Below are 72,089 nucleotides of genomic sequence, written 5' to 3'. Positions count from 1 at the left end.
CACCACTTCATGGGAAATGGATGGGGAAACAGTGGAAACAGTGTCAGACTTTCTTTTTCTGGGCTCCCAAATCACTGCAGATGGTGACTGCAGCCATGAAATTAAAAGACGCTTACTCCTAGGAAGGAAAATTATGACCAACCTAGATAGCATATTCAAAAGCAGAGACATTACTTTGCCAACAAAGGTCCGTCTAGTCAAGGCTATGGTTTTTCTAGTGGTCATGTATGGATGTGAGAGTTGGACTGTGAGGAAGGCTGAGTGCTGAAGAATTGATGCTTTTGAACTGTGGTGTTGGAGAAGACTCTTGAGAGTCCCTTGGACTGCAAGGAGATCCAACCAGTCCATTCTGAAGGAGATCAGCCCTGGGATTTCTTTGGAAGGAATGATGCTAAAGCTGAAACTCCAGTCCTTTGGCCACCTCATGCGAAGAGTTGACTCATTGGAAAAGACTCTGATGCTGGGAGGGATTGGGAGCAGGAGGAGAAGGGGATGACAGAGGATGAGATGGCTGGATGGCATCACTGACTCGATGGACGTGAGTCTGAGTGAACTTCGGGTGTTGGTGATGGACAGGGAGGCCTGGCGTGCTGCAATTCATGGGGTCGCAAAGAGTCGGACACGACTGAGCGACTGATCTGATCTGATGAAATTTATAAAGATGGTAATGATGACCCTATATGCAAGACAGCAAAAGGGACATAGATATAAAGAATAGACTTTTGGACTCTGGGAAAAGGTGAGGGTGGGATGATTTGAGAGAAAAGGAATTGTGAAATATGTGAAATAGATGACCAGTCCAAGTTTGATGCATGAAACAGGGAACTCAAAGCTGCTGCACTGGGAAAACCCAGAGAGATGGATGGGGAGGGAGGTGATAGGGGAATTTGGGATGGGGGACACATGTACACCCATGGCCGATTCATGTTAATGTATGGCAAAAACCACTATAGTACTGTAAAGTAATTAGCATCCAATTAAAATAAATAAATTAAAAAAAATAAAGAATAGATACATGTACAGAAAAAAAAATTGTCCCTGATTTTCCTTCTGGACAATGTTACTCAGGAAACAAGAAACACATAGACATATTCACCCACACGTATACCTTTCTCAGAACTGGGACAGACACTTTCTCATTCTAGATTTCTAAACAAAGCCCTGGAGGGAAAATTTCTACCCAAACTTAAAGGATTAAAGAAAGTAATGACACATATCATTCTAAGGAAATTCATGCCATTTTTTCTCACATATATCCAGACTTATGAGCATTCCACCCAGAGAAGGAAAAAATGTCAGCATTAGTTAGAACAAGTTACCACTGTACCTGATTTATTTCTCATTCCAGGGTAACCGCAAACAGATGCCATAATAATTTCACTTTAATCAACCATTGTGTGACTAATCAAAATACCAAAACACTACCATTTTTAACAGGACTGTCTGAATTTCCTAAAGTTGTCCCCTGCAAAGGCTGCTTGCCAGAACACTGGAATACTGCTGACGTACTCCCAAGGAAAGCATCATGCACAGAATGACGTTATATCATTTCAGAACTCTGAGGTTTTTAGAAAATTTCAAGTACTCTTGGTTTGAGTGACATTGAGTCAGAACCTAATGGGTTTTGGTACACAGTCATAAGAATTCACAAATTGAACACCAGATATGTCATTTTTATTATTAATTTTTTCCTGATTATTAAAAACAGTGCATGTCATTACAGAAAATTTAGGAATGCAGAAAAGTGCATAATAGGAAAATATAAATGAAGTTGCTCAGTCATGTCCGACTCTTTGCGACCCCATAGACTGTAGACCACCAGGCTCCTCCATCCATGGAATTTTCTAGGCAAGAGTACTGGAGTGGGTTACCATCACCCATAAAGAATCACCTGGACATAGAACTATTAGTATCTTGTATTTTTTAGTTGAAGTAGAGCTGATAACATCTTACTGTATTTTTTAATGTATTTTATTTCCAGACAATTTTTAAATGTTTATAAATTGATGCGTGTGTGTTTTCTTTTTAAAACATTCAGAACATACTGAAAAGCTATAACCTGAGATTTTATTGTACCATAAACATTCTCCCAAGTCAATCAACATTCATGAAAAATCTGAGTTTACTGGTTGTGTCATATGGATTTACCATACTTATTAAGGATTTCACATTATTGGGCTTTATTTTTCTGAGATTAAAAAAAAGAAACCCTTGTATTTAAATGCTTATGAAAACTTGTAAAATTATTGTACTAGTAAATTCTTAGAATTAATGCGACAGAGGATAGTAATTTTTTTAACTTGTTATTTTATATTGGAGTATAGCCAATCAGCAATGTTGTGATAGCTTTAGATGGCAACAAAAGGACTCAGCCATACACATGCATGTATCCATTCTCCCCCAAACTCCCCTCCATTGAGGCTCCCGCATAACCATGAGTAGAGTTCCCTGTGCTGTACAGTAGGTCCATCTAGAGAGAGGATAGTAATTTTAAAGGTCCTGATAGAGAAAGGTAGTAACAGTCTACATTTCCACCAAACTTATACCTATTCTGAGTATTGTCTTGTTTATATTAAAGACTAAGACTCAGGAACAAACAGAAAGCCTCCAACAGTCATAATCAAGCACATGTCAGATTGTAGGTAAACCCACCTTTCCTGAATAGACAACTGAAATTTCTGCCATGGAATTTCTAGTTGAGTTTCACATTTACAGGCATATTTTAAAAAGCAATGCTTTCCTTCTTCCTTTCTGGTGTGTGTGTGTTTCCAGTGAACATCTATAAGTTTTATGATTAGGAAAACAAGACCTAAGTTAAAAACACAAGGATATGCCTTGAACTCAATAGTTCTACAGATAAAATCTTGCTGAATTAGTACACCTATTATACACATCATTCAGAATAAAACATAATAGAACACAACCAGAATACTTACTTTTCTTACATGTCAAATGGGATCCAAGGAAAGAAAGATTATTTGTTATTTTTGTTTGTTTAGTTTACAAAAAAAAATGTAGAAAACAACACAACCAGCATATTTAAAAGAAGCACTGCTTCAGTTTTTTGCTCAAAATGGAAATGATCCTTTTCTTCTAAAAATGTGTTAGAAATCCCAAAACCTTCCTTTGACCCTCCACCCACACCTATCTCTTCCACCATCTCTCTCCTCTACCCATAAGACTTTTTTTTAATTAATTTATTTTAATTGGAGGCTAATTACTTTACAATATTGTCCCATAAGACTTTTGAAAGTCATCTACACTTGCTTGAAGCTGTCACTTCTTCAGTCTCCTTTCAGTTCATAGTTGCATCATATCTCTGTTCCAACTATTCCCCTAAAACATGGTGTGTAAATGCAATCAGTGACCTTCCGCTGAGAAATCCATTGATTACATGTTGTCCTTATTTTAGTGGATCTTTCTGCTGAATGTAGTGCTGGAGACTACTTCTTCCTTCTTGAAAATCTCAACCCTTGGCTTTATTGACTCTGTATACTCTTGAGGATCCTTAAGGCCTTCCAACCCTGTCTTCTTGCACTTTCCTAAGCTCCTCTTCCACCACTCACTCCACAGGTCTTGATATTCTCCCAGTTTCTCGCTGGCTCTTTTCTTTTTGCTCTGTGTGTCCTTCCTGGCAGACCTCACACACTCTCATAGTTGTAACAGTTCCCTGAATGCCAAGTCTCCCAAACCCATTCTCTGTCTAAGGTCTCAGACACACAAATCTGTCTGTTCAATATATGCTTTGAAATTTACCACCACAGACAACGCGAGTGAATGTGTCCCAAATTCTCCTCCTCTTTACAGGTTTCCCCACCATTCTTTGTTGGTGACACTACTTAAGGAGTAATGTCCAACTCTTTTTGACTCCATGGACTGCAGCACTCCAGGCTCCCCCGTCTCTTCCCCCGTCTTTCACTGTCTCTCGGAATTTGCTGATTCGTGTCCACTGAGTCAGTGATGCTGTCTAACCATCTCATCCTCTGCTGTCCCCTTCTCCTCTTACCCTCAGTCTTTCCCAGCATCAGGGTCTTTTCCAGTAAGTCTTCTCTTTGCATAAGGTAGTCAAAGTATTGGAGCTTAAGCTTTACCATCAGTCCTTCCAATGAATATTCAGGGTTGATTTCCTTTAAGATTGACTGGTTTGAATTCCTTGCAGTCCAAGGGACTCTCAAGAGTCTTCTCCAGCACTACAATTCAAAAGCATCAATTCTTCAGTGCTCAGCCTTCTTTATGGTCCAACTCTCACAATTTCATGTCTTAAATATCTCTTAAATCAGTCCTTTTCTCTTCAAACAGTGTCCCTTAATCTAGATTCAGTTCTTTATCATCTCTCATATGAACCATTCCACCAGCCACAAAATTTGCCCTCTCCTTCCAGAATGGCTCTCTTCAAATTCATTCTCCAATAGCTTACCAGGGCTCTAATAGCAAAATCTAACTCTGTGACCCTCCACATAAACCTCGATGGTTTCTACAGCTGTTATAGCAAAGAATCCTCCCACCCCACAGACCAACTCCAATCATTCAATGGTAATTTCTAGACTTTTGTGTTGAGAAGGACTATGAAGCCATGTCAGAGGTTCATAATGAACAGTGGCTGTCATTGGTAAGGGAAGAAAGAGTAGTGGCCCTTATTCTGTGTATTTGCTTTTTTCTGATGAACAGAACTAGAGTTGGTTCTGATGAACCCAACTCTTCCATCTTTACCATTTGGTACTTTCTCCTCTCTCTTTACACTGTACAGCTTCAAGTCCCATCCCTTATCACTCTGTTTCTGGAATCTGTGCGTTTGTGAAAGAGCTATCCCTACGTGGAACACCTCTCTCTACCTCCCATACTCCCCGCTCCTGACTAACTTTATCCCGTTGTTTGAGACTCAGGCCCGAATGCATATATCTAGTATACTTTGGAGCATTCCATATGGCTCAGTGGTAAAGAATCTGCCTGCCAAGGCAGGAGATGCAGGAGACGTGGGTTCAATCCCTGGGTCAAGAAGATCCCCTAGAAGAGGAAATGGCAACCTACTCCAGTATTTTGCTTGGAAGAACCCCATGGGCAGAGGAGCCCAATGGGCTACACTCCATAGGGTCACAAAGAGTCAGACATGACTGAGTGACTGAGCATGAGCACAAGTATATCTTCACTGACTCCCCATGTTTCCAGCCAAGTTTGGGTGAAGTGTTCTTTCTCTATGTTTCCTCCAAATTCCAAGTTTCCCTCTAGCACTACATATTGTCTAGTTATGCATCTATCCCCATCCCCAATATGCTGTCAACTACTTGAAATGTATGCAAATTCTTTGCAAATCAATGCAAAGTCTTTGTCATGTTCCATCCCCCAAAGGTGACATCTATTTCTTCACCTCCTTGAAGCTGGACAGGCCTGGGCCTAATCTTTAAGAAGACTGGCAACTTCTAATTTTTCCCTCTGTGACTCAGCTTCCAAACTGTGAGGAAGCCCAAGCAGCCATAGAAGGACAAAATGTGGAAGATAACCATCACCCTTGGCTGGCAGCCTTAGCTAGTAGCTTTATTCAGCACCAACTTGCCTGTCACATGAACAAACTGTCTTGAAAGTGGTCCTCCATCCTTCCGGAGCAGTTGAGCAACCCAGGTCACTCTGGTCAAAAGAAACAGAGATGACTTGTTCTTACAAGTCCTGACGAAATTACAAAATCATAGACAAAGGGATGAATGCTATTGCTTTAAACCACAAGATTTAGGGGTGGTCTATTTTACTGTATTAGATAAAACAAATGATGTGGTTCTATTGACTGAAATTGGTCTTTGATTGTGACTTTTCCTCCCTTGATAATCATATTGCTTTCTTTCACTTAACTTCATACTTTGATTTTCCCTTGTTTAATTCTGGATAATATTCTCAGGTAATTAGTTAGGATTATTTCTCAACATTATAAAATGCTATGGAAAAATGCACATATTTGATGTATGTCGTTTCCCAGTTTTCAGCAGTATGATAATAATTTTTCATTAGGAAGATATACTTTTTCAAAGACTTGTCCAAAAACATATCAGGTTGCCTTTTGGTAAAATAACCAAAATTTATTAAACAGAAATATAAAGGCATGTAGTACTCCTGTGCCTCTGACCAATACATCTTACTCAGGTTGGGTAGAGTTCAGCTGTGTTGTCTAACTCAATGAATGGACTTCTTTGTGAAAGGTCATCTGCCTAATGCATGCAGCCACATTAACTAAAAGCACTAACCATCTTACTTCTGTCCATTTGAAGCACTCTAGTATACATAGCTCTAAGAGTAGATAAGATATTCCATGCTGTAAGACTCTAATAGGATAAAAACTTCCTTCTATTCCTAACTGCTTTAAAAATTCTGACTTTCAAAAAAAAAATTCTGACCTTCAAAAAAAGAAGAAATCCTGGACAAAAGTAAATTCAACATCACATCAGGCTTGAATGTTAATTCAGTTCAGTTCAGTTCAGTCGCTCAGTCGTGTCCGACTCTTTGCGACCCCATGAATCACAGCACGCCACGCCTCCCTGTCCAACACCAACTCCCAGAGTTCACTGAGACTCACGTCCATCGAGTCAGTGATGCCATCCAGCCATCTCATCCTCTGTTGTCCCCTTCTCCTCCTGCCCCCAATCCCTCCCAGCATCAGAGTCTTTTCCAATGAGTCAGCTCTTCGCATGAGGTGGCCAAAGTACTGGAGTTTCAGCTTTAGCATCATTCCCTCCAAAGAACACCCAGGACTGATCTTTAGAATGGACTGGTTGGATCTCCTTGCAGTCCAAGGGACTCTCAAGAGTCTTCTCCAACACCACAGTTCAAAAGCATCAATTCTTCAGTGTTCAGCCTTCTTCACAGTCCAACTCTCACATCCATATATGACTACTGGAAAAACCATAGCCTTGACTAGACGGACCCTTGTTGACAAAGTAATGTCTCTGCTTTTGAATATGCTATCTAGGTTGGTCTCAACTTTCTTTCCAAGGAATAAATGTCTTTTAATTTCATGGCTGCAGTCACCATCTGTAGTGATTTTGGAGCCCAAAAAAATAAAGTCTGACACTGTTTCCACTGTTTCCCCATCTATTGGCCATGAAGTGATGGGACCAGATGCCATGATCTTTGTTTTCTGAATGTTGAGCTTTAAGTCAACTTTTTCACCCTCCTCTTTCACTTTCATCAAGAGGCTTTTTAGTTCCTCTTCACTTTCTGCCATAAGAGTTCACTTTAATTATCTGCATATATTTAACACATCGTTTGACAACTTTCATGTGACAGCTACAAAACTCAGCATCCTTTTGCCTTAAAGCCAAGATATGTTTGGATGTTTATAGGTCTACTTTTCACTTTTAGGAGGAAGGAGATCTGTTTTGTTCATGTGTTTGTAGTAAACCATCTCTCCTAGTCTTCCCTATATAGCCTATTAGCATAAGTGAACCCTACCCCTTAATATTGTCTTCCTTCTAGGGACAATGTAGACATTTCTCTCTTAAGTGACCATCCCCACTCTCAGTTGGGAATTGACATTACTATACATTTGGCAATGTTAGTCATTCATTCAATCAATAAAATTTTTTGCTGTTTCAGGCATTGTTCTGAGAACTTTATATTTGGCCATGAAACAGAGACAAGGTCTAGTCTCATGAACCTTAAATTTCAGGGGTAGGGTGTGATTTTAGTCAATTAAAAAAATTGAACAACTTCCCTGGTGGCCCAGTGGTTAAGACTCCATGCTTCTAATGCAGGGGGTTCCGGTTCCATGCCTGGTCAGGGAACTGAGATCCCACAGTGCTGTGCAATGTGGCCAAAAATGTTTTTAAATAACTTTTTTAGGAACTTTGGTTTTAAAAATAAATAAAAAATTAAGTGAACAAGATAATTTCAGGTAGTGTTATGAAGAATATATAGTTCTGTAATGTGGTAGAAGGGCTTCCCTGGTGGCTCAGCAGTAAAAGAATTCACCTGCAATGCAGGAGACACAGATTTGATCCCTGGGAGAGGAAGATCCCCTGGAGGAGGGCATGGCAACCCACTCCAACATTTTTGCCTTGGAGAATCCCATAGACAGAGGCACCTGGTGGGCTACAGTCCATGCAGTCACAATGACTTGGATATGACTGAAGCAACTTAGCACACATGCAGTGTGCTAGAGAGTGTCGGGGTGGGGAGCTACTTCAAATTTGATGTCAAGAGAAATCTCTCTAAGCAGGGGACCTACAAACGTAAGCCACCCTTCCTATTCCCAGCCTGGTCTGACAATGAGGGATTGAGACAAGGAGAAAAGCTAGCTGAACTTCATTATGAAATACCTAAAAGCCTTCTTCAGAGGTAGTGGGGAATGGAAATAATCTTCAGGAGATACTTTTGATGTGAGCTGATTTTCTTTTCTTCTCCTCCCACTTCTTCTGGTTGGAGCTAAGAGAGATGACGTCGAAGTCCCAGATTTCAGGAAGCAGGCACAGTCTGTTTGTTTCCTAAGGCAGCCATCATAAACTACCACAAACTTAAACAACTGGAAATTTATTCTCTCGTGGTTCTGGAGGCTAGACATACAAGTTCAACTTGTGAGCAGGGCCCTCCAAAAGACTCTAGGGAAGGATTCTTCTTTGTTTATTCATAGCTTCTGGTGGTTGCCAGCAATCCTTGGTGTTCCTTGGTTTGTGGCATCATAACTTTAATCTCTGCCTCAGTTTTCACACACTGCCTGACTCCCTGTATCTCCTCTGTGTCTCTTTTTATTAAAAAAATCAGTATTTTTAATTAAAAAATTTCCCTCTTTTTATAGACACGTGTCATTGGATTTAGGAGGGCTTCCTTAGTGGCTCAGCTGGTAAAGAATCAGCCTGCAATGTGGGAGACATGGGTTCGATCCCTGAGTTGGGAAGATCCCCTGGAGAACAGAAAGGCTATCCATTCCAGTATTCTGGCCTGGAGAAATCCATGAACTGTATAGTCTATGAGGTCACATAAAGTCAGACACAACTGAGTGACTTTCACACACCCTAACCCAATATGACCTCATTTTAGCTTGATTGTATCTGCAAAACCCTATTTCAAATAATACCATACTCATAGGTTCTGGGTAGACATGAACTGGGAGGAATTATTCAACCAATAACAGAAAGTCAGCTGGAACTCTCATCAGTGGGAGGAAATAGACTGCAACAACTTGATGTCATCCAGAGACTAAAGAGGAAGGAAAAGTGTGAAGACCTACTGAGAGGCATGGTCTGTGGAGTCTTGCTGTCTAATTTTAACTTTGCTTCTAATGTCATCAATCTCATCTGTTATTCTCAAGAATTGAGTTGTTTGTCAAACTGCTAAAGCCTCTTAGGAAGTGCTTCAGGAGAAGGCCCAGAGTAGTTGAGTCCATGATTAAGCAAAGTGGGTGAGGAGATCACAGCAACCCAGAGAGGCAACTGCCACACAGCCAGGTGGATCAGCAGTCTTGTTCTGAGAAGACAACAAAAATCAGGACTACTTGGGTGTCCTCAGAACTGCTTGGTGACAAAATCTTTAATGTTACAGGATTCATTCACAAACAGCATTCCTCAAATACCTGCTATCTGCCAAGTACCTTGTTGATGCTGGGGAAAAAATGCTGAAGTAACAGAAGCTGGTCCCTGCTCTGGAGAATTTTATTGCCATCAAGGATGGTGAGAATTTGAAGGGTGATGTTCTTCAGATGTAAAGGAAAATGTGACTGCAGGAGCTGAGTTGAGGACATGACTTACACTGATTATAAAGTGATAGGACTTCCTTCATGGAGTGGTAGATTAGAATCTGCCTTGCAATGCAGAGAACACCATAGGTTTGATCCCTGGGCTGGGATGACTCCACATGCTGCAGAGCGACTAAGCCCATGTGCCACAACTACTGAGCCCATGTGCCGCAACTACTGAAGCCCACATGCCTAGAGCCTGTGCTCCATGGCAAGAGAAACCATCACAATGAGAATCCTGTGCACTGCAACAAAGATTAGCCCCTGCTCACTGCAACTAGGGAAAATCCATGCAAAGCAACGAAGACTCAGAACAGCCAAAAATAAATAAAATTATTTTAAAAAACTAAAGTGATGGCCAGCAAACCAATGTTTGTTGATTGCCTCTCACATGCCAGGCACTACGTTGGATACCAGCATTCAAAAGCAGCATCCACCCTATTCCCCGTCCTTTAGCTTCTCCTTCACTGTTTCATGGAATCTTTAGACAGAACAAATTCTAAGACATTGATGTCCCTACAACCTCCCTCAAAATAATCACTTTAAATGGTGTGCTTTGTTTAGAAATAGCCCCATAATAGTATCAAATATCAAACATTTGATCACTCAGCATTCCAGCCTGAAAAACACAAATCAATGCCTCAGTGTCCCTCTTCTTAACTTCTATTTAAATCCCTTAGTACTGGCACAGAGACACACAGCACAGTTTCTGGGACAAGGCAGACATTCATTCACATTCAAAATCACTCTGCACTGGGTACTAACCAAATGTTAGTTTCTGTTTCCTTCCTAAATAAATATCACAGGTCTGCTTGCTGGTCCTAGCAACGAGTACAGAATAAAAGAAATAAAATTCTGATGAGTGATCTCACTAAGATTTAGCCAAAGAAAGAATCACTGTAGTTCAAAATTTCAGAAAAGTTATGCCTTCTCAAGATCTTACAAGAACTCACCTCCAGGTTTTCTTTAATGTTGTATTTCCCTCTGGATCATAGTTTCTGTTGTGTAATCCTCTGGTCCTCTCTTCTTTCTTGGCTTCTCCTTGGATCCCCCATCCAAGATAGAGAGTCCTCACTATTAAGTTGGTTAACTACATTCAACTTGTATTACTTCTGTCTAAATAAAATTTAGATGGGCAACTTACATCTATTGTATAAGAGCTTGTAGAAATCAATGTCTAAGCTGTCACTTGTGAACATACCTCATCTGATGTGACTCACTTTTCTTTCACAATAATGCACACCATGATATTAGGGAGAAATATCAACAACCTCAGATATGCAGATAATACCACTTTAATGCCAGGAAGTGAAGAGGAACTAAAGAGCCTCTTGATGAAGGTGAAAGAGGAGAGTGAAAAAGCTGACTTAAAACTCAACATTCAAAAACCTAAGATCATGGCATCTGGTCCTATCACTTTAAGGCAAATAGATGGGAAAACGTGGAAACAGTGTCAGATTTCATTTCCTTGGCCTCCAAAATCAATGCGAACAGTGACTGCAGCCATGAAATCATGACATTTACTCCTTCAAAGAACAGCTATGTCAAACCTAGACAGTGTTTTAAAAAGCAGAGACATCACTTTGCCAACAAAGGTCTGTATAGTCAAAGTTATGGTTTTTCCAGTAGTCATGTATGGATGTGAGAGTTGGACCATAAAGAAAGCTGAGCACAAGACAATTGACACTTTCTAACTGCGGTGCTGAAAAAGACTCTTGAGAGTCCCTTGGACAGCAAGGATATCAAACCAGTCAATCCTAAAGGAAATCAACTCTGAATATTCATTGGAAGGTCTGACGCTGAAGCTGAAGCTCCAGTACTCTGGCCATCTGATGTGAAGAACTGACACATTGGAAAAGACCCTGATGCTGGGAAAGATTGAGGGCAGGAGGAGAAGCAGGCAGCAGAGGGTGAGACGGTTGGATGGCATCACTGACTCAATGGACATGGGTTTGAGAAAACTCAAGGAGATAGTGATGGACAAAGAAGCCTGGCATGCTGTAGTTCATGGGCTCGCAAAGAGTCAGACACAACTTAGCAACTGAACAACAGCAACAACAATGACATCAGAAGAGAAGGCAGTGTAATGAAAGACCAGGGCTTTGGGATCAGGTCTAGTTTTGAGTCCCTGTTCTTCCATCTGCGGCCTGAGTGGACATAGACAAGTTCCTTAATTTTTTTCAGCTGGAAATCATAGTATATTTTTGAGCTATAGTGAGAACTGGAAACAAACTATGAAAACTGTCTGGCAAGTGATAGGCAGTTAATTCCTGGAAGTTATTCCTATTATTCTAGTCATGCCCAGTAATCTACATAATCTCTTGGATCTATTTATGGTTGCTTCTGACATTTCTACTTTTGCCTTTTTTATATCGGTTATGAATGTACTTGTAAAAATAAACCTGGTGTATTCCAAATGCAAGGGGGGAAAAACCCAATTAAGATTACATTACATAAAATTGAGTACTGGAATTCAAGCTGTGAGATAAAGTTTAAACAGATTAACTACCACGAGCTGGTGGTGAGGTCATAGCTTAAAATAATTTGGCAGAGTTAAACCAGACTAGCACAAACAGACTTCTGAATTGGCACATATCACAAAAGGTGGTTCTCTTATGCCCAAATATAGAGGTTGACTCATGCAGTCTGGGTGAAACATCTGAGGAACCAAGTGATATCATTCAAGGAGGCAGGATGACATCATTCTGCAAATGTTTCTTGTCTGTCTGGTTTTGGCCTTGAGACTTCTGGGACTTTTGTGTCTCATGATTTCCAGCAGTTGCTCTTAAACTCTCCCCTCCTCGAGGGAGGCAACATTAGTCCTCGCCTATCTTTATATTTCCTGCATGTTATAAATATTTTTCCACGTCTGGCACAGTATCTGGTTTCTACTCTTCTCGTTCTAATCAAACTGGTCTCAAAATGGTTGCTAAAAATAGTCTAGTTGCCCAATCCAGTGGATCCTTTTTAGTTTCCTTCCCTCTGGAACTGTGGGCTGTGGTTGACATGTGGATCAACTCTTCTTCCTCACCCCTGTCTTTGCTTCCTTATTCCTGTCTCATGATTCTCTGGATTCTGAAGATAACTTCTTACGAGCCTTCTTCACTTGTTTCTCTTCTGTAACTCGCCCTTAGACGTTCTCCAGGGCTATCATTCCAGCTTCTTCTCTGGCCCCTGGGCCCCTTGGCAAGCTTATCTCCTGGCTCCCCTAGTCTCAATCACTGCTTCTGCAATGACCTTCTCCAAACCAAACCCGGACAGCTCACTGTCCCAGCTAAGAACCTTCCATTTTCACCGTTGCTTTCAAGTTGGATCCACACTCTAGGAAGAGTGTTGACTCCTTCATAACCTGGTCTCAGCAAATCCTCTGACCTTCCTCTCCCACCATGGAGCTTCTCTGCCTATGGTCATGCTACTTCTCTGTTTCTCCACCCTCTGCATCCAAAAATCTCACAGATCCTCTAAGATCCCATTCAAAGTCCATCTGTACAAAGTCTTCCTTAGGAGCTTCCTCCCTCCACCCTGGTGGAATTAGTGGCTGCCTCACCATATACCATGTTTGCCTACTTCTAGCAGAGCTCTTATCGTATTTTGTTACTGTCTGTCCTTCTCTTTTTTGTCTGTACCTGTAGACGATGATTTCTTGAAAGCAGAGATTTTACCTTCTTTGTCTTATTATTATTCGTACCCCCCCCAGCACAGGCCTTGCAGATAATTACATTCAAGAAATACTTCTCCATTTGAACTGAATCTATTTTTTCAAAATCAGTCTTCTAATCAGATTCAGTTGCTTTGCTACCTGCAACAGAGGAAAGAGAGAAACGCAAAGTATCTGCACTCAATGTATGTTAGGCCATTGGACTTTCTTGGCAAAACTCTTTTCCACACTCTCTATATAATTAAACTGTGGGCAAAGAAAGGCTTGTGTTACATGCTTTTTTATGCACAACCAGCTCCAAGGTCAGCTAAATTCCAGTGCAGAATCATCAGACAGATCCAGCATATCTAATCAACTCTATGTGAATCAAGGGCCTCTTCCACGAAGTTGAATAAGCCCTTCTAGGACATCAGGGTATCATTTAGTAAATTTCTTCTCCTAGCAGATTTAAATAGGGCTTGGATATATGTTATAATAGATGCACATAAGCTCTAATTTTGTTCAGCAAAATTAATGGTTACTTAAAATTAAGTCTGGATCAACTAAATTGTATCATGTATCACTCAGACAGAAATAAAGCTCATGATAATGGTTGTGGAGAGCACTGTTTTTCTACTTGCACCTGCTCCATTCAGTCAAGATCTGCTTCACCACCTATCTCTGTATAGGAATATCTAATGGAGTTCTTTAGCTCCGGATTTCATAAAGGCATCAGAAAAAGCCCACTGTGAATGACTGAATTTCTACTGCTTAATAAGGGTGCACACAACGTATAATATATGTTTCTATAAAACAATGGATAACATATATTAAGCAATACCATACATATGTCAAGCCCTGGCTGTATTTCTTACAAGGATTATATCATTTCCTCACAATAACCATATGGGGGAAATTGGTATTATCTCCATTTTATAAATGAGGAAACTGAAGGTCAGAAGGTCAGTAACTTCCAAATGTTACAAAACCACAGTGAAGTGAACTAGGAGTCAAAGACTGCCTCTTGCTCCAGTGAATTTAGAAGATAGAGAGATGTCAGTAACAAGCACCTGTTTATGAAGGGAAGGATGATGACTCATAGCCATGTTAATATGGAAACGTGGTCGGTCAGGTCTCAATCTTTATGCACTTTCTTCTGGCCCAATATTTTTCAATTACAGGTACAGAAGACTTTATTTCTTTTGGAGTGGGAAAGAGAGAGATGTCGAGGAAGTTCAAGTATATGGATGCACGTTTTCTTGCTCAAACCTCAGCTTATGACTATGTTTGGATAAATGGAGGCTCTGCTCAGTATCCCTTAGGATCTTGATGGTGGGTCTGAGTGCACCTTAGCAGAAGCCACTCTGCCTTTGCGTGGATTTCTCTTCCCCGCTCTAGGGGAGCTCTGTAGCATGGGCCCAGTGGGCTCTAGTACAAGATATCAAGCACTGTCATTCAATCGCTTCATTAAAGTGGACATTTCTTTTGTAAACTGACATTTGTCTTTCATATTTCTAGTGTCAACTGGAAAAATACTCCCATATCATTTTTGAAGTGTAAGAGCTATAATATTGAACTGTATCTCTAAGAATAATTGTTACTATCTCTCAAATAAATCACTTCAAGTCTATCATTTAAAATAGAATTGAAATTATTATGAAATGCAATGATTAATGCATTGCATTAGCTAAAATTGCATTTTAAAAAATCTTAAGTGGATTACCAACAATCATTAATAATAAAACCACAGAAAAATACAAAGCATTTGACAGCACACTGTATTACTGAGGGTGTGAGAAAACAGACATTCTTGTATATTGCCAGTAGGCGTAGCAATTGAATTTTTTCATAGACAGCAATTTGGAAATAACTATTGAAGTTAAAAATGCATTTACAGATGATTCACAGGTAATTCACTGTAGCTTTGTTTGTTTGTAGCAGCAAGAGACTACAGCCTAACTATCCATCAATAAGGTATATACAATGCAAACCTAAAAAGACTGAGGCAGCTCTGTTGGTGATAAGGAATGAGAGCTAAATTACACACGTGTGTGTTTGTACCATTGGTGTGCTGGCTAATGTTCAATCACCCACCTCCCCAAGTGTAGTTCCACGAATGCTGGTTGACAAGTAAGATGAAAGTGAACCACTGAAGATGTATGGAGCTTCATTGGTTCCTCAGTGATGCAAGTGACTTCTTTGTTGGAATGGACAATAATTTCAAATAACAGAAGAGCATTCCCTCAATTTTTTGTTATATTCACAATGACAAACACTTCGGTTTAATTTGTATTCTTAACATATTTACCATCTCCAGACAATCAATCAAACAAAAAATTAAGCCCTGATTTTTATGATTTGCTGATTTCTGGTGGAAATACTCCCACAATGGCCAATTTCAAGTCGCCAATGTGACATCACTGAATACAGAGTTGGGAAAAAATACACATGCCTACACGGAGGTCATTATATAGCATTTACCCCTTTCAAATACAGTAGATGCAAATAATCTCACAACAAACATATAATAGTAAAATATAGTAGATTAATTAGGATGTGATGAGTTTTTAGTATTTCTTATCTGTTATAACTCAATTGTAAGTTTATTTTGAAATAGTGGCTGTGTTCAATAACCAACACACAAAATTCCTGAAAGTTTAACAATCAGCTCTCATGAGTTGATATGAGCTGGCACCAACATACCACCACATATACAATGAGATAGTGTCCCACCAGGAAACAGAAAGCACACTTAGAGGAAAATCTGAAGAGAATCTGTTGAAGGGTATGATCGAGGTTGAGGAAACACAGAGAGAGGCTGACAGATGTGTGAATACACACAAAAAAATAATTGTACACTTAAAGTGAGTGATGTGTATGGTATGTGCATTATACTTCAACAAAGCTGTTTTGAAAACATGAGAGAGCTGCTGGGGCCCCCGGGGACTAACATTGACACCAAGTCGTTACCATCCCTAAATGTTATGGGGCAAGAGGAGGGAACAGTGTTAACAGAGCCTGTGTGAGATAAAGACCATGAGGAGGGGCTCCCCGCAAGAGCTGCAGTTGTGGGTGGATTGATCCACTGCCCCAACAGCAGCTCTGAAGCAAACAATGTTGTGGAGGAGGATAGTGCAGACTTTCTCCTCTCCTGCCCTTCAACCCACCATGCCTCACGTTGGCCAAACTCAGCTCCAAGTCAGAGGGCAAGGCAACCTCAGTGATGTTTGCATACAAGTCAACACCTTAGACTCCTTGGAAGGAAAGCTATGACAAACCTAGATAGTGTATTAAAAAGCAGAGATATCACTTTGCTGACAAGGGTTTGTACGGTCAAAGCTATGGTTTTTCCAGTAGTCATGTATGGATGTGAGAGTTGGACCAAAAAGAAGGCTGAGCGCTGAAGAACTGATGCTTTGGAACTGTGGTGCTGGAAAAGACTCTTGAGAGTCCCTTGGACAGCAAGGAGATCAAACCAATCAACCCTGATTATTCATTAGAAGGACTGATACTGAGGCTGAAGCTCCAATACTTTGGCCACCTGATGCAAAGAGCCAACTCATGGGAAAGACCCTGATCCTGGGAAAGATTGAAGGCAAAAGGAGAAGGGAGCGGCAGAGGATGAGATGGTTAGATAGTCTCATGGACTCAATGGACATGAATCTGAGCAAACTCCAGGAGATAGTGAAGGACAGGGAAGCCTAGCATGTTGCCGTCCATGGGGTTGCAAAGAGTCAGACATGACTTAACTGCTGAACAACAATAACCCCTTAGAGCACAGAGCAGATCCATAAAAGGTAGATAAGGAATCTGAGGACCAACAGAAAATGATCACACACACGCGTGTGCACACACACACAAGTATTTGCTAATAAAGTATATGTATAGAATATTTCTGGAAGAAACACAAGAAAATTGTTAGTACTGCTTGGCTCCAGGGAAGGAGACAGATGAAAGACATAGGCTTTTTCAGTCTATAATATTTTGTAGCTTTTGCATTTTGAACCTTGTGAATATACTACCTATTTCAAAAAATTAGTAACATTAACATTTAAAAAATAAATACAGAAACAATGAAATTTGTGGTAGTCGTTAAGGCTGGTCACGAATAGCCTGCTACTTTTCCCCCAAGTGCAGAGTAGGACTGTAATTCCCAGTGTCTGTTGAAGTTAGGTGTCACTACATGTCTTATTTGAAGGATAAAATATGAGAACTAATGTGCATCACGTCAGGCAGAAGCTTTAAGAGCCAGTGCATGTATTGCCATTTCCTCTTTTTGCCACCTCATGAGTCGTGGACGCATCGCGGAACCTTTGTCAGCCGGAGTCCAAGATATACAAGGAACAGACACCCTCCCTCCTACCCCACCACGCTAACACTGGACTTTTAGTACGACTGAGGAATAACCTGTGTTGTTTGAAATTATTGAAATTATAAGGTTGTTCGCTACTAGAGCATAAAATGGCCATAAATGTACATTTATTTTTGGCTGTGCTAGGTCTTCGTTGCTGCACATGGGCTTTCTCTAGTTGTGGTGAGTGGGGACTATTCACTACGGTGCTCGGGTTTCTCATTGCAGTGGCTTCTCTCGTTGCAGAACTCAGGCTCTAGGTACACGGGCTTCAGTAGTTGCAGCACGTGGGCTCAGTAGGTATGGCACATTGGCTTAGTTGCTCTGCAGCATGCAGTATCTTCCCAGACCAGGGATCGAACCCATGTCCCCTACATTGGCAGGCGGACTCTTATCCACTGCACCACCAGGCAAGTGCTAAACTGGTCTACTTTTGCTGATAAAAAATGGAGCCAGATGACTCCTGGCATTATTTTCAAAAAAAAAATATTTTATTTAAATGTACATAAAATAAAGAATATGTACATTTAGCCTCTTGTCTTAAAAACAATACATATATTTGGACCCATGGAAATACCATGGATTTTGACAATATGAATTTTATGAATGTCAATTCTAACTTTACATTCAGCAATTTATATCAATTGCCTCAAACAAAAATGCATTTTGACCAAATAATTCTGCGCTAAGTCAATTCAGTCATGTGTGACTCTGAGTGGCCCAATGGACTGTAGCCCACCAGGCTCCTCTGTCCGTGGGATTCTCCAGGCAAGGATGCTGAAGTGGGTTGCATTTCCTCCTCCAGGGAATCTTTCCAACCCAGGGATCGAACCAGCATCTCTCACGTCTCCTGCATTGGCAGGAAGGTTCTTTACCACTAGCACCACCTGGGAAGCCCTGAACAATTCTACTCCTAGGAATTAATCCTAATGAAATAACCAATAATAAGAGCTAAATTTTATTGAACAATTATTATGCAACAGACACTCTTCTAAGAGGTTCACACAAATTAATTTAGTATGCTTATAACAATCATATGATGCATGACATTATTACCTAACACTGTTACAGTTTTATACAAAGAGACTGAAGCTTAGAAAAGTTGAGCAACTTGTCAAAAATTATACAACTAATAGGCAGAGTAGCCAGGATTTAAATCAATCAACTCGATTCCCAAGCTTATGTAAAATTTCAGCCACTATGATATATTGCTACTTTTTTTCCTATTTCTTCTTTAACCTACAGACTTCTTAATTTTCAAAGGTATGGTCTTTTCCTAGTGATCTTGTTCTTCTCAAGTTTACTGAGGAATATCTGATAGATATAGTCATATATATTTAAAGTACATGACATGATGATTGTATATATTATTATTATTTCATTATATATATATTGAAATGAAATAATTGCCAAGATCAAGATAATTAATACATCCATCACTTAGTGGTGAGGATGCTTAAGATCTATTCTCAGCAGCTTTCAAGTGTACAGTACCTTATTATCAGCTGTAGTCACCATGCTGTACAGTAGACACTCAGAACTTGTTCTTCTGTAATCGAAAGTTTGTGCCCTTTGACCTACATCTCTCCATTTCCCGCTCCCATCCACCCCTGGTAACCATCATTCTATTTTCTGTTTCTATTAAATTGGCTTTTTTTTTTCTTTTTGGTTTAAGATTCCACATGTAAATGGTACCATAACTACTGCTACTTCTTAAATAGCTTTAAGGATATAAATCATAGGACTGCTTTAGAACCTTGAAGCTGGGAAGCAAATCAAGTGTCCAAATGTGAGACAATGTTGAATCAATTGCAGTCACACTGAGTGCTGGAATCCATACCACGGAGAGGCAGTTGCTTCCTACAGATCACAGAGAGGCACAGGGAAGATGATTGCAATATACAGAACAAGAATAAGTTTTAAAATTCTTGTCCTAATTTTCAAAAAGTATAAACATATACTTTGTTGGTTTCGAGCTTTGGAGTGGAGCCCAGAGCAAGACAAGGATCTGAGCAAGTCCAGTTTTCAGTCTGGAAAGCTTATTCTTGGATAGTGGATCTTGCATGAGTTTTTCTTCTAAGTATCTCCATGCATTTTTTGATTTTCTGTAATACCACATGTAAATCCTATATTTAATAGTGCTATGTGAGCTCAGTGTGGCACTGTTAAATATAGGATTTACATGTGGTATTACAGAAAATCAAAAAATGCATGGAGATACTTAGAAGAAAAACTCATGCAAGATCCACTATCCAAGAATAAGCTTTCCAGACTGAAAACTGGACTTGCTCAGATCCTTGTCTTGCTCTGGGCTCCACTCCAAGGCTCGAAACCAACAAAGTATATGTTTATACTTTTTGAAAATTAGGACAAGAATTTTAAAATTTATTCTTATACTATATATTGCAATCATCTTCCCTGTGCCTCTTTGTGATCTGTAGGAAGCAACTGCCTCTCAATAGGCTGCAGTCCGTGAGGTCACTAAGACTGAGCGACTTCACTTTCACTTTTCACTTTCATGCATTGGAGAAGAAAATGGCAGCCCACTCCAGTGTTCTTGCCTGGAGAATCCCAGGGACAGGGGTGCGGGGTGGGCTGCCGTCTGTGGGCTCGCACAGAGTCGGACACTACTGAAGTGACTTAGCAGCAGCAGAGCTCACATAGAAGATCCTGAAACAAGAGCTTGCCCACAATGACTGGTTTGGTCAACGATACCAGGGAACAGGAGTAAGAATGTGAAAGTGAAACTATTTCTGGTAAATTTAAGGTTCTTTCTTCATTGTGAAAGAACACAGAGATGAAATAACAGGTAACAAGTGGATTTATTTAGAGAGAAGCACATTCCACAGACAGAGTGTGGGCCATTACAGAAGGTGAGAGAGCTTTGAAATATGACATAGTTAGCTTTTATGGGCTGGGTAATTTCATAGGTTAATTAGTGGCAGGATTATTCCAAATATTGGGGGAAGGGGTGGTGATTTCCAGGGACTGGGTTGCCGCCCACTTTTTAGCCTTTTATGGTCAGCCTCAGAACTGTCATGGCACTGGTGGGTGCGTCATTTAGCATATATTGATGGTGTGATCACTCACCTAGAGTCAGACATCCTGGAATGTGAAGTCAAGTGGGCCTTAGGAAGCATCACTACGAACAAAGCTAGTGGAGGTGATGGAATTCCAACTGAGCTATTTCAAATCCTGAAAGATGATGCTGTAAAAGTGCTGCACTCAATATGCCAGCAAATTTGGAAAACTCAGCAGTGGCCACAAGACTGGAAAAGGTCAGTTTTCATTCCAATCCCAAAGAAAGGCAATGCCAAAGAATGCTCAAACTACCACACAATTGCACTCATCTCACACGCTAGTAAAGTCATGCTCAAAATTCTCCAAGCCAGGCTTCAGCAATATGTGAACCATGAACTTCCAGATGTTCAAGTTGGTTTTAGAAAAGGCAGAGGAACCAAAGATCAAATTGCCAACATCTGCTGGATCATGGAAAAAGCAAGAGAGTTCCAGAAAAACATCTATTTCTGCTTTATTGGCTATGCCAAAGCCTTTGACTGGGTGGATCACAATAAACTGTGGAAAATTCTGAAAGAGATGGGAATACCAGACCACCTGACCTGCCTCTTGAGAAACCTATATGCAAGTCAGGAATCAACAGTTGGAACTGGACATGGAACAACAGACTGGTTCCAAATAGGAAAAGGAGTACGTTAGGGCTGTATATTGTCACCCTGTTTATTTAACTTATATGCAGAGTACATCATGAGAAACGCTGGGCTGGAAGAAGCACAAGCTGGAATTATGATTGCCGGGAGAAATATCAATAACCTCAGATATGCAGATGACACCTCCCTTATGGCAGAAAGTGAAGAGGAACTAAAAAGCCTCTTGATGAAAGTGAAAGAGAAGAGTGAAAAAGTTGGCTTAAAGCTCAACATTCAGAAAATGAAGATCATGGCATCTGGTCCCATCACTTCATGGCAAATAGATGGGGAAACAGTGTCAAACTTTAAATTTGGGGGCTCCAAAATCACTACAGATGGTGACTGCCATGAAATTAAAAGACGCTTACTCCTGGAAAAGAAAGTTATGACCAACCTAGATAGCATATTAAAAAGCAGAGACATTACTTTTCCAACAAAGGTCCATCTAGTCAAGGCTATGGTTTTTCTAGTGGTCATGTATGGATGTGAGAGTTGGACTGTGAAGAAGGCTGAGTGCAGAATTGATGCTTTTGAACTGTGGTGTTGGAGAAGACTCTTGAGAGTCCGTTGGACTGCAAGGAAATCCAACCAGTCCCTTCTAAAGGAGATCGGTCCTAGGTGTTCTTTGGAAAGACTGATGCTGAAGCTGAAACTCCAACACTTTGGCCACCTCATGTGAAGAGTTGACTTATTGGAAAAGACTCTGATGCTGGGAGGGATTGGGGGCAGGAGGAGAAGGGGATGACAGAGGATGAGATGGCTGGATGGCATCACTGACTCAATGGACATGAGTTTGAGTGAACTCCAGGAGTTGGTGATCGACGGGGAGGCCTGGTATGCTGCGATTCATGGGGTCGCAGAGTCGGACACGACTGAGTGACTGAACTGAACTGAACTGAATGTATTACAATGAGCATACAGTGAGGCTCAAGGTTTACTGGAAGATGAATCTTCTCCATCTAGGTTCAAGTTATTTCTAACTAGTTTTTGTCATGGCCTATAAGCCATGTTTTTCTTTTAAAGGTTGTGCCCTGCCCCCTTCCCTCTTGTTTCAAAATCAAGGGTGTGACGTGTTACAAAACTGCTCACCACTATGGGAAATTGAGGTGTTCTTTCTAGAACCCTCTCTAAAGAGCCAAGTAGAATGGACCTCCCCACCATCTGTCTGAGGCACATAAGACAGGTCCTCAGCTCCTTCTCCATAGGTCAAGGGTTTTAAGTCCTTCCTATTTCCAAGTTTGCACGTTTGTCAGAAAAGCTAAGAAGTTTGCTGAAGATGACCCACTGCAGAGCAGAGAAGCCTTTGAGCAGCAAACTAGAGCTATGAAGGGCAGCTGACATGAGGTGTTGGAATGGAACTGAGGTGAACAAGTGAAATGAGAGGTGAGCCTTGAGACACAAGAGGTGCACCATATATAGCTTTATGAAGTTTAGGGATTGAAATTCCTGACTCTTCCAGTCATGACTCTCTTCTTAGTTAGACTGTGATAAGACCCATGTCTTATCTTGGTTTTCTTTTACAGTAGAGCTTCATTGTAGAATAAAATGTCAAGTGGGATTTCCTGAAACTATTAACTTCTGCATCCAGCCAAGATAGTAAATAAGAAACTAAGTTACATCTCAGAGGAGCATGACAGAGATCAGGGCCGTCCTCAAAGATTGAAAGGCTACCCTGCTGGCTCAGTGGTAAAGAATCCATCTGCCAATGCAGCAGACACAGGTTCAATCCCTGGGTCAGGAAGATCCCCTGGAGGAGGGTATGGCAAGCCACTCCACTATTCTTGCTTGGAGAATCCCATGGACAGAGGAACCTGGTGAGCTACAGTCCACAGGGTCACAAAGAGTCAGACACAACTTAGCAAATAAACAACAACAATAAAGATTTAAAGGGTGCAGAGGTGGTGGTGCCCATTTAATTATTGTTCTGGAATCTATGAAAACCAGATGGTGGATGATCATGCATTATGTAAATGTAACAAAGGAGTAGCCCAGTTGCAGCTGTTGGGCTGGATATGGGACCTCTACTGAAGCACATTAATAGAACCTCAAGTATGTAGTGTGTGGTTGATCTGGTGAGCATATTATTTTTCATATCAATCAAAAGAGGAACTGAAAGCAGTTTTCAATTGGCACAAAATGACAATAATACTGTTCATGGGGTTCTCAAGGCAAGAATGCTGATGTGGTGTGTCTAGTCAAAGCTATGGTTTTTCTAGTAGTCATATATGGATGTGAGAGTTGGACCATAAAGAAGGCTGAGCACCGAAGAATTGATGCTTTTGAACTGTGGTGTTGGAGAAGACTCTTGAGTGTTCACTGGACAGCAAGGAGATCAAACCAGTCAATCTTAAAGGAAATCAATCCTGAATGTTCATTGGAAGGACTGATGCTGAAGCTGAAGCTCCAATACTTTAGCCACCTGATGCAAAGAGCCGACTCATTGGAAAAGACCCTGACTCTGGGAAAAATTGAGGACAGGAGGAGAAGCAGGCAACAGAGGGTGAGATGGTTGGATAGCATCATTGGCTCAATGAATGTAAGTTCGAGCAAACTCTGGGAATAGTGAAGGACAGGGAAGCCTGGCATGCTGCAGTCCAGAGTCAGATATGACTGAGCAACTGAACAACAATATAGTCTCCAGACTGCCCCAGGACTATGTTAATTCTCCCATTTTCTCTCATAGGGATCCATGCTATTTGGACATTTCACAAAATTACATTGGTCTACTATTATGAGGAAATGTTAATGAACAAGAAGTGCCATGTACCCCTGGATTCGATATGCCTTGATGAGACACATCGAATCCAGAGGGTGAAAAGTCAGCCCTAGAAAGATCCAGAGGCCTGCCAGATTAGCAGACTACTTGTTTGTAGACTATTCCACACTGAGGTACACTCCTTCAGTGCATTTACAGGGTGACTTGGAAGGCTGCCAGCTTTGGAGTGGAGCCCAGAGAAAGACAGGGGTTTGTAGCATGTCCAGTTTTCAGTAAAAGCAGCCTTGCAGCTTGGGTCATATGCCTCAGCAGATCCCATGGTAGCAGGAGTACCAGTTGAAGAAAATATGCCATGTGAGTTCTTGGGCAAGTCCCAGTAGGAGGATCACAATGCAGATCTCTAGGGTTCTCAAAGAGATGCCATGCCACTTGCTGCAGAGAATAGGGAGAGAAAAACAAATACCATATATTAATGCCTATATGTGAGATCTAGAAAAATGGTTCAGATGAACTTATTTGCAGGGCAGAAATAGAAATACAAACATAGGCAATGCATGTGTGGACATGGTGAGGAGGACGGGTGTTGGGATGAATTGGGAAGTTAGGGCTGACTTTGTGCACTGTACATTGTGATGTGTAAAAGAGATAGCTAGTGGGAAGAAGCACAGGGAGCTCAGTTGGTGCTCCGTGATGACCTAGAGAGGTGGAATGGGGCGGAGATGGGGAGGAGCTCCAAGAGAAGGAGATACATGTAAACATCGAGCTGATTCATGTCTTTGTAGAGCAGAAACTAACACAACATTGTAAAGGAACTATACCTAAAATTTTTTAGAAATGCAGCTCCTGGCAGGCTACTGGGCCCTGATGTAGTCTAGCCTCTACCATGGGACATCAAGTGACTCTGTGTCCGGAATTGCTCATCATGAGCTGGATGCTCTCGGATCCCCAGGTCACAAGTTAGGCAGGCCTAGCAGCAACGCAGTATTGTAAGTGAGAAGCAGTACCCTGGAGACTGTGCTTGAGCAGGTGCAGAAGCCAAAGAAACTTTGTGAAAGATGACCCCAACCCCCAGAAAAGCTATTTAATCTCTCCTGACCTCAGTGTCCTTCTGAGGATGGATGTGCCAAGGTGGATGATACTTTAACTAGGCTCTTGAGAGGCCTGTCAAGTACCATTGTGCAGCCTGTGAACTGTGCAAATGCACTGAGTAGAGGAGGTGAGAAGAGGCTGACATTCCAGTTGGGCTCAAGTCCCTGGGCAGCATCTACCAAGCAGAGGTACCCATTTCTAATTTGCACAAGGCCCCGTATGGGCTACTTCAGGCCTGTCTGTTGTCAGTTTTAAATGAGATCACAGATGTAAGGCACCTATTAAGAGTAAGCGGTCATAAGTGGTAGTTGCTGCTGTATTCTGGTGTCTCCAAGTCCATCAGTTACTGAAAGCTTAAGTTAAAAGGGTGGTGCTAGTGGTAAAGATGGAGAAGGCAATGGCACCCCACTCCAGTACTCTTGCCTGGAAAATCCCATGGACAGAGGAGCCTGGTAGGCTGCAGTCCATGAGGTTGCCAAGAGTCGGACACAACTGAGCGACTTCACTTTCACTTTTCACTTTCATGCATTGGAGAAGGAAATGGCAACCCACTCCAGTGTTCTTGCCTGGAGAATCCCAGGGATGGGGGAGCCTGATGGGCTGCCGTCTATGGGGTCGCACAGAGTCGGACACAACTGAAGTGACTTAGCAGCAGCAGTGGTAAAGAATCTGCCTGCTGAAGCAGGAGACCCAGGAGATGCAGGTTTGATCCTTGGGTTGGGAAGATCCCCTGGAGGAGGAAATGGCAACCTACTCCAGTATTCTTGCCTGGAGAATCCCATGGACAGAAGAGCCTGGGGGGCTACAGTCCATAGGGTCACAAAGAGTCAGACATGACTGAAGCAACTTAGCATGCATGCATGCATGCTAGTTAAAAGTAGAAGTCAGCACTGAAGCCCCACATGACAAAAATGGTCACAGAGGAATGGCATGTCTCTGACAGAATCAGCTTCCCCACTGGACTCTAAAGACCATGAGGTGGGGATCTGCCTCACTCACTCCTGGATGCTCCTGGGACTTAGTAACACAATAAATACTAGTTGAATGATTGGGTAATTGAGAGGAAAGGATAATTTTACTTTTTGAAAAAAAAAAAAAAGTAACAGCATCTTTGAAAATATTTGCTTGGACCTCTTCTTGAGTATCTTTCCATATCTTGATTTCAGCTTGCCAGTTCTCAGAGTTTTCTGTAGTTTTGAGGCCACTTCTAGAATAAATCTAGGTCAATGTTCAGACTAACTTGCTTTAACTGTCTAGAATTTAGAGAGAGAATCTTCAATAAGGCAACCAAGCAAAAACAGTCCCACAGAATCTCCAAGTTCAGCTCTTTATCTTGTTTACTATGTAATCAAACTATATCTCTTGGCCCATTTATGTTACACTGATCAAGTTTTTAAAGACACCATGAAATTAAAAGATGCTTGCTCCTTGGAAGAAAAGCTATGACAAACCTAGACAGCATATTAAAAGCAGAGACATTACTTTGCTGACAAAGATCCATCTAGTCAAAGCCATGGTTTTTCCAGTAGTCATGTATGGATGTGAGAGTTGGACCATAAAGAAAGCTGATCGCCAAAGAATTGATGCTTTTGAACTGTGGTGTTGGAGAAGACTGAAGAACTGACTCATTGGAAAAGACCCTGATGCTGGGAAAGATTGAAGGCAGGAGGAGAAGGGGATGACAGAGGATGAGACGGTGGGATGGTATCAGCGACTTGACGGACATAGTTTGAGCAAGCTCCTGGAGTTGGTGATGGACAGAGAAGCCTGGCATGTAGAAGTCCATGGGGTCACAAAGAATCAGACACAACTGAGCGAATGAACTGAACTGAACTGATCAAGTTTAAGTTTGATTCATTTAGAGTTATCCAGCTGACCTTTGTTGTCACTTTTAGACTATGTAGAAAGAGTCTGATTACTTCCATTAAGCTTTAATTACTGAACTGTGTGATTGGTTGATGAGTTGAGAGATAAGTTTCCGATAGAATCTTCTCTGGTCCTATCTAGACTCTTCTCCTTTGCAATTGTGCAGTGGAGAATCAAACTTCCCTGGTGGCTTAGATGGTAAAGAATCTGCCTGCAATGCAGGAGACCCAGGTTCAAAGCCTGGGTCAGGAAGATCCTCTGGAGAAGGGAATAGCTATCCATTCCAGTATTCTTGCCTGGAGAATCCCATGGGCAGAGGAGTCTGGTGGGCTATAGTCCATGGAGTTGCAAAGAGTCAGACATGACTGAGCAACTAACACACTTTGGAGTCCAGCAAAAGAATGTTTTCAGTTCAGCAAATTTAATTTTCCTCTAGTTACCTCTGATTTAGTGTACGTGGTCTGAACTAGCTCTAAAATACAATATGATGCGATGAGATGCAATGTGATAAATTGTGATAAGCCTTACTCTTACTAGTCATTTATTCTGTGTGTGCTCCCTCTCTTCTGTTCCATTGCCTGGTTGAATTCCTCTGTTCCTCCTACCTCACCACTGACTGGGCTGATACACTTGTCAGAATTAAATTTTACATGTTGCACCAACAGTTTTAAACATCTCTGAGGCCTCCAGGCCCTGTGACAGAAAAAGCAAGAAGGAGCTTCACAAACTTCCCCATAGAAGGGCAACCTCATTGAGGATCAGAAGGGCAACCTCATTGAGGATCAGAAGGGCCTTTGTTCTTCCTCAGAACAGTTAATCTCTCTTGCTAAATTTGCCTTCCACACTGTCCCAGAGACTTCTGAAGAGTTCTGTTCTCGGAGCATTTCTTTAGTCGCTCCCAAGATGTTTTACTGTCACAGTAAGCCCTGTTTTTTGCTTGCTTTAGTTGCCTGTTTAAAGGTTGCTTTTAGAATAGTCTTCTTTCAAATTAATCTTTATATTCACTAACTTGGATGGTGAACAAGCAGTATTATGTTGTCATTTCTCTATGAGAACAGAATTTCCTAGAATTAATTATATTAAACACAAGATAGCAACATATTGGGAAATTTTAAGAGAGCCCATATCTGCAAATGCAGTTTAAAAATCTTTTCTCCTTAAGTAAATTTTATTAACTCTACTTACTTCGCAGAAAAATGGTAACAGGAAGGAGGAAAAAAATTACATTCTGCATAATAATTGTGTTTTAGAAAGCCACATTTTTAAAATCACAAAAATGTGAAGAGAGGACGATACAGATTTCTGTAGGTAAGGTTTGCCATTTTGGGTCTTAGCAGAATAATTGATGCCTGGCATTCTATTCCTGATCTAAGAAGTTCTAGATTCCTTTCTTTTCAAAAAGATTGGCTAAGACTCACTCCATTCCCAGAATCTTCTCAATGCTCACCAAATTCTCTTTCTCGGATACCCTAAGCTGTTCAATTAACACCTCAAGTCTCATTTCTCAGATAGCCCAGGAAAATGACAGCAGGGCTAATCCTTGTAAGGGAATGGCTAAGAGCATGAATCCTAACGCTAGACTAGCTCTACCACTTACTACCTGTGTAATATTGGGCAAGTTGACTAAGTTCTCTGTGCCTCGTTTTCCCATTTATAAAATGGGGATAGCTATATTACGTACCTCAAAGCATTATTAGGAGGAGTCAATGATTTTATCTACTTAAAATTCATAATAGTAGGGAGTAAGAACTGTAAGAATGTTGTTAAAAAGAATTTTATCTAACAACGTCTAATCCTGACTTTTTCTCTCTAAAATCTTTTGATTATACAAGATAAACCAACATTAAATATTAATTATCCACAACATAAAAACAGTATTTTTACCCCATAAATCCACTGGAAGAAATTGTTAGTAATTTTTAATGTCTGCTAAGTCACTTCAGTCATGTCCGACTTTGTGCAACCCCATGGACTGCAGCCTACCAGGCTTCTCCATCCATGGATTCTCCAGGCAAAAACACTGGAGTGGGTTGCCATTTCCTTCTCCAATGCATGAAAGTGGAAAGTGAAAATGAAGTCACTCAGTCGTGTCTGACTCTTAGCGACCCCATGGACTGCAGCCTACCAGGCTCCTCCATCCATGGGATTTTCCGGGCAACAGTACTGGAGTGGGGTGCCATTGCCTTCTCCCTTTAATGTCTATTATATTATAAACATATTGAATAAGTATCTTTATCACTGGTTATAAACAAACTAGATGTTTAACAATAAATGAAGATATCAAGATAATATATAATTTGTATATATATAATATATAATTTGCAAAATGAAGTACAAACTTATTTTCAATATATTTAAGTGAAAAGGTTCTATTTTTTTCATTATTTATTTATTTATTATCTTTTTACTTTTGGTTGCACTGGGTCTTCGTTGCTGTGAGCAGGGTGTACTCTTCTTCATTGTCCATGTGGGTTTCTACTCTCAGTGGCTTCTCTTATTGCAGAGCATAGGCTCTAGGGTGGGTGGGCTTCAGTAGTTGTGGCACACAGGCTTAATTGTCCCATGGCATGTGGAATTTTCCCAGACCAGAGACTGAACTTCTGTCCCCTGCATTGGCAGGCTGATTCTTATTCACTGTACCACCAGGAAGTCCTGATTCTAATTTTTTATTGAAACAATATGTACCAAATAACAAGGTTAAAAAAAGCCTGAACAGATAGACACCAAAATGTTCATAGTAGTTATTTTTAAGTGATGAAATGATGAATGGCTTCTATTTTCTTTTTTTTCAAAGTCTGGATCTTCTAAATTGTCTTCAAGGCTATTAATTACTTTTGAATAAAATGTGTGTGTGTGAGTTGCTCAGCCATGTCTGACTCTTTTCAACCCCATAGATTGTAGCCCACCAGGCTCCTCTGCCCATGGAATTCTCCAGACAAGAATACTGCAGTGGGTTGCCATTCCCTTCTCCAAAAAAACTAATCATAAGAATATAGCTTAATTGTGGAAATTTATTTTCTCTCCATGGGAATCTCTAAAGAAAATGGCGAAATGCATTGAATTCCTCGAATTAGATATAATCACAACTTCCATAAACCTCAAATTTAGTAAGATTTCTTAAATCCCATTGCCTTTAAACGACTTAAGACACTAAAAGGTAAACAATCTTGCACTTATTAACTTGGATATTTTAGTCATTTGTTCTCACTTTCTTTTTACATTGTACATGTGCTTAGTCACTCAGTCATGTCCGATTCTGTGCCACCCCATGGACTGTAGCTCACCAGGCTCCTCTGTCCATGAGGATTCTCCAGGCAAGAGTACTGGAGTGGGTTGCCATGCCCTCCTCCAGGGGATCTTCCCAACCCATGGATTGAACCCAGGTTTCCCACATTACAGGCAATTCTCCACCATCTGAACCACCAAGCAAGCCCATGAATACCTATATTAGTTGTGGATAATTAATGTTTAATGTTGGTTTATTTTGTATAATCAAACCTTTAAAACAACTTACTACACTAAATTTGAGAACTGAAACAGATTTTCTGTGAATAAAATAATTTTAATTACTTCAATTTATAAAACAGCAGAAATAAAAAGTTTTAAGGTACTAATTATGAGACAAGATAGATGACTACTTAATTGAATACATTTTCCAAAAATCAGAGAGAAAAATTAAATATAGCATCTTATGGAACAGAATAGAGAGCCCAGAAATAAGCCCGCACACCTACAGCCAATTAATCTTCGACAAAGGAGGCAAGAATACACAATGGAGAAAAGACAGTCTCCTCAGCAAGTGGTTTTGGGAAAGTTGGACAGCAGCAGGTAAACCAATGAAGTTAGAACACACTTTCACATCATACACAAAAATTAAAATGGCTTAATGACCTAAACATAATACATGACATCATAAAACTCCTTGAAGAAATCATAGGCAAAACATTCCCTGATATAAATTGTACTAGTGTTTTCTTAGGGTTAGTCTCCCAAGGCAATAGAAATAAAACAATAATAAACAAATGAGATATAATCACACTTACAAGTTTTTGCACCACAAAGGAAACTATAAACAAAACAAAAAGATTACCTACATAATGGGAGAAAATATTTGCAAGTGATGCAAACAACAAGGGCTTAATTTCCAGAATATACAAACAGCTCATGCAACTCAAAAACAACAAAAAAACCCAGTCACAAAGTGAGCAGAGGGCCTAAATAGACACTTCTCCAAAGAAGAAATACAGATGGCCAACAGACACATGAAAAGTTGCTTCAGATCAGATCAGATCAGTCGCTCAGTCGTGTCTGACTCTTTGCGACCCCATGAATCGCAGCACGCCAGGCCTCCCTGTCCATCACCAACTCCCGGAGTTCACTCAGACTCACGTCCATCGAGTCAGTGATGCCATCCAGCCATCTCATCCTCTGTCGTCCCCTTCTCCTCCTGCTCCCAATCCCTCCCAGCATCAGAGTCTTTTCCAATGAGTCAACTCTTCGCATGAGGTGGCCAAAGTACTGGAGTTTCAGCTTCAGCATCATTCCTTCCAAAGAAACTCCAGGGCTGATCTCCTTCAGAATGGACTGGTTGGATCTCCTTGCAGTCCAAGGGACTCTCAAGAGTCTTCTCCAACACCACAGATCAAAGGCATCAATTCTTCGGTGCTCAGCCTTCTTCACAGTCCAACTCTCACATCCATACATGACCACAGGAAAAACCATAGCCTTGACTAGACAGACCTTTGTTGGCAAAGGAATGTCTCTGCTTTTGAATATGCTATCTAGGTTGGTCATAACTTTCTTTCCAAGGAGTAAGCGTCTTTTAATTTCACGGCTGCAATCACCATCTGCAGTGATTTTGGAGCCCAGAAAAATAAAGTCTGACACTGTTTCCACTGTTTCCCCATCTATTTCCCATAAAGTTGCTTAACATTGCTAATTATTAGAGAAATGCATATCAAAACTGCACTGAGGTATCACCTCACACTGGTCAGAATGGCCATGATTTAAAAGTCTACAAATAACAAATGCTGGAGAGGGTGTGGAAAAAAGGGAAACTTCCTACCCTATTGGTGGGAACATAAGTTGGTTCAGCTGCAATGGAAAATAGTATGGAGGTACCTCAGAAAACTGAAAATAAAATTACCATATGATCCAGCAATCCCACTCCTGGGCATATAACCAGACAAAACTATAACTCAAATAGATACACACATCCCTATGTTCATTGCTAGTCTCCTCAGCAAGTGGTTTTGGGAAAGTTGGACAGCAGCAGTCCAACTGTCCTAGCACTATTCACAATAGCCAAGATACAGAAACAAGCTAAATGTCTGTCAGCAGATGAATGGATAAAGATGTAGCACATATATACAGTGGAACACTGCATGCGTGTGTGCTAGGTCGCTTCAGTTGTGTCCAACTCTGTGCAACTCTGTGGACTGCAGCCTGCCAGGCTCCTCTGTCCATGGCATTCTCTAGGCAAGAATACTGGAGTGGGTTGCTGTGCCCTCCTCCAGGAAATCTGCCTGATCCAGGGATTGAACCTGTGTCTATTATGTCTACGTACATTGGCAGGTGGGTTCTTTACCCACCTGGGAAGCCCCATAGTGGAATACAACTTAGCCGTAAAAAAATAGTGAAATAATACAACTTGAGATTGTCATACTAAGTGAAGTCAGAAAAAGAAAGCCAAGTACAGTATGATATCATGTATATGTGGAATCTAAAATATAACACAAATGAACCTATCTGAGAAACAGAATCATGGACATAAAGAACAGACCGGTGCTTGCCAAGCGGGAGGGGTTTGGGGGAGGAATGGAGTGGGAGGTTGAGATTAACAAATGTAAGCTATTATTAATATACAGAGAATGGATAAACAACAAGGTCCTACTGTATAACACAGGGAATTATCTTCAACATCCCGTAATAAACCATAATGGAAAAGAATATTCAAAAAAAAAAAAAAGAATGTGCACATATGTATGTATAACTAAATCACTTTGTTGTAAAAAAAAAAATCAAAAAGTAACATGGCATTGTAAATCAACTGTATATGTGTGTGTACATGCATCCATGAACAGTCATGTCTGACCCTTTGCATCCCCATGGACTGTAGGCCACAAGGTTCCTATGTCCATGGGATTTCCTGGGCAAGAATACTGGAGTGGGTTGCCATTTCCTCCTGCAGGGAATCTTCCTGACCCAGGGATCTAACTCTCATCTTCTGCATCTTTGGCAGTGGCAGGCAGTTTCTTTACCACTGAGTGACCAAGGAAGCTCAAATCAACTATACTTCAATTTTTAAAATGTGTAAAGGTTGCCATCTTAGCATTTAGGAGATTACACGTGTCACTTCTGGTTTTGCCTTTCTTCAAGTGTGACTTTGTTTCTCCTCAAGCTCAGTTGTAATATTTTTCCAGGCTCATCTGTGACCCTTGTGGTTCTTCCTTTAATCACCCTTTAAAGTGTTCAACAGATTAAGTAAATTCCTTGCAAAATTGCCAACTGCTCTTTTTCCTTTTTTTTTTTCTTTTTAAATTACATTGGGGATTATCTTTCTATATCATACTAAAAACCATAAACCTAAGAGCCACAATGAATCAATACATTGGGGAACTAATAAATCAATACATTTAAATTTGACAGAAGTCAGTTGATTTTTGTTCTCGTACAAAACTGAGAAACCAATTTCTGTCACTTATTAAATCAACAATTACAGTAATTTACATACTTTTTCCCCCCAATATTTATTTCAACCTTGCTAACTCCATGCAACCCTCCTCTCTAGCTAGTTTACTCATTTTTGTCTCTAAGAGGAATTCCCCACTGGATTGTTGAAAACCTGCTACCTTTGTTTCCCTTGAATTTGTTCTCTGACTTTTCTCTGAAAGAAAAAGTTCTGAAAAGATGACCCAGTTTTTCAGAGTGAATAAAAACTTTCTTCACCCACAGTAGAAATCTTATAGTATTTTTTCCCCCAGGGCTATAAGACAGTGGGAAAGGAATATTTTTTTCTTATTTAGAAGTACTGAATAAAAAGTTTAAAAAAGTTTAAAAGATTTTCTTACTTAGAAAATCTACTAACCAAGAATCAGTAGAAAACATCCAGAAAACTACAAAGAGGTTTAAAAAAAATTAAGTCAAAGACTCTTCTCTTAAAATATAATTTCTCTAACTACTGAAAGGTTCAATGAGTATTTCTATTCCAGATCTTATAGTATAAAGAAAGACATGGGTTCTTATTTGCAAAACTATTCCACAGATATTGCTTTTATATATTCAAAATATACTCCCTTTTGCTCCCTTTGGAAATCTGTAACTCTAGATAAAATTACTTTTCACTTAGGTTTTATTGAATGGAGCCACATTAGATAACTTTTATTTCCAATTGTTGCTTTATTATTTATTTTGAATCACTGTAAAGAAAACATTGCTTGGACTTCCCTGACTGTCCAGTGATTAAAACTCCAAGCTTCCACTCCATGGGTCACAGATTCGATCTCTGATCAGGGAACTAAGATCCTGCATGCTGCGTGGCCAAGGTGGGGTGGGGGGGTTGGAGGTGGGTGGGGGAATTTCTTCTATCAAAATTTTCCTAAAACTCCAAATATATTTGGTCACTTTTCATTGGGCTGTTCTTATTTGTTTTTTTAAAGTTTATTCTTATTTCAAAATAAATACATGTATATATAATAAGGAAAATATTACTATTTTAGTAGTAAAATAAAATGAAAGTTTACCAGCCCTGAGTCAGAGATAATCACCATTAATATTTTGTTGTATACCTACATACATATAATTCATTATATCTCTTCAGAATTTTCATGGGGTAATTAAGTAAGAAACAAACAAACAAAAAAATATTTCCCCTCAGCTATAATCAATGATCCATTTCCATGATCTTCTGTCAAATAGTAAATTATATAAACATTTATTGAGTCACTGCTGTCTGCTTCTTGCAAAATGGCACGATTCCTTAATGTTTCCACATAAGCAATATTGCCACCAGGTTCAATTATTTTACTTTAATTATCTCTTATCCTTATTTTAAATTCTATTGGATTTTTCCTTTATCTCATAGATTGTATCTGTGTGCTATTAACTCAGCATTTCCATCTATAGAAATCACTAGCAATCCTGATTTTATAATCTGTCATTTGAGCTAAACCTCCTACTTTTGTGTCCTCAACATACTTGAAAATAATTTCTTCTAAGCCTTCATTTAAATTGTTCGTTAAAAATGTCAAACCATTTGTAGAACAAGATAAAGCTGGCTAAAAAACAAATCAAAACAAGGAACTTCCCTGGCAATCCAGTGGTTAAGACTCCATACTTCTAAAGCAAGGGGTGCAGGTTCAGCCCCTAAATGGAGAACTAAGATCCCACATGCCACACAGCGCAGTTTAAAAAATAAATTTAAAAAGACAGACATAGAGAGAGAGGACAAGAACAAAGTAGCTCACTACACAATTCCAGTGTAAAGACACCTGGAGAACAATAAGAAAGTGCGCTGTGGATGCACAGCCGGAAGTCCAGTTTAAAAGAAGGCAAGGAACTGAATCTACACTGTGACCAGAAACAGTACCCACCCTGAGAAAAAGTGTTAGAATGAGGAACTGAATTCAAACAAAGGGAGGGTTATACACCTATATGATTGCAAAAAATTGCATGCTTATGCCATGTAAGTTTGCCTGGAATGTTACGATAAAAATGCTTTTTACAACCAGTTGGAGAATGGAAGGAAGATTTGATTGCTGAGGTTTCAGTCAGCAGTGTGTGGACTAGTGTACATGGCACCTGTGTGCAAATTAGAAAAAAAAGGCCTCTTCCCCAGGCTGCCAGAGCTCCGCACAGGGCTTGGCAAGAACAGTAGAGGTTGGACTTCTGCCCTCACTTGCCCCCTTGCCAGGAGTCCACGTGCATGGACACAGAGGAGTTTGCTGCGACTCTACAAACCACATCTCTGCTTTGCCAGCGGCTCCTTGTTAGGCTCTGACAATACGGGGCGCTAGAGGGAGCCGGAAGGGCTGGAGGAGGAAGAAGGGCCTGTGACCCTCCAGCTGGCTATGGTTATTGCCAGCAGCACCCCATTAACTCTTATTCCCCGTAGTAGCAGGTAGATCCAGTATGCAGTTTTCTCAACACTTGCAGGACAAGTTGCCTCAAATCCCCTCAAGGACACTAGGCAGCCGACTCTTCCTCAGAGTTGGGTCCCAGCTCAGCAGGGCTCCTCCTCTGACCCAGAGATGCCAGTGCAGCCTGAGAAGCACCCTCTTCCTCAGATGGCTGAATTTCAGCTCCTCAGGGCCCCTTCTCTAAGTTTCTCTGTTTTAATAATCATTCCAATCTCTTGTCAACCGTTTCCTTGATCCTGAAGGTAATTAACAGTTTCCTGTAGTTGCTATGTGGGCAGTACGTTCGATTTCTCTTTATACCTTTATGGTTACCAAGTTGACAATCTTATACCTAATTGACAGTTCATTATATTAAATTCTTTTTGCCAAATAACTGTGCAGTTCCTGTCTCTTGACTAGACTCTGACTGGTGCAAAGAGGAAGGTGCAGTGGAACAATAAAGGGTACAATCTGCATATGTGGTCTTTTTCAGACATTACTTGAACTGCCCTAACAGCCAGATTACTCAAAAAGGGCAAACTTTCCATCAGCCTCTTGAGCTGGGGATTATTGCCAGAATCAAAAAGCTAGCTGGCTTAATTGGCAAACTCTCCTTAGAGAATCCTGGTTGGGGAGTGATAAACCCAGCTTACATCTTTCCAAAGAGGTTGTATGAATCACAAACAAGTTATTCTACAATAACAAACAACTCTCCAATTAGCAATGGCTTAGAAGAGCAGTCCCCAACCTTTTTGGCACCAAGAATGGTTTCATGGAAGATAATTACCCACCCACCTGGGAGAAGGTTGGGGCGGGATGGTTTCCATATGATTCAAGTGTATTACATTGATTATGCACTTTATTTCTGTTGTTATTACATCAGCTCCACCTCAGATCATCTGGCATTAGGTCCCAGTCATTGGGGACCCCTGGATTAGAACATTTACCTATCTTAAAGGTTTCCTGGTGGCCAAGGATCTGCTGCAGCTCTGCCCCATGGTTCTGCTCCAACTATCTCCTTCATTTCAGGGCTTGAGCCAAAGATGATGCCCCTCCTTGTCTCTTAGCAGAGGGAAGAGGGTAGGAATGGAACCAGGCAATGGCTGCTGTGTCTATTAGTCAAAGCTAATCAGGTAGTCAAAGCCATTATCAATAGGGCAGGTTGGATAAATGATTAACAGAATCTTCCCTTGCTGTGTAAGAATTTGACCTTCAGTTAACGCACTAACTCGGTTCCCCTGGACCCAGAGGAGAGTAATGTGTTAACAGTGTTCTTCAACAACAATGCTCATAGTAAATATGATCTCAGATTGGAAACTGCATCTGTCCTGAGAGGAACTGGACTTCCATGGTGGCTCAGTTGGTAAAGAATCCTCCTGCAAATGCAAAAGATCCAAGTTCGATTCCTGGGTCAGGAAGATCCCCTGGAGAAGGAAATGGCAACCCACTCCAGTATGCTTACCTGGGAAATTCCATGGATGCCAGTCCGTGGAATTTCAAGAGTCAGACATGACTTAGCGACCAAACCAACCAATCAACAACTGGGAGGAAATATAAATGCATAATAGATCCCTGATGGAGGCTGTGTAGATTTAGCTTGCCTGAGTGTGGTGACAGTTTTCACTGAGCAGGTCCTTGTGGGGATGCTGAAAGCTGTGCTTCTGAAGTTTTAAAGGAGACATTGGCTCCTGTGGGGCGTGCGTGGGTCCTGCACCAGTCCCAGGTATGTCACATCTTGCACTCGAGCTGTCCCCAGGAAGCTGTGTGATTTGATGTCCCGTAGAAAAGCATCACTGGATGCTTCCCTGCTGGCAAATTGTGGTTCCTGTCCTATGTTCTTCTGCTGAATCTGATGCCAAAGTAATCGATGGTAGTTTTGTGCATCTAAATATTGAGTTGAATCTAAGAATATGCCATGGTGGGAAATGTAGATGGAAAATGTATCAATATAGTCTCCCACAGGGAAGCACTACAAGGCTGTAGGCTCTTCTTACAGGGAGAGGAGCAAATAATTAGGTGGTAATAAATTCTCCTGTCTAGCTCAGACGGTAAAGAATCCACCTCCAATAAGTTGGACATGACTGGACGACTAAGTACACATAATAAACTCTCCAAGGGAGATTCTCCTACAGGACCCTGGCACCTTTCAGCAAACAATTGATTGAGAACTACTGATCAATAGAGGCAAAATGGAAAGAGTAATGGGTTTGTGATCTCAAAGATCTCTGAAGCCTGCATCTCTTGCTTGCTGCTTATAACTTGAGTGATTGAGCATCAGAATCCTCACCTATGAATATATTATCATTCTGGCCTTGTGACTAAAGATAAAAAAGTTGAAACAAGCAAAAAAAAAAAAAAAAAAAAAGTGGAATTATTTGTCCATGTGATTGGAAGGGGCTGGGATGCAGTCATAATCTAATTAACTTGAGTTTCCAGGACTCACTTTGTCTCCCCATCTCCAATTTTTTTTCTCTTCTTGCTAACCTACTTCAGGGAGGATTTTTTTTCACATGACAGAGCTATTGGCAGTTCTTGATCACAGTCTTAAAATGAGCATATAAAAGTCTTTTTACATTTATGATTTCATTTTACTATGTGGCTGAGTTCTCTCATTACCGCACTGGTCTTAACTAGGTTGTCTATATTTAGGCAGATTGTTCTGCTGTTTGCAAACTAAAGGCAATCCTTCTTGCTAGAGAACCTGGAGCAAACGTAGAAATGACTAAGCTGATTATCATAAAGTACTATGAATGGTCAGGACCATGGAGATCATCTAGTCCATTCATTCTGTTGTTCATTTAACCTTTGTCTAACCTGTCCTCGTATAACTTTGATCTAACTTTCCCTGGTGGCTCAGATGGAAAGGAATCTGCCTGTAATGCAGGAGATCCAGGTTTGAGCCCTGGGTCTGAAAGATCCCCTGGAGAAGGGAATGGCAACCCACTCCAGTATTCCTGCCTGGAAAATCCCATGGACAGAGGAGCCTGGAGGGCTACAGTCCATGGGATAGCAAAGAGTTGGACACAATTAAGCAACTAACATTAACCGTCTAGCATCCTTCCCAAGATGCTGGCTTACCCATCTCTTGTTCTTGTTCAGATAATGCCTTAAAAATCTTTCCATTTTTATTAAGAATTTTCACAAACTTACTCTTATTCTGGACTTTAGTCTTTGCAGCCATCCTACTGTCTTTTTACATTTCTCCTACTTTTTCTTCTTTGGAATTTTTCACATTTATGCAATGAGATAATGTTTTAGAGTGTTCTCCTTTTTTTCCCTATTACATATGGTATTTCTTCGAATTTTTGTAAATCTGCTTTGTCAAACCTATTCATTCTGTTGGGATGTAATTGTTGTTGTTTAGTCACTAAGTCATGTCTGACTCTTTTTCAACCCCATGGACTATAGCCCACCAGGCTCCTCTGACCATGGAATTTCCATGGCAATCATACTGGAGTGGGCTGCCATTTCCTTCTTCAGGGGATCTTCCTGACCCAAGGATCAAACCTGCATCTCCTGCATTGGGAGGCAGATTTTATTTCATAGTAATTTCCCTGATATAATCAGTTTTTTCTTTCTTATCGGTGGGAAAAAAATTAGAATGTTGAGTTTCCCTTTGATTTTCTCTACTTTCTAAGAATGTTTCAGTTAGAGTTCTCGCAACAAAGAAAATAAATCTAATTTGCTTAAGGAGAAAAATAATTTGGGGAGGGGTTGAAAGTTACACAATAGGCAAGAAGACCAAATAAACAGACTCAGGCAGGAACATACATGGACAAAGTGCAGCTAAGACCCTGCCAATAGAGCCATCTGTGTAGGGTGCCCTATTGGCACTGGCCCTGCTGGAGAGTCACAGCTGTGCTGCTGGCATCTGCTCCCTCTGGACACTTAGCCTAATGCCTCTGAACTCACGGTGTCTCTGTAGATACAGTAAAATTTGTTCAGTCATGTCCGACTATTTACAACCCCATGGACTGTAGCCCACCAGGCTTCTCTGTCCTGAATTATCAGAATTAGCTATTAACTTGGACAGCCAGGAGATCAAACCAGTCAATTCTAAACGAAATCAGTCCTGAATATTCACGGGAAGAACTGATGCTGAAGTTGAAGCTCCAGTACTTTGGCCACCTGGTACAAAGAGCTGACTCACTGGAAAAAACCCTGATGCTGGGAACCATTGAGGCCAAGAGGAGAAGGGGCCCATAGAGGATGAGATGGTTGGATGGGATCATCAACACAATGGGCATGACTCTGAGCAAACTCCAGGAGATAGTGAAGGACAGGGAAGCCTGGTGTGCTGCAGTCCATGGGTCTGCAAAAAGTGAGACACAACTGAGCAACTTCAACAACTATTAACTAACCAGAAAGACTGTCCTTTCCTCCAGTTTCCATATCAATCAGAGCTCTTCATTTTTTATTTCTCCCCTTGTGATTCTCTCAAAGATGTTCATGTATTGGGCTACCAAAACAATAAGCGACCATTATAAAAATATCCAAGAAATGCAAGGATTTGTCAGTGTCATTTCTTTAACATAATTAGTTTTCAGGGTGTTGGTATGTTTGAATTCCTACATTACCACTCTAATCTGTCCTCTGTAGTTTTCAGAATTCATGAGGAAAACATCTTTTATATAATTTATTATCCTATGGCCTCATTATAATCTAACGAAAATAGCATTTTTGTTTGGCCCTGTTTTTATCCTAGTCTGAGGTCTTATGAAAGGTTAAAACTGTGTTTGGTGGGGAGAAAATTACCAAATAAAATTGAGAAGCACTACAAACTCAAAGTGTAGAAGCACTACAAACTCCCTTTTGAAAATTTTCAAACACAATAGCGTATTAAAGGTTTAGAGAAATCGTGAAGTAAATCAAATTTTTAAGGTTAATTAAAATCAATGGATTTTAATTTAAAATGAATTAAAATTAAATGAATTTAATTTTAACTCAATTTTTACCTTTCTTATTCGAGTACTGTTATAGTTACTTGACTGTTGGTCTTCAACTTCATACTATTCTCCTTCCTGCCTCTCAGGGGTTGGAAGCCTGAAAACCACATCTCCCAGACTCTCCCATCTGCTGGGTCTGATTAGGTTCTGGCACAGAAAGTCCTGGCAAGAGGTTAGAAAGCAGGAGGAGCCAAGGAACCCTAATTTCCTCCTCTGCTCTGGCTCCGGCAGCCAGCCAACTGGCCATGGCAGGTCATCACGGGCCACACAGGTTGCTGTAATGGTGGCATGGTCATAGCAACAGCGCCAGAGGACAAGTAGCAGCTCCAGCAGCAAGCCTATCAGCAAAAGCCAGAAAGCTGGTTTCCAGAATCCTGAACCATCACTTGGACTGCTGGCTTCACGTGAAGTAGCAGCTGTGGTGGTTCCAGCAGCAGTGCGGCAGAGATGCTCTCAAAGTCTCAATAGCACAGCACTCACAGGATTCAGGCAGCATCCTTTTCCCTTTCGCTCCTCCTGCCATGCAGGTTGACAGCTTCCTGGACTTACTGATATCTGGGGAGCGTCCTTTCACCTCTTTGAACCTTCAGCCCTTCTAACACTTTTGCAATCTCTATATTAAAGGCTAAAGGCTGAGTTGTTTCCACTGTTCTGGTTAGACACGGAAAGATACAAACAGTATTTCCCTCCCAGCAAACATAAGAACTTTCATAACTACAGTATTCTGCCTGACGTTCCAATACTTTGGCCATCTGATGCCAAGAGCCAACTCATTGGAAAAGACCTTGATGCTGGGAAAGATTGAAGGCAGGAGGAGAAAGGGATGACAAAGAATGAGATGGTTGGATGGTATCACCAATTCAATGGACATGAGTTTGAGCAAGCTCCAGGAGACGGTAAAGAACAGGGAAGCCTGGCGTGCTGCAGTCCGTGGTGGTGTAAAGAATCGGACGCCACTGAGTGACTGAACAACGAACAACATTCTGCTTGACATGGTTTAGGAAAGGCAAACATCCCAAATCATCTCTACCTTTCTTCTGTTCTCTAGTTGTTGATTTTTCTATACATAGGTACTTTGACTATTTACAATGAGTGAGAAAAAAATGGAAGAAATTAAAAGTGGAGTTACAGTAAGATCTTCTATTTTCTTTAGTGTGAATCATCATGTGTGCTTAAAGATCAGATTTATAAATAGGGATACCAAATTCCAAATCCTTGGTGAAGTTTACTAAGAGAAACTAACATTTCACAGATGAGCCAAATGCTCCTAAGTGTAAAAGTTTTGGTTCTCAAATATCTTAAGGAAAACCATACACATTTCAGCACTGTAATAAGAGTAAACAAGCTGGAACCAGTTTTGCCCTTTAAGGCACTTCAAAGGAAAGGTGTACCTCAGCCACTCCTATTCTTTTTTTCTAGAAGGTAAATAAAAGTGACTAAAGCAACTGGTAATCCCAAGCCTGTATTTTTCCTATGTGGACAAAAAAGACCTCATAAGGATTTTGAGTTTCATTATTCATAATGAGCCCCTCCTTTTATTCTTATAACATGCCAAGCTTGTTCCCAGTGCCTGAGCCCTGGCTCAGTTGGTTTTTTTTAATGATCAAAGTCCCAGCTAAAATTGCCACCCCCACAGATAGGTCTTCCCAGACAACTGCACTTGACTTCCCCACCACACCCCAGCATCTCTCCTATCAGCCTGTATCCATCACCCTGTTTTATTGTCTTCTTAGCTCCTACTTACACTATCTGAAATGACCATTCTGATGTATTTGCTTATTTGTTAATTGCTCATCTCCTCACTCTAGAATGTGATCTCTTTAAAAGTAAAGACCTGGTCTGGCTCACTCATCGCCGTATCCCAGAGCAGTCCCTGCACACACTGGGGATGCTACAAATATTTGCATCATGAATGAAAAACTAGCTGACCTCTTCTATTATACTCAGCTGTTTAGGCCACTCTGCTGGACTCTCTACCATGCTAAGACAGTCCCTGCTCTCCAGAATTTTGAGAAACTACCACATCCAGTGTGACCCAATTATCCTAAATATAAAGTTTGGGTCCATAAACAGCTACTGATAGAGATGGATCTTAGTACCATGTGAAAGTAATAAAACAATATATTTTTTGTTGTTCATTTGCTAAGTCGTATCTGACTCGTGGACGCCATGGTCCCTTGGGTCACAAAAGAGTCAGATATGACTTAGTGACTAAACCACCACCACCATGGACTGTAGCCCACCAGCCTCCTCTATCCATGGGATTTCCCAGTCAAGAATACTGGAGTGGGTTGCCATTTCCTACTTCCAGGGATCTCCCCAACCCAGGGATCGAACTCACAGCTCCTACATTGACAGGTGGATTCTTTACCTCTGAGATACCAGGGAAGCCCGAAAACAACAGTAAACAGAAAATTAAATAATTAATGTATGTTTGTTCACAAAGGTTCAAAGTTCAAATTTATATGCTTATCTAGATTCCATAAATTCTCTGCATTTATTAAATGAGGTATAAGATTATGTAAGAGTTCAAGGTTTTATGAGTCTTTTTCCTATACTTACAAGATTCAGGATGGAGTATTAGGAAGTGTCCTGAGTTTGGAATCAGAGGGCCATGGGCTCTGGGTCAATGGACAGTTAACTGCTGACCCTCAGTATTTCCTTAGAAGTAGTGATTTCTACCTCACAATAATCACGGAGCTGTGGGAGGTTCAAGAAATAAAAGAAAACCAATTATAAATAATGTTTATTGGTTACTTCATATCAGACCAAATACTTGACATTTATTATTCATATCAACAGCATAATCCTTTGAGGTTGGTCATTATATTTCTTATTTTAGGGATTCAATATCTGAGTGGTGATGTCACTTAACCAAGGTCACATGACTTGTAAGTGGTACGGCCAGGGCTCAGACCTGGAGCCTATATACTAAACTGTTACATCTTATGGCTTCTACAGAGAAAAGAGTTGTTCAACAGCTGATGTATCAATAATCTTTCAAGAAGTTCTTGCAACAGTAATCGGAAGCCTGCAAAGTAAGATCCTATTTTCCTAAGCTCAGCTTACATCTATTGACCCTGAAGCCGACGCTTCTGGTATTCTCAGTAGCTGCATCTAATTTCTAGCAAAATCAAGGGAGTAAACTTCAATTCAGAGTCACTATATAAGTCCTGGATTCTGTATAGCGTGCTTTATTGGCAACTATTCCTTTGTTTTGATTTACCAAAACCAAAAAAAAAAAAGGCTGACATTGAACTTGCATCTCAAATCTGAAAAAGCCTCTCTGAATTCCTATGTATCAACCATTGTTAGAAAGAACAAGTATAAATCAAGGGAATTAAGTTTAATCCCCCTAATAAATAAAGAGAGCCCCAGCCAGGGTTAGGGGGAAATCTATTCCAGCAGCACTCTCAGGAAAGATAGAGATTTACTATACTGTTTGGTGTTATTTGCTGAAGTATTTAGAATAAGCCACCATCTGAGAGAGTAGACTACGTCAGGAAGGAGCTTAACTCTTCCAAAATTAAACTGTGTATTCAATCACTTATTGGATTTTTTTTCCTCAAAAAGCACCTGTGTTTAATAAGTAATTTCTTCACTGTGGGTTGAGAAAAATAATTTTAAGATCACAAGTATGACCCTGGTGTCTAAGGATTTTCTTAAATTTTAGCTCTCGCAGAAGAGTGTACTTTAAGTAGAGTCTTCCAACTTTCCCCAATCTTGGGTCTGAGAAATAAACAACATTAATATAAACAGTCTAGAATCAACTGACAAGAAAATGCTTCATTGTCATGCTCATCAGGGTCATGTGACTTATGATGTACCTCCAGAGTATCAGAATTCTTCTTGCCATAATAAAACAACTAAAATAAAATACCAAGCTATACCAGACCTCAAAGGGGAAAGAGTAAGAAGAAAAAAATGTAACCACTGATGGTTACATCTGCCACCTCATTTCTCTCTCCTAGACCCTTAAGCAATCTTAGCAATGTAAAAGTACATTGTCTTATTTTTCTTTTGAGGCAGCAGTTCTCAAACTTTAGTTTCAAGAACATTTTATACTCTTAAAAATTATCAAGAACTCTGAAGAATTTGGGGTTGGATGATATCTAATAAATGGGAAATTGTTAACATTCAGGCACACCGCAGGGATATTGTACCTCAGAGATACTGTGGATTCTGTTCCATCACATAAAACTAAGCTCACAATAAATCAAGTCACACGAATATTTTGGCTTCCCACTGCACATAAAAAGTTACGCTTACACTATATTGTAGTCGCATTTTGTCTAAAATATGTACATACCTTCATTTAAAACTATGCTATTGCTAAAAAATGCTAACCATCATGTGAGCCTTCAGTGAGTCATAATCTTTTTGCTAGTGGAGGTTTTTGCATCGATGTTGATGGCTGCTGACTGATGGGGCAGTGTTTGCTGAAGGTTGGGGTGGCTGTGGCAATTTCTTAAAATAAGGCAATGAAGTTTTCTTTCACAAATATTTCTCTGTAGCATGTAGTGCTACTGAGATGACCTAATAATTAAGTATAAGGGTTGCTTTATTATCATATAGGCGTTATGATCCCCAATTTTTATTGGACACCCCATCCAAACAAATGTTGAGCTGCTATTCCTGATATATTCATATTTATTTTTTATAAACTATAGGCATAATACTGTGCTAATATATTTCAGTTGTCATACTTCTAAAGACAGAAATTTTGAAAGGATTTAAAACTATTCTTACGACTTCCCTGGTGGTCCATTGGTTAAGAATCCGCCTTGAAATGCAGGGCACACAGGTTCCATCCCTGGTCAGGGAATTAAGATCCCACATGCTGTGGAAGAACTAAGAGCAATGAAGATCTGTCATGCCAAAACTCAGACTGACACAGCCAAATAAATATTTTTAAAACAAATTTAAAATTACTCTTTAATATTTTTATTTTATGTTTTATAAAACTTTTCTTGGACTTCACCAAAGAAATTTTAGTGAGAGAAATATAATTGAATAGCTTTGTTTCTATAATATTTGGTTTGGGACTATGGGATAAAGTGATATAAAATTCTGGTTTCAAGTTTAGTTTATTCTAATATTTGGTAATAATGGCTCTGACAGCTAAAAAAGATCTTGCAAAATATTATGGATTCAAACATAAAGGTTAGCTGCATTTACTAAATCAGTTCATCCACCTATTATAAAAGTTTTGGTTTTTTTCCAGCATTTAAGTAGTAAATTTCCACCTGCCCAGATGTCAATACATTGTTCTTGCAAAGACTAAAACTTTTTCTATTTCCAAATTTTAAATAAATTCTTTCAAAACTAACATTTGGGAAACTTTTAAAATAGATCAGATAGTTTTATTTTAGAGATACTGTAAGTGTTTAGATAGGAGAGTTTTTATAGATGATGAAAATCATTTTTGGCCAAAAACACTGCATAATAACAAGGTCTACTGTCCAGAGAACTATATTTAGTATCCTGTGATAAACCGTAAGGAAAAGAATTTAAAAAGAAAAAAAGAATGTATATATGTGTATGACTGAACCACTTTGCTATACAGCAGTAATTAACACAACACTGTAAATCAGCTATGCGTGTCTGCTAAGTCACTTCAGTCATGTCCGACTATTTGCAACCCTACGGACTATAACCTGCCAGCTCCTCTCTCCATGAGATTCATCAGGCAAGAATACTGGAGTGGGTTGCCATGCCCTCCTCCAGGGAATCTTCCCAACCCAGGGATCAAATCTGGGTCAATCTCTTCAACAAAAAATAAAAACAAAACAGGAGAATGTGTCCAGGAGAATGATGCTAGACTACTGTACCTGTATAGTCATTTACCCTCCATAATAACCCCATGAGGTAATTAGCAATATTATTGCTATTTTTCAGCTCTGCATGGACATAGGTAACCTGCCCAAGGTCGTACAACTGATAAGTGGCAGGGTAGTGCATGCACCTATACTATTAATCACTTTTTACTTTGTCTCTCCTGCCTTCACCCAGAAAGTAGCAGGTCCCTGCTGTGTGACCTGTGCAATGAACGTGGACATAAAAGATCATTCACCATCCAGAAGAAGTGCTCAAGGAACTTCCTCTGTGGTCATCACTAGGACTTAACAACTTCTCTATGAAGAGCCATGTTATGTCCCTCTCCTTTTCAGACAAGAGTAGACATTTGGTCACTGTTGTTTATTTTAGTCTCTAAGTCTGTCTGACCCTGCAACTCCATGAACCACAGCACACCAGGCTTCCCTGTCCTTCACAGTCTCTCGGAGCTTGCTAAAACTCATGTCCATTGAGTCAGTGATGCCATCCAACCATCTCACCCTCTGCCATAATCTTCTCCTTCTGCCCTCAATCTTTCCCAGCATCAGGGTCTTTTCCAGTGAGTCAACTCTTTGCATCAGGCGGCCAAAGTATTAGAGCTTCAGCTTCAGCATCAATCCTTCCAATGAATATTCAGGGTTGATTTGCTTTACGATTGATGGGTTGGATCTCCTTGCTGTCCAAGGGATTCTCAAGATCTCCTCCAGCACAATTCAAAAGTATCAATTCTTCGTTGCTGTTTTCTTCACAGTCCAATTCTCACATCTGTACATGACTACCGGAAAAACCATAGATTTGACCATAAAACCTTTGTCGGCAAAGTGATGTTGTCTCTGCTTTTTAATATGCTGTCCTGGTCATAGATTCAAGTTGCTGGCTCCAGCAGGACACTAGTTCAAATCAGAATCACAACACCAGCTTTGAGTGGATTCCAGAGGACTTGTGATATCTGCTACCAAACCAGCTAGTCCTCAGAGAGGGCAGTGGCAACCCACTCCAGTACTCTTGCCTGGAAAGTCCCATGGACGGAGGAGCCTGGTGGGCTGCAGTCCATGGGGTCGCTAAGAGTCCGACACGACTGAGTGACTTCACTTTCACTTTTCACTTTCATGCATTGGAGAAGGAAATGGCAACCCACTCCAGTGTTCTTGCCTGGAGAATCCCAGGGACGGGGGAGCCTGGTGGGCTGCCGTCTATGGGGTCACACAGAATCGGACACAACTGAAGTGACTTAGCAGCAGCAGCAGCAACAGTCTTTAGGTTCCCTTCTAGGACACATCAGCTTCCCGAATAGAACCAAAGTTCAGGGTCAAGCTGCCCTCTTGTGGTAAAAGATTGTTGCCTGTTTGGTCTCAGAAGACCCAATCTGCATCATTAAAGCATCAGTGCCTTAAGGGAGTTTCTTTCCCTCCATCTAAGGCCTTTTTCAGGCAACCAGAAGAAGAAAAAAAATGCAACCCTCCATAGGCAGGGGCAAGGATGAAGAGACAGGACATGGCCGTAGGCAGTTCACCTTTCTAAATTCCACTTAGTGTTGAAGTTTTGAGGAGTTCAGGAGACAGAGTGAGAGTCAGTCTTGTGGAAACACATCAAAATTCCTTTTCCAACAATATCTGCAGTGGCTAATAGCAAGCCAGTTCTGCTGAACGGTTCTATGAAGACCTAGAAAACCTTCTAGAACTTACACTCAAAAAAGATGTCCTCTTGATTATAGCAGACTGGAATGCAAAAGTAGGAAGTCAAGAGACACGTGGAGTAACAGGCAAATTTGGCCTTGAGTACAAAACAAAGCAGGTCAAAGGCTAACAAGAGTTTTGCTAAGAGAACGCACTGGTTGTAGCAAACACCTTCTTCCAACAACACAAGAGAAGACTACACATGGACATCACCAGATGGTCAGTACTGAAATCAGATTGATTGTATTATTTGAAGCCAAAGACGGAGAAGCTCTATACAGTCAGCAAAAACAAGACCGGGAGCTGACTGTGGCTCAGATCGTGAACTCCTTATTGCCAAATTCAGACTTAAATTGAAGAAAGTAGGGAAAACCACTAGACCATTCAGGTATGACCTAAAGCAAATCCCTTATGATTATACAGTGGAAATGACAAATAGATTTAAGGGACTAGATCTGATAGAGTGCCTGAAGACTATGGACAGAGGTTCATGACATTGTACAGGACGCAGTGATCAAGACCAGCCCCAAGAAAAACTAATGCAAAAAGGCAAAATGGTTGTCTGAGGAGGCCTTACAAATAGCTGAGAAAAGAAGAGAAGCTAAAGGCAAAGGAGAAAAGGAAAGATAATACCTATTTGAATGCAGAGTTCCAAAGAATAGCAAGGAGAGATAAGAAAGCCTTCCTCCGCGATCAATGCAAAGAAATAGAGGAAAACAATAGAATGGGAAAGACTAGAGATACCTTCGAAAATTAGAGATACCAAGGGAACATTTTGTGCAAAGATAGGCACAATAATAGACAGAAACGGTATAGACTTAACAGAAGCAGAAGATAGTAAGAAGAGGTGGCAAGAATACACAGAAGAACTATACAAAAAAATCTTCATGACCCAGATAACCATGATGGTATGATCACTCACCTAGAACCAGACACTCTGGAATGCAAAGTCAAGTGGGCCTTAGGAAGCATCACTACAAAGTGCGTGGAAGTGATGGAATTCCAGTTGAGCTATTTCAAATCCTAAAAGATGATGCTGTGAAAGTGCTGCACTCAATATGCCAGCAAATCTGGAAAAGTCAGCAGTGGCCACAGGACTGGCAAAGGCCAACTTTCATTCCAATCCCAAAGAAAGGCAATGCCAAAGAATGCTCAAACTACCGCACAATTGCACTCATCTCACATGCTAGCAAAGTAATGCACAAAATCCTCCAAGAGAGGCTTCAATAGTACATGAACCGTGAACTTCCAAATGTTCAAGCTGGATTTAGAAAAGGCCGAGGACACAGAGATCAAATTGTCAACATCTGCTAGATCATAGAAAAAGTAAGAGAGTTCCAGAAAAAAATCTACTTCTGCTTTACTGACTATGCCAAAGCCTTTGAATGTGTGGATCACAACAAACTGTGGAAAATTCTTAGAGATAGGAATACCAGACCACCTGACCTGCCTTCTGTGAAATCTGTATATAGGTCAAGAAGCAACAGTCAGAACCAGACATGGAGCAACAGAGTGGTTCCAAATCAGGAAAGGAGTACATCAAGGCTGTATATTGTCACCCTGCTTAATAACTTATATGCAGAGTACATCATGTGAAATACTGGGCTGGATGAAGCACAAGCTGGAATCAAGACTGCCGGGAGAAATATCAAAAACCTCAGATATGCAGATGCTATCACCCTTATGGCAGAAAGCGAAGAAGAACTAAAAAGCCTCTTGATGAAAATGAAAGAGAGTGAAAAAGTTGGCTTAAAGCTCAACATTCAGAAAACTAAGATCATGGCATCCAGTCACATCATTTCATGGCAAATGGGAAACAATGGAAATAGTGACAGATTTCATTTTGGGGGGCTCCAAAATCACTGCAGATGGTGACTGCAGCCATGAAATTAAAAGATGCTTGCTCCTTGGAAGAGAAGCTATGACCAACCTAGACAGCATATTAAAAAGCAGAGACATTACTTTATCAACAAAGGTCCGTCTGGTCAAGGCTATGGTTTTTTCAGTAGTCATGTACGGATATGAGAGTTGGACTGTGAAGAAAGCTGAGCACCGAAGAACTGATGCTTTTGAACTGTGGTGCTGGAGAAGACTCTTGAGAGTCCCTTGGACTGCAAGGAGATCCAACCAGTCCATCCTAAAGGAAATCAGTCCTGAATATTCATTGGAAGGACTGATGTTGAAGCTGAAACTCCAGTTCTTTGGCTACCTGATGTGAAGAACTGTCTCACTAGAAAAGACCCCGATGCCAGGAAAGATTGAAGGTGAGAGGAGAAGGTGATGACAAAGGATGAGATGGTTGGATGGCATCACTGACGCAATGGACATGAGTTTGAGTAGGCTCTGGGAGTTGGTGATGGACAGAGAATCCTTGCGTGCTGCAGTCCATGGGGTTGCAGAGTCGGACACGACTGAGAGACTGAACTGAACTCTGCTGAACTCAGTCACAAGTAAAACAATGTGTTATGCTGCTTTAAAATGTGCCACCTTAAACCTTTTCATTGAAAACACAACCCTTAAATGTAGTTTACATAAAATGTTGAGTTGTATTAAATACATGCCTCTCTACTCAAGGAAAGAATATTATTACACTACATTAAAAGACCCTCTTTTAGCTTCTTTGATAGCACCAATTTCTTTCCATCAGAAAGGTAATCACTGCCTTGCATTTTCTTTGGAATCTCCTTGCTTTTCTTTAAGTTATATAAACATACATTTATAAGCCTGCCTGAACATATGCACCCCTGGCCAAGAAGACATGCAAGCCTAGGGATCATATACATAAATGTATGAAATTTATAAGTCAAGCTAGTAAAGTGTCAATTTAAAAAATAAGTTTTGTCCTCCTGCCCAGAAAAGTGAACCTTCCTGAAAACCTAGACAGCTAGATTCAAATTTCTGATTATCAGTAAGGTTGAGCATTTTTGCACCTTTATTGGCCATTCTTCTGCTGTGAAAAGATTAAGTGTCTTGCAATTTTTTAATGGGTTAGTTGTTTTTTTTTTTTTTTTTGACTGATTCATAGATGGGTTTTATATATTTTAGATCCTAACCCTTTGTCCAGTTACAAATGTTGCAAATATCTGCTCTGCCCCAAGTTGAGCTTGTACTTTCATTCTTCTCAGAGTATTTTTATAAACACGAAGTCTAAATTTTAATGCATACAATTAATGCCACACTGTGCTCAGTTGTGTCCAACTCTTTCCTGTCCCATGGACTATAGCCTGCCAGGCTCCTCTGCCCATGGAATTTGCCAGGCAAGAATAGTGGAGTGGGCCTTTTCTAAATTAGTTAATATATATAAAGGTTTGAAGCAGTATGATACACATTGCTTATTGCTCACTGTAATTTTTATATTTTCTTTTATAATGTGAACTTTTTAGTTTAAAAAAATCCTTTCCTGGCCTGAAGTTACACAGATATTTCCTTAAGAATGTCTTTTTAAAGTTTTAGATATTTGCCCTTCACCTGCCAAGAATTTTTTCTTTTTCATAACAGCTTTATTGAGAAAAATTAGCATAAGTCACCCTTTTACAGTATATCTTTTTTTTCATTAAATTCACATTTGTGCAAGAGTCACCACTATCTAACTCCAGAAAATTTTCATCACCCCAAAAAGAAACCCCAGAGGTACTTTATGACTTTAATATATAGCATGTATATAACCAATATTCTAGCACAATTTCTATTCTTTCCCCAGTGATTTGCAACCTCATCTCTGTCACAAGTCAAGTTTTCGTATCTGTGAGGATCTGTTAGAGCTCTGCCATTGGTCTGTTTATCTATCCTTGCACGAACAAATGCTGTCTTAATTAGTAAATACTATTAAAGCAAGCTGTCATTGTTATTTTTTCATGAGAATATTAATTTCTACTGACACTTTGTACTTCCGTATAAATTTTAGAAATAACTTGTCAACTTCCACAAGAATCTCAGTTGGAAACTTAAAATTCTGTTAATTCATGAGGAAAACTGATATATTTATAATATTGACTCCTGTTTCATAAAGATATTATTCTCCATTTATTCCAGCTCCAAAAATGCTTGAAAATAGTTCTACAATTTTTCAATTTTTGTTCTATTTCTCCTTAAATGTTTTACATTTTTACTGTAAACTTGAAAGGTTTTTTTGCTATTGAAAATGTTTTTTTAAAAGCTTTTTTTCCTACGATTTGTTGCCAATGCAGTGTACATTGTTTTTAATGTCTAACATGCAAAACCTCCTGACGTCTATTTATGTAATCTTTTCTCACTAAGCAATTATTTCATCTTTAAATAATAAGAAATTTTGTTTCCATTTTATAATTTTTCTTTTTAAAGCTTAAATAGGTTATTACTGTCAGCATAAAATGAATCAGTTCAGTTCAGTCGCTCAGTCGTGTCCGACTCTTTGCGACCCCATGAATCGCAGCACGCCAGGCCTCCCTGTCCATCACCAACTCCCGGAGTTCACCCAGACCCACGTCCATCGAGTCAGTGATGCCATCCAGCCATCTCATCCTCTGTCATCCCCTTCTCCTCCTGCCCCCAATCCCTCCCAGCATCAGTCTTTTCCAATGAGTCAACTCTTCGCATGAGGTGGCCAAAGTACTGGAGTTTCAGCTTTAGCATCATTCCTTCCAAAGAAATCCCTTCAAGATGTGGTTAATAGCAGGCATCCTTGTCTTGTTCCCAAACTTAAAGGGAATGCATTTGATATTTCAATATGTTTGCTGTATTTTGTAAGTCACTTGGCCGCATTAAAATTTTGTTTCTCCTTTGCTATTTTTTTCATAAATGTTGAATTTTATCATGTTTTTCCTGCACCAAGGTAAATGATTTTGATTTTAATCTGTTAATGTGACAAATTACATTACTATTTTAAATCAAAGATCCCATGAATTCTGACACATACCATGACTTTATGCTCCATTAAAGAATGAAACAACAGCTCCAGCTCCCCACTGAATATCCAATTTAAGATACAGTTAAGAAAATTTAGGCATTTTAGAATTGACAAAATACAAAGTAAATCATGAAGAAAAACTCCCATGCACTCTTGAGATTAGACACAGACTGTGATGCACACAATTTTTTCTTCTTTAGCATTTCACACTATTTAAGTCATCTCTCTTTTTTCCTTAATCAAACTCACCTAGGTTGTTCATTACCTTAGTCTTTTTGAATCCCAACTTTGGGCTTTTCTTATTCTCTCAAGGTATAGTTGCCTTCTTAGTTTTCTGTTATGATTTAGTATTTCCTTCTTTCAGTTCAAAGTTTAGCTGATTAATTTTCAGCTCCCTTTTTTCTAATATAAGCAAGGAATACAATATTGTACCTCCTAAATGCTGTCTTAGCAAATGCAACAAGTTTCTATATGTAGTTTGGTTTTATTTAATTCTGAATTATGTTCTAACCTCCACTATCATTTCCTCTGATCTCCAAGTTGTCTCTTAGTGTTAGTTTTTTAGCATTCATCTTAATTTTATCCTGAACATGCACACAAGATATTCTGAATCAGATAGATTTATTACTGGAAGTAAATGCCTCCACACCCTTTACCCCAGACTTAGACCTGGGGCTATGTGTTAAAGAGTCATGGGATTTCTTTTCCTACACAGTGAGTGGTGTTAAAACAAACTCAGACTTAAGTATAAGACTTTGGGACACCAAAGGAACTACTGTAAACAGGGGCAAGGAGGCTACAGCAACAGGATTCGCAGATTGGCTGGAGAATCCTGTTGCTATCGCCTCCTTGCCCATTTGCAATAGTTCCTCTGGTGTCCCAAAGTCTTGTACTTAAGTCTGCAAGCTGCTCAAAAACAGATCGTGTATGTGTGCTCAGTCATGTCTGACTCTCTGCGATCTCAAGGACTGTAGGCCACCAGGCTCCTCTGTCCATGGGATTTCCCAGGCAAGAACACTAGAGTGGGTTTGCCATTTCTTCCTCCAGAGGATCTTCCCAATCCAGAGATTGAACCTATGTCTCCTGCATTCTTTAGCAGGTGGATTTTTTTCCCACTGTGCCACCTGGAACGCTCAAAGACAGATCAGATCCTTTTAATAGGAACAAGTAAGCAAGGCTAGAAAGATCTGGGTGTGAGGGAGGGAACGGGAGCAGATGACAGAATGGGACAGTTGATCAGGGAAGGTCTTTTCTGTGGTCCATTTTCAGGAGGTGTGGCTGAGGACGGTCTCTTCCACATTCCAGGGCTGGCTCAGGCCGAGGGTGGATTCCAGTTCAGGGGAATGTGGGGGACAGCCTAAAGTGTAATCAAGTCAAGTTAGAGGGCATTTTGTACAGAGTGGTCTTTGGGAACAATCAGTTCAACAACCAATTCATAAGATCAAAAACAGGAATCTGGAGGGTCTAGGTCTGGCTGCGTCACAGGTAGTCAAAGGAGTCATCCACTCATGGTACCTTAGTCATATTGGAAAGGTGGTTCTCTGCAGGAAGCCATTTCCTGGAATACAGTAGGGGGATTTCTTCACTGTTCTGCCCATATATTTATTTCAGCTCTGAGGACCTCCTAATCCAATAGCCACAAAATGGTGCCTAAGAGAAGCTGCTGCAAACAATCTTTATGAATTATTTTCTACAATCTCTATGCATATTTCAGAATATGTACTGTCCTCTTTCTTTAACACTTTAAACTGGGGGTGGAGGTGGGGGTTGGCAATGCCAATTTCAAATATAAGAAGTTTCTTTCAGGGAAGAGTAATATTTTAACAGTAGTCAGTCTACCATTTAAGGCTGTAACTTATTTCTCTCTTGGGGTTAACTGCATTGAGTATGCTCAGTCATTCAGTTGTGTCTGCTTCTCTGCAACCCCATGGACTATAGCCCACTAGGCTCCATTCCAGACAAGAATACTGGAGCAGATTGCCATTTCCTACTCCAGGGGATCTTTCTGACCCAAGGATCAAAACCAAGTATCTTGTGTTTCCTGTGTTGGCAGGCAGATTTTTTACCACTGTGCCCTGGGAAGCCCAAATTGTTTTGAATAGGGTTCATTATTTTGAAGACTACTTTCTTTTGTGAGCTCCTTTACATCCTTCATTCTAGTGTTTAAAAATAAAATGAACTTTAAGTGATGTCAGAGAGAATAAGCTTAACATTTAAAATTATTTGTTAGGATGGATAACATTTAACAATTTAAAAAGTTAATGATTCTCTAAGTTCTCTTACTGGAGCTAAAATGTACTCTCTAAGCAGTATTTTTCAAAAACTGTAGAAGTGCTTCATTATGATGGAATTCAAGGAGATCCGAGAGTTGGATGCATAAGTATACTTGAAAAAGCAGACACAATGTCAGCAATAACAAAGGGCTGGACTTCGCTGGCGGCTCAGTGGTAAAGAAACTGCCTGCCAAAGCAGGAGACACGGCTGCCACCCCTGGTCCGGGAGGATCCCATATGCCTCGGAGCAACTACGCCCGTGGGTAACAACTACTGAGCCTGTGCTCTACAGCCCAGGAGCTGCACTACTGAGCCCACATGCTGCAATCACTGAAGCCCAAGTGCCCTAGATCACATGCTCTTCAACAAGAGAAGCCACTGCATTAAGAAGCCCGTGCACCACAACTAGAGAGTCGCCTCTACCCAACACAGCTAGAGAAAGGCCCACGCAACAACAGACCCGGCACAAGCAAACATAAACAAATACAATTTCTTAAAAAGGGCCAGTGGAGATAATGATATTGAAGTAGTAATAACTGAGGTAGTGGAAGCATGCTCTGGTCAAATAGAATGCAGCAATAAAGGCTGAGAGGTTTACAGTATCAGAAAACAAACTCTGGATAAATAAGAAGAATGAGAAGGAATCTATGACTCAGGAAACATACTTCACTATATTTCACTATGCAAATTAAGGAGAAAAACGGGGTGGGGAGGGGGGAACAGGCAAAGAAATAAGAGGGGAAAAGTTGAGAATGAAGAAAATTCTTCTCATAATAGCATGAGAATTACACAGAGACAATTTCTTATTAGAAACAAATGTGGAGATGAACTAGAATGGGGTTTGAGGTTCTAGGAAAAGAGGAAAAAGCCTCCAAAAGTGACCTAATATCTAGCCATATTAACTTTGTTTCTTAAAAAGCAACGTGGTTTCAGAGTCATTTCTTGCTCAAGTTCTAAATTTATACCATGTCACCATTAAAGACGTAGAGGGATGTCAACCTGAATTCAAAAGTCCATGCTCTCTGCGTTTACCACCTCTTGAGGGATGTTTTGATTTGTAAAGACTGCAGAAACATGACAAAAATAAAGACAGAGATTATGTCACAACAGAATTTTATAGTACAGCTGTTTATTAATTATATTATGAACATTAATGCAACACTGGCCTCAATAATTTCACTCAGATAATAAAAAATAGTTGTATAGTGACAGTTTTTTAAAGCTGGTTCATTCATGATTTTACAAGCTTATTTATTAAGAGTGAAAACAGAAAACTACTTAAAATAGCTGAAAAGATAACATGTGTCATAGTGCTCAATGTTTCTGGAACTGCTGGTAAGGTTTACACCTTAATCTGAGGCAGAATTCTTACTGGCATTGCAACAGTCCTTTCCTCACCTGCAGTATGTGCTCACTGGTGCTATGAGTCTGGAAGAGACTGGCTATGGGTGCCGCTTCTCGTCTTCAGCTGGGACTGTGCAATATCAGCAAGTGCGCTCTGTATCTTTTCCAGAAGCATGTCCCCTCGGTAGACAACATCCTCCAGACTGGTAGCAGCCTCGTGGTTTTCCTCTTCCAGCTTATATAAGCTAGCAGCCTTTGTGAGAAAACACAAATTTAAGAATAGTTTGAGAAATGAAAAACCTGGGAAACTGATAAATGTTGAGGAGGAAACAAATCGCAGCGCACGTATTTCCTTTTAAATCTGATGACTATGCGACCACTGTGATGAGATTTTTTTGCCAGTGGCAGAAATCCTAAGATCAGATATTACTTGAGCGTCCTCCCTGTATGAATTATTTAAAAGATGACTTTTCAATTAGAGATCTCTGGATGGCTACATGAGACTCCTTTCCACATTGCTTTCAGACACTGCTATTCTACTCCATATCCAGAATGGTCCCTGTCATGTCACTATTGGCAAGGAAAAGAATCCGACTGAGGAAAATGGCAAGTTTCCTTGTAAGTCAAAACTGGACAACTATATATTTTCAGCACAGTCTTAAATAGGCTGCAGTAATTTACAATAAAACTCCCATTTTAAAATTTAGAGTAACTTTGAATATTGTAATATAAGGTACTAAATCTATTTCCTTGAATTCAAAATTCTATTCGTAAAATTCTCAAAGGAAAAGAGATTTCTACCTGTAAAGCAGCTGTAGATTCTTCACTGGGTAAGGAATCTATCAGAACATCAATGTCTTTTGCTGTTCGTGCAATCAGCGCTGCAAAAAGCTGGGCATATTCTAGAAAAAGATAGCACTCACTGAGGACATTAGAGAATCTCAAGTTTTCAGAAAGAGAAATTAAAGTTTAATAAAACCTTGAAAACTTCATTACTTTTTCTGTATTAGGCTTCTAATGATAAAAGTATAATTTTAACACATCAATTCTATGTCTGATAATTAGCTTTAATGTTAACTCAAATTAAAACTTAAGCATAATGTATTATCATTTCATTATTATGGCAATATAGTGGTCCCTTGAATAAAGGAATTTGAAAATTGGATGCTATTTTTATTAAGGTCCCACAAGTAAAAATTCAGCTAAATTCACACAATTCCCCTTTAGAGGAGTAAAAAAATCTGTTATTTCACATGAAAAGAATTACAAGTTGTTATGTAAATTTACTGTAATGAATTCATTTCTTTTATGACAAACTTGTAATATTCTCAAACAATAACATTTTTAGAAAGCCAAAAGTAAGTTGAATCTTTCAATAAATCTGATTTTAAGGTATTACAGGTAATGTGAGAGTCAAACTAAGAGAAGCCAAGAAAATCTATTTACCTTCTGTAGGGTTAGCCGGCTGATCTTTGTTAATGGCTGTCTGAATATTACTAAAGGAGGCAGGAGGGCCACACTGCTGCAGCACTCCAATGGCATTACAAAACTGATCTGCAAGCTGGAGGCAAAGGAAAGGTGGCCAAGTTAGAATGGATTTATCCTCCTTAAGGATTTTATTGGTAACAGCGGCAGCAATGTTTCTATAATGTTCTCTGAGCAAAAATAAATAAAACAGAAAGGAGTCATTCTGGATAACAGAAACCAATTACTAACAATGATTAAACGTTTTTGTTTTTTTTTTTAATTAAAAAAATTTTTTTTTATTTTGTACTGGGGTATAGCTGATTCATAAACATTTTAACCATGCAAAGAAACTAAATTCTCAGTGGCTCAGTCATGTCCAACTCTTTGCAAACCCATGGCTCCTTTGTCCACGGGCTTTTCTCAGGCAGGAATACTGGAGTCAGTTGCCATTTCCTCCTCCCGGGGATCTTCCCTACCCTGGGATGGAACCCCAGTCTCCTGTGTCTCTTGCACTGGCAAGCAGATTCTTTACCGCTGTGCACCTGGGAAGCCCTAAAGAAACTATGTTTGGTATCAATTTAGTTTAGACAGTTAAAAAGAAAAACAAAATAATCTTTCTTTTCTTCCCAAGGTAACAGAATGATAAAAGAAATATATGCCAGTACTTTCTGCAAGCACAAGTAAATACTTTGGGGGAGCAGTGGTGGAAAAGAGCACATCTGACACCAGCTCGATGGACATGGGTTTGGGTGACTCCAGGAGTTGGTGATGGACGGGGAGGCCTGGAGTGCTGCGGTTCATGGGGTTGCAAAGAGTCAGACACGACTGAGCGACTGAACTGAACTGAACTGACAGGCAAACATCTCAGAATGGCCCCAGGCTAAATTTTTAAATGTGACTCATATACAAAGTATTATGACCCCTTTTCTGAAACCAGAGTAATTACAAGTAGAAAGAAACAGTGGTGGGAAAAGACTGCACCTTAAGTATGTCTGAAATGTTTTTCTCCAGGAATCAAAACTTCTAGTGCTCTAAAAGTATTTCTCAAGCAGTTCGAAGACTGAGAATACCAAGTCCTTACTTACTGAAACTGTGTCCCATGGGGTTAAATGGAAGCTGGCACCTTAAATGAAAGACTGGAGTACGTCTTACAGAATAGCAGGTAAGGAAACAGCTTGTGACAAAACCCTTTGTTTGTAACCTGCCTCTAATGATTATGTTTGCTTTAGCTTTCTTTCCCTAATTGCATACCTTCCAAGCTTCACACAGCCCGCGTAATACAGCGCCAGACTTCTTACCACCCCCAACAGATAATGCTCCTGATGTGTGGGTCACTATAGTAAAAGGGACTTAAGCTGTTTTTCAAAAATTTGAAAAATTTGGAGTAAAGTCCTGCCCAGTTCAGACCAGTTAAGAACAGTTGGGAACAATGACCCTACCTGGGTCTCCTGCATTGCAGGCAAATTCTTTACCATCTGAGCTACTACGGGAAGCCCCAAGAACTGCTCCTGTGCAGAATACTGATTACCTTCTCCCTACCTCCAATCATCTTACCCCATGCCTGAGGCCACCCTACTTCTTTATCCCATAAAATCTCAAGCTTCTTTATTTTCTATTTGTTTCCCACCTCCACCCCCCACCCCCGGCCAAGAGGCATGTGGGATCTTAGTTCCCTGACCAGGGATCAAACCCATACGCCCTGCATTGGAAGTGCAGAATCTTAACCACTGGACCACCAGGCAAGTCCTCCAAATCTCAAGTCTCTCGCCTTCTGGGAAGCAATCTGAGATCTGCCCTCCTATCTTGTCACTCGGCTACTTCCCGAATAAATAAACCCCTTCTCTGGCTGCAAAATGATGTCTCAGCCTTTGGCCAGATGTGGATCCAGCAAACAAACTTAACTTTGTTAACATTACCATCTCCAAACCTAAGACTCCTATCCTCCCCACCAACTTCTCTCCATAGTCCTGACCACTCAAACTGCAACTCTTTGTCTCCAATCAGTGAATCAGCGTTTCCACTAAGTTTCACTGCCATTATTTGAATGACAGAACTCAAAAGTCAACTATTTCCTTTAGTATCTAATTTGTATTGAGAATCTTCCAGTCAACCAGTATACCTTCAGACTCTTAACTTTCATCTTCAAATCCTGCTAATGTTATTACAAATCTTTTCCTTTTCCTTCTACTATCACTGATGCTGTTAGTGAAACTAATTACTTCACACAAGAACTGTTTACAGTAGCTCCTTATTATTTTCTAGGTTATTTTACTCTGCTCCAAAATTCTGAGCTCGCCCCAGCATGGTTTTCAAGATAAATCTCCAAATCTTCAGGCTATTTCAAAGCTTTCAATAATCGAACTCAACCCTATTTGTTCATTATCTACTGCTGCTACTAAGTCGCTTCAGTCATGTCTGACTCTGTGCGACCCCATAGACGGCAGCCCACCAGGCTCCCCCCTCCCTGGGATTCTCCAGGCAAGAACACTGGAGTGGGTTGCCATTTCCTTCTCCAATACATAAAAGTGAAAAGTGAGAGTGAAGTCACTCAGTTGTGTCTGACTCTTCACGACCCCATGGACTGTAGCCTACCAGGCTCCTCCATCCATGGGATTTTCCAGACAAGAGTACTGGAGTGGTCATTATCTACTACTCCTTTATATATGCCTGACTAGTGAAAATTCATTCCTGACTACACTGCTTTTGTTCACATTTTTGCAAAGGTATTGGGTGGCAGTAAGTGCTCTGAGCCTGTACAAATATAGATTCTGATTCTGGTAACTGGAGTTTGTTAACTGAGAACATTCTCACATTAGGTTAAATACAATGCCTGTTTGTTCTGTACATATGAAGCTCTCAAAGTCCATTTACTCAACAAATATTTATCAAAATAATTCTAGAGACTTCCCTGGTGGCTCAGTAGTAATGAATCCATCTGTCAATGCAGGGGACACAAGTTCAATCCCTGGTCTGAGAAGATTCCACATGCCACAGGGCAACTACACTCCTGCACCAAAACTACTGAGCCAGCACTCTAGAGTCCCTGACCCGCAACTACTGGGAAGCCCACTTACCTAAACAGCAAGAGAAACCACTGCAATGAGAAGCCCGGGCACCACGCCACACCCTGCCCACAGCCTCCACTCAGTGCATCAAGAGAAAGCCTGTGCACACTGGTAAAGACCTAGTGCAGCCATATGTAAATAAATAATAAATAAATCTTAAAGGAAAAAAAACTTAAAAAAAATCAGCTCTATAAGCAGCACTGTATATATAACTGTATTAACATTATAGTGATAAAGTGAACAAGACAGTTTGCTCTCATGGAGTTCTCAGAGGGTAAAATAACTTTATTTTAAAGATTTTACAAATAATTATGCTTCAGATAAATCCTAAAAAGATTCCCTCTACTTTAGTTAATATCACTCAACAGTCCACTTCAGCACTTACAGCCGAAAGTTCAGTTCAGTCGCTCAGTGGTATCTGATTCTTTTCAACCCCATGCACTGCGGCACACCAGGCCTCCCTGTTCATAACCAACTCCCGGAGTTTACTCAAACTCATGTTGGTGATGCCATCCAACAATCTCATCCTCTGTCATCCCCTTCTCCTCCCGCCTTCAATCTTGCCCAGAATCAGGGTCTTTTCTAGTGACTCAGTTCTTCACATCAGGTGGCCAAAGGACTGGAGCTTCAGCTTCAGCATCAGTCCTTCCAATGAATATTCAGGACTGATTTTCTTTAGGATGGACTGGTTGGATCTCCTCAGTCCAAGGGACTCTCAAGAGTCTTCTCCAACACCACAGTTCAAAATCATCAATTCTTCAGCACTCAGCTTTATTTACAGTCCAACTGTCACATCCGTACACGACTACTGGAAAAAAAAATGGTCCTTCACTAGATGGACCTTTGTTGGCAAAGTAATGTCTCTGCTTTTTAATATGCTGTCTAGGTTGGTCATAGCTTTTCTTGAAAGCAGCAACCACCTTTTAATTTCATGGTTTCAATCACCATATGCAGTGATTTTGGAGCTCAAGAAAATATTCTCTCACTGTTTCCACTGTTTCCCCTAAATGCCATAGTCTTAGTTTGTTGAATGTTAAGTTTTAAGCCAGCTTTTTCCTCTCCTCTTTCATTTTATCAAGAAGCTCTTTATTTTCTCTTCCTTTCTGCCATAAGGGTGGTGTCATCTGCATATCTGAGGTTATTGATAACCCAGCAATCTTGATTCCAGCTTGTGCTTCTTCCAGCCCAGCATTTCTCATGGTGTTCTCTGTATGTAAGTTAAATAAACAGGGTGACAATATACAGCCTTGACGTACTCCTTTCCCGATTTGGAACCAGTCTGTTGTTCCATGTCCAGTTCTAACTGCTGCTTCTTGATAAGCACACAGATTTCTCAGGAGGTAGGTCAGGTTGTCTGGTATTCCCACCTCTTGAAGAATTTTCCAGTTTGCTGTGATCCACACAGTCAAAGGCTTTGGTGTAGTCAATAAAGCAGAAGTAGATGTTTTCCTGGAACTCTCTTGCTTTTTCAGTGATTCAGCGAATGTTGGCAATTTGATCTTGGGTTCCTCTGCCTTTTCTAAATCCAGCTTGAACATTTGGAAGTTCACTGCTCACGTACTATTGAAGCCTGACTTGTAGAATTCTGAACATTACTTTGCTAGCATGTGAGATAAGTGCTACTGTGCAGTAGTCTGAACATTCTTTGGCATTGCCTTTCTTTGGGTTTGGAATGAAAACTGACCTTTCCTAGTCCTGTGGCCACTGCTGAGTTTTGCAGATTTGCTGGCATACTGAGTGCAGCACTTTCACAGCATCATCTTTTAGGATTTGAAATAGATCAACTGGAATTCTATCACCTCCACTAGCTTTTTTTGTAGTGATGCTTTCTAAGGCTCACTTGACTTTGCATTCCAGGATGTCTGGCTCTAGGTGAGTGATCACACCATCATGATTATCTGGGTCATAAAGATCTTTTTTGTATAGTTCTTCTGTGATTCTTGCCACCTCTTCTTACTATCTCTTGCTTCTGTTAGGTCCATATCATTTCTGTCCTTTATTGTGCCCATCTTTGCATGAAATGTTCCCTTGGTGTCTCTAATTTTCTTGAAGAGATCTCTAGTCTTTCCCATTCTATTGTTTTCCTCTATTTCTTTGCATTGATCGCTGAGGAAGGCTTTCTTATCTGTCTGTGCTATTCTTTGGGATGCTGCATTCAGATGGGTGTATCTTTCTTTTTCTCCTTTGCCTTTAGTTTCTCTTCTTTTCTCAGCTATTTGTAAGGCCTCCTCAGACAACCATTTTGCCTTTTTGCATTAGTTTTTCTTGGGGCTGGTCTTGATCACTGCATCCTGTACAATGTCATGAACCTCCATCCATAGTTCTTCAGGTACTCTATCAAATCTAATCCCTTGAATCTATGTCACTTCCACTGCATAATCATAAGGGGTTTAATTTAGGTCATACCTGAATGGTCTAGTGGTTTTCCCTACTTTCTTCAATTTAAGTCTGAATTTTACATAAGTTCATGACCTGAGCCACAGTCAGCTCCTTGTCTTATTTTTGCTGACTGTATAGAGCTTCTCCCTCTTTGGCTGCAAAGAATATCATCAAACTAATTTCAGTATTGACCATCTGGTGATGTCCATGTGTGGAGTCGTCTCTTATGTTGTAGGAAGAGGGAGCTTGCTATGACCAGCGTGTTCTCTTGGCAAAACTCTGTTTGCCTTTGCCCTACTTCATTTTGTACTCCAAGGCCAAACTTGCCTGTCACTCCAGGTGTCTCTTGACTTCCTACTTTTGCGTTCCAGTCCCCTATGATGAAAGGGACATCGTTTTTTGGTGTTAGTTCTACAAGGTCTTGTATGTCATCACAGAACCGTTCAGCTTCTTCGGCATTAACGGTTGCGGCACAGATTTGGTTTACTCTGTTATTGAATGGTTTGCCTTGGAAACGAACAGAGCTCATTCTGTTGTTTTTGAGACTGCACCCAAGTACTGCATTTCAGACTCTATTTAACCTAACATTCCAGGTTCCTATGCAATATTGTTCTTTACAGCATCAGACTATACTTCCATCACCAGTCACATCCACAACTGGGCATTGTTTTCGCTTTGGCTCCCTCTCTTTCGTTCCTTTTGGAGTTATTTCTCCACTCTCTTCAGCAGCATATTGGGCATCTACCAACCTGGGGAGTTCTTCTTTCAGTGTTCTATTTTTTGTCTTTTCATACTGTTCATGGGGTTCTCAAGGCAAGAATACTGAAATAGTTTGCCATTCCCTTTTCCAGTGGGAACTCCACACCATGACCCATCCATCTTAGGTGGCCCTACATGGCATGGCTCATAGTTTCATTGAGTTAGACAAGGCTGTGATTCATGTGATCAGTTTGGTTAGTTTTGTGTGATTGTGGTTTTCAATCTGTTAAGATTAGGTAACCATGGGTTTTAAAAAAGAGGTGTCCTTATATGATGTTGGAAACTTACTGCTCTGATGTGGCTGGTGGGATGCTCAGACCCTGTAGAGAATGCAGTGGTATTTCTAGAGCCAGAAAATTCTGCCTACAGCTGAAAACACTAGATTAATTACAACTCCTAACCGCATACTGCTTTTGCACTATTTAAATGTTTTGAGTATATGAAGTCTTTCTAACCAGACTGTAAACTCCTCAAGGAGTAACTCTATGTAACCATGACAGTGTTTATATATACCAGGCAACCATACCAGATAACCTAGAGGCTTTCCTCCAAAATCCAATAATCAACCATGGCGTTAAGGGCCATATTCACTTTGTCCTTACTATCCTTCTGGCTATGAAACATATATGAACATGCAACATTTCCCCTAAAATAATGTTTGTATCCAGCACACATTACAATTTAATTTTGTAAAGCCTCAAAGAAGTATCTCCCCAAGGGAGACTGGTTGGAAGCCCAGGCAAGTCACCAAAGGTAGAATTCATCTTGGTGAATTTATCAACATTTAGAGGCTGGCCCTTATACAAAATAGATCCATTTCTCACAGGCAGATTCACATTCTTCAAGTGTACAAACACTGAGTGATAACAAGAATACCAACTTATTAGCTTCCAGTGAGAAAAAACTGGCAAGAGCCTAGGGTCAAGAGACTAGTTTGACTTTCCAGCCAACATCTACAGGTATCTAACCTGGGACATCAAATTATAAACAGAATGACAGAAGTGTAACTACCAATGAAAAACAATTTAGCTCTTAATGGTAATAAGTATATGAATGCTTTGGTTTGCATATACTTTCCATGTAGACATAAACAACAGGAAAAATAACCAGAAAGATCGAAGTAAGGGGGGCTACTTACAATACCTGCCCTTTCATAGGGAGGAGACTCATTGGCAGATGTTTTAAAAATCTTAAAGATATACAAAGACCGTAAGATTCACTATTATAAAGATGTCAGTTTCCCTTAAACTGACTAGCTGGGGGTGCGGCCGAGAGATGGAACCAACTAGGATGAAACAAAACTTTTCACATTAGTATCACTACAGCCCCAATCTGAAAATTATAGCCAAAGAATACTCTCGGCTAACATGTAATGACAAAGATCCAATCATTAAGAACACGGATTTATCTCGGTGGGTTAAAATTCATAAGGGAAAAAAAGCTTCCGCTTCCTCTCTCCTCCCGGCAAAAAAAAAAAAAAAAGGAAAGATCCATAAGCACCACTGACAAGAAAATAAAACCGGCCCCAGAGAACAAGGCAAGCCGGTGAACCCTGACAGTCCACGCAGTGAGAGCCCCCACTTGGCAGGCGAAGAGGCCGCTGGCTCCCGCCCGGCCCCGCAGCCGCCTCAGACCTTCCAGACGGAGGCGCCGCCTCCAGCCAACCCCAGCGCTTGTTGCTGAAGCCCAGCCTCAGTCCACTTCCCACTTCCGAGTTTCGTCCCTCACACCTCTTTCTCCGCTATGCTTTCTCTCGGCAAGGAAGACGACGGAATTAATCGAGTGCAATTGCTCACCGAGTTCACAGCGTCCTGCAGCTGCGTGAGCCGATCCGCCATGTTCCTCCCGCAAACAAAGAGACGTGAAAGCCGCTTCTCCTACGCAATTGGACAGTCATGGCCAATCACACGGCTGCGTTCTTGGAGGGGGTGGAGTCAAGCCAAAACCCAAACCCCGTAGCGAAGGGGCGGGGCTTTCCCGAGCCTTAATTTTGTTCAGACTAACTCCACTTGAAATTAAGAGATGCAGCCTAGAAATTAAAAGACGCTTACTCCTGGGAAGAAAGTTATGACCAACCTATACAGCATATAAAAAAGCAGAAACATTACTTTGCCAACAAAGGTCCGTCTAGTTAAGGCTATGGGTTTTCCAGTGTATGGATTTGAGAGTTGGACTATAAAGCTGAGCGCCGATGAATTGATGCTTTTGAACTGTGGCATTGGAGAAGACTCTTGAGAGTCCCTTGGACTGCAAGGAGATCCAACCAGTCCGTCCTAAAGGAAATCAGTCCTGAATATTCATTGGACGGACTGATATTGAAGCTGAAACTCCAATACTTTGGCCACCTGATGTGAAGAGCTGAGTCACTAGAAAAGACCCTGATGCTGGGCAAGATTGAAGGCGGGAGGAGAAGGGGACGACAGAGGATGAGATGGTTGGATGGCATCACCGACTCAATGGACGTGAGTTTGGGTGAACTCTGGGAGTTGGTAATGAACAGGGGGACCTGGCGTGCTGCAGTCCATGGGGTCGCAAAGAGTCGGACATGACTAAGCTACTGAACTGAACTGAACTGAACTCCACTTAGGATAACCCTGCTGTGCCATTGTCTGTAGTCAGTGGGTTGTCTCGAGTCTCGGTTTTGGAGGCCACATGTTTTCTCATGACTTAAGTGTTAAACACTATACAGAGATTGTTCGATTGTGGGGTTTTTAAATGTAATTTTCCTTACCCTCCTTTGTATCCATTCTTAAACATTGCCTTAAATACTTTACCTATTTTATGTTGCTTTAGCTTTCTAGGTGACCACAAACATACACAGATCAGATCAGTCAGATCAGATCAGATCAGTCGCTCAGTCGTGTCCGACTCTTTGCGACCCCATGAATCACAGCACGCCAGGCCTCCCTGTCCATCACCAACTCCCGGAGTTCACCCAGACTCACGTCCATCGAGTCAGTGATGCCATCCAGCCATCTCATCCTCTGTCGTCCCCTTCTCCTCCTGCCCCCAATCCCTCCCAGCATCAGAGTCTTTTCCAATGAGTCAACTCTTCGCATGAGGTGGCCAAAGTACTGGAGTTTCAGCTTTAGCATCATTCCTTCCAAAGAAATCCCAGGGCTGATCTCCTTCAGAATGGACTGGTTGAATCTCCTTGCAGTCCAAGGGACTCTCAAGAGTCTTCTCCAACACCACACTTCAAAAGCATCAATTCTTCGGCACTCAGCCTTCCTCACAGTCCAACTCTCACATCCATACTTGACCACAGGAAAAACCATAGCCTTGACTAGATGAACCTTTGTTGGCAAAGTAATGTCTCTGCTTTTGAATATGCTATCTAGGTTGGTCATAACTTTGCTTCCAAGGAGTAAGCGTCTTTTAATTTCATGGCTGCAGTCACCATCTGCAGTGATTTTGGAGCCCAGAAAAATAAAGTCTGACATTGTTTCCACTGTTTCCCCATCTATTTCCCATACACAGCAAGCAGCTAAAGAATACTTGCGAGTCATGATACCGATTTTCATTTTAAGAAATATGAATTAAAATTCAGCAAGCGATCAGGACGGACTTGGTTCAGGTGCCCCTCTGTTGCATTTGGGTGCAGAGTGCCTTAGTCAAGTGGAGGCTGGAGGCGTATTTAACTATGGGTGTGCTGGGGAAGTTGACATACATGAGATGGAAAGCATCCAAAACAAGTACTAAAGGGAGCTGTAATGTCTGTGTTGAGAGTACGAACAAGAGAGGTCTTGTGGGCAAAAGCGAGAGGAGGAAGATGAGCTAGGTAACGGATAAGCAGTTTGTGTGTTAGCGACCTCTGTAAGGAACAGATCAGGCTTAGTGGAGAGGAGAGTGGAAGTCTCACTGTGTAGTTAGAAGAGAAGAGGTTCCTAGAAAATAAGCCAGGTGCAGAGGTGGGGCAAGTTCAATTTTAAAAATGATAAAAAATAAATAAATAAATAAAAATGATAAACTGTGCAATTTAAGCTTACACTCAGGCATCCTAAGGGTATCAGTCTGAAGAGTGATACTAGAAACTTGGTATTTAAGGGAAGTTAGCCTGGGGATAGTCTGGAAAGAAATGGGGCTGGAATCAGCTAATGACAAACTCCCAGATCCTGCTCCTCAGGCAGATTATCCCTGGGGATAATCTCCCAGGGCTGGGGGTGGGTTGAGAAAACTATCCACTGGGAGCTTGGCTTGTTGGATCTATTCCAACCTTCTGTTTCACCCCCACACCCACCCCCATCTCCAAACAATGGACAAACCTGCTGGGACCTAATTAGGAACCTCTCCTGGTTTCCCCAATTCATGGGATAAATGAGAGAGAATTCCAGTTTGTCTTAACTGCAATGTGGGTTAAGCTTGTGACCCTCTCCACTCGGCCACAGCTGAGAGTGTGCATTACTGAATGCCTGCCATGTGCCAGGAAGTATGTCAGGGGTGCTGAGTTTGCAAAGATGAATAAATCAGGGACTCACAAGGAGAAGGGGTTCGCAGTTAAACCTAAGCAGAAAGGGCTGAGTATCAACCTAAGATTTCTCTGGAGTTACTGGAAACCGTAAGAAAGAGATCTTAGGTTGCTGTCAAGCCCTTTCTGCCTGGGTTTCAAGGTCGACCATAACCTGGCTCTAGTAAACCGATCTCCTCATCTTGCAGTCATTTTCTGAATGAAATAATCACTTCAGATTTTTCAGCCACAGCTTCTGAAAACCCTTGTTTTTCCCAGGCTTCTTCAGCCTCTTCTGGCCACAGAACCCTTAAGAATTAGATGAAAACTGTGGCCTTTTCCCCAGATCAGGCTCTCAAAATTTTGCGTACATTTAAGGGATTTATGCCAGAGAAGGCAATGGCAACTCACTCCAGTCATCTTGCCTGGAAAATCCCATGGATGGAGGAGTCAGGTGGGCTGCAGTTGGACACGACTGAGCGACTTCACTTTCACTTTTCATTTTCATGCATTGGAGAAGGAAATGGCAACCCACTCCAGTGTTCTTGCCTGGAGAATCCCAGGGACGGGGGAGCCTGGTGGGCTGCCATCTATGGGGTTGCAGAGTCGGACACGACTGAAGCAACTTAGCAACAGCAGCAGCAAGGGATTTATGAATCTCTTGAAGCTGTGAACTTCAGGTAATAACTCCTCAGCCTAATACAGTCTTAGATATGTAGCTCAGGATGTCTCAACAACACCTCTATTGACATTTGGGGTTGATTATTCTTTGTCCTAGGGCTGCTGTCCTGGGCATTGTAGGATGTTTGCCAGCATCCCTGTCCTCTATGCTTGAGATGACGGTAGCAACGCCCTCCCCATTCCCCAGTCGTAACAACCCAGAATATCTCCAGATAGTCCCAAATATCTCCTGGGAAGTGTGGGGCAAAATTGCCTCCAGTTGACAACCATTCCTGGTGGCTCAGATGGTAAAGAATCTGCATGCAATGTGGGTGACTCAGATTCAACCCCTGGGTCAGGAAGGTTCCCCAGAGTAGGGTATGGCAACCCACTTTAGTACTCTTGCCTGGAGAATTCTGTGGTCAGAGGAACCTGGCGGGCTACAGTCCATGGGGTCCAAAGTGTTAGAAATTACTGAGCGACAAAGGTTTTATCAAAACAATTTCTTTGCTGTTATTTAATTCATACTCTATCTTTTAAAGTTTTGCTCAGTTCAGTTCAGTCGCTCAGTTGTGCCCGACTCTTTGAGACCCCATGGACTGCAGCACGCCAGGTTTCCCTGTCCATCACCAACTCCCAGGGCTTGCTCAAACTCATGTCCATTTAGTCAGTGATTCCATCAAACCATCTCATCCTCTGTCATCCCTTCTCCTCCTGCCTTCAATCTTTTCCAGCATCAGGGTCTTTTTAATGAGTCAGTTCTTCGCTTCAGCTGGCCAAAGTATTGGCGTTTCAGCTTCAGCATCAGTCCTTTCAATGCATAGTCAGGTTTCCTTTAGGAAACCTGATTTCCTTTAGCATTTTTTAGTAAAATGTTTTACTATTTTCATGCAAATTTTTTAAATTACTAGAGTCCACATGGACTCCCTTCTCTCTCTTTTTGTGATTTTGACATTTTTTTCACATGCTTTTTCATTGATTTTCTTGAATACCCAACTGGATTATATGGTTTTAAGAGGAGGAACCCAGTATTATGTTTCTCTTATTCCCAGGAGGCTCAAACAGTAAAGAGACTGCCTGCAATGCAGGAGACCTGGGTTTGATCCTTGGGTTGGGAAGATCCCCTGGAGAAAGAAATGGCAACCCACTCCAGTATTCTTGCCTGAAGAATCCCATGGACAGAGGAGCCTGATGGGCTACAGTCCATGGGATCACAAGAGTTGGACACAACTGAGCAACTAACATTGTATTTTAAACACAATTTTGGTATGTTCTGTTAAGCTTTATATTATTAAAAGTTTCAAATATACACAAAAGTAAAGAGAACAGTATAGGGAACACTCATGTACACATCATCCAGCTTCACTTTTTTTTTTAATCAACTTATAGCCTATCTTGTACTATTTTAATTTGTTTAATCTGTAATGACATTTTTTCAGAAAAAGAAAACTTTAACAGTTCTTTAACTTGACATTCTAGACCCTTAACTACCTTTATTAACTATTCAGTCACAATTTATTTAACTTCTAAACTGTTTCAAGGACTCTGCTGAAATACTGTAAGCATTTGCTATAGTAGACTACTTGCAATTCCCTATAGATGCTCTGCTGTTTCACATGCCTGTGAACATCATATAAGACACATTAATTCTCTTTTCCTGTATGAAAAGCCCACACTTCATTCCTACCTTGATTTTGTTCCCTTGTTGATCACCCATTTAGCTTTAAACCTCAGTTTATTTTTTGATAATACATTTCCTGAAACCCTAGAGTAAGTTAATTGCTCCCAATCTTTACCACAATTGTTCCTTGTACTTCTGCTATTACACTTAACAAATTGAGGTTTAATTATCCATACATGACTCTCATTCACTCACCACCATTAGCTACTTGTGAGCAGGAAACATATTTTAATTGCTTCCATATTTCTAATACCTAGCACCTAGCATTTAGCCTGACACATAGAAGCCACTGAATGCATATTTATAGACTAAGTGAATGAATTTCCTAGCATAATGATTTCTGTATAAATTAGTAAATAACATTTATTGAATTTAATTTAATAAACAGAGTCCAAAGAATGTAACCAGCAGGAAAAACAAAAGTATTAAAAAATACAAAAAAAAAAAAAATACAGAGCTAAGGTAAGTTTAGAATGAG

General features: G+C 40.6%; 1 protein-coding gene across 7 annotated transcripts; it reads right to left on the bottom strand.

Moving 5' to 3' along the window:
• Positions 1-20,287: 20,287 nt before the first annotated feature.
• On the bottom strand, positions 20,288-66,726 carry MED21 (mediator complex subunit 21). 7 transcript variants are annotated; one of them, XR_011464283.1, is made up of 6 exons: positions 66,620-66,726; positions 58,600-58,714; positions 57,955-58,055; positions 57,208-57,406; positions 56,809-56,873; positions 20,288-24,555 (listed from the first exon to the last, which is right to left on the bottom strand). XR_011464283.1 is itself a non-coding variant. In XM_070371236.1 (5 exons), the coding sequence occupies exons 1-4, from the start codon at positions 66,659-66,661 to the stop codon at positions 57,230-57,232; spliced, it is 435 nt and encodes a 144-aa protein (XP_070227337.1). In that variant the 5' UTR covers positions 66,662-66,726; the 3' UTR covers positions 20,289-24,555; positions 57,208-57,229. The 7 variants fall into 7 exon arrangements, 4 of the variants coding, with proteins under 4 accessions (XP_070227337.1, XP_070227336.1, XP_005902513.1 ...); XR_011464284.1 differs by lacking the exon at positions 20,288-24,555 and adding an exon at positions 54,675-55,094; XR_011464285.1 differs by lacking the exon at positions 20,288-24,555 and adding an exon at positions 54,675-54,893.
• Between the last annotated feature and the right edge of the window lie 5,363 nt (positions 66,727-72,089).

This window comes from Bos mutus, chromosome 5 (assembly GCF_027580195.1).
Source record: "Bos mutus isolate GX-2022 chromosome 5, NWIPB_WYAK_1.1, whole genome shotgun sequence".
NCBI classification, from domain to species: domain Eukaryota; kingdom Metazoa; phylum Chordata; class Mammalia; order Artiodactyla; family Bovidae; genus Bos; species Bos mutus.
Note: the sequence above shows the minus strand (reverse complement) of the source record. Positions and strands in the feature narration are given on the sequence as shown.

Bases quoted from the DNA above. Each gene is read 5' to 3' on its own strand.
- MED21 (XM_070371236.1), bottom strand. From the start codon at position 66,661: ATGGCGGATCGGCTCACGCAGCTGCAGGACGCTGTGAACTCG. The intron at 58,715-66,619 runs GTGAGCAATTGC...CTTTGCCTCCAG, and splicing joins TGCAGGACGCTGTGAACTCG to CTTGCAGATCAGTTTTGTAA. The intron at 58,056-58,599 runs GTAAATAGATTT...ATCTTTTTCTAG, and splicing joins GCCGGCTAACCCTACAGAAG to AATATGCCCAGCTTTTTGCA.